The 72,089-nt window shown below is 37.7% G+C and overlaps 6 protein-coding genes, 1 long non-coding RNA gene and 1 pseudogene across 8 annotated transcripts; 3 read left to right on the plus strand and 5 right to left on the minus strand.

Moving 5' to 3' along the window:
* Window positions 1-5,643: 5,643 nt before the first annotated feature.
* LOC142162432 (uncharacterized) lies at window positions 5,644-6,410 on the minus strand. Its single transcript, XM_075218784.1, has 2 exons — window positions 6,196-6,410; window positions 5,644-5,929 (listed from the first exon to the last, which is right to left on the minus strand). Exons 1-2 carry the CDS (start codon window positions 6,408-6,410, stop codon window positions 5,644-5,646), a joined length of 501 nt encoding a protein of 166 aa, XP_075074885.1.
* A 772-nt stretch (window positions 6,411-7,182) lies between these two features.
* On the minus strand, window positions 7,183-7,662 carry LOC142162433 (uncharacterized). The gene has a single exon (XM_075218785.1). The coding sequence runs from the start codon at window positions 7,660-7,662 to the stop codon at window positions 7,183-7,185; it is 480 nt and encodes a 159-aa protein (XP_075074886.1).
* Window positions 7,663-11,279: 3,617 nt separating this feature from the next.
* LOC107774854 (uncharacterized) lies at window positions 11,280-14,829 on the minus strand. Its single transcript, XM_016594508.2, is given in 6 exon segments — window positions 11,280-11,795; window positions 12,159-12,473; window positions 12,644-12,697; window positions 12,699-12,794; window positions 14,263-14,398; window positions 14,400-14,829. Coding segments are annotated over 6 exon segments (1,323 nt in total). The 5' UTR covers window positions 14,714-14,829; the 3' UTR covers window positions 11,280-11,387.
* A 53-nt stretch (window positions 14,830-14,882) lies between these two features.
* Window positions 14,883-20,386, plus strand: LOC107774855 (uncharacterized). Of its 2 annotated transcripts, XR_001645607.2 has the most exons (4): window positions 14,898-15,025; window positions 15,751-15,812; window positions 16,784-16,859; window positions 20,009-20,386. It is a non-coding gene; the product is annotated as an uncharacterized LOC107774855 (long non-coding RNA). The 2 variants fall into 2 exon arrangements; XR_001645608.2 differs by lacking the exon at window positions 15,751-15,812 and having other exon boundaries at window positions 14,883-15,025.
* Window positions 20,387-21,372: 986 nt separating this feature from the next.
* LOC107774852 (uncharacterized) lies at window positions 21,373-21,786 on the plus strand. The gene has a single exon (XM_016594506.2). The coding sequence runs from the start codon at window positions 21,373-21,375 to the stop codon at window positions 21,784-21,786; it is 414 nt and encodes a 137-aa protein (XP_016449992.1).
* A 63-nt stretch (window positions 21,787-21,849) lies between these two features.
* On the minus strand, window positions 21,850-28,319 carry LOC107774853 (uncharacterized protein At4g06598-like). The gene is made up of 5 exons (XM_075218150.1): window positions 28,179-28,319; window positions 24,497-25,228; window positions 23,818-23,893; window positions 23,585-23,711; window positions 21,850-22,503 (listed from the first exon to the last, which is right to left on the minus strand). The coding sequence occupies exons 2-5, from the start codon at window positions 25,207-25,209 to the stop codon at window positions 22,313-22,315; spliced, it is 1,107 nt and encodes a 368-aa protein (XP_075074251.1). The 5' UTR covers window positions 25,210-25,228; window positions 28,179-28,319; the 3' UTR covers window positions 21,850-22,312.
* A 1,821-nt stretch (window positions 28,320-30,140) lies between these two features.
* Window positions 30,141-33,286, minus strand: LOC107774857 (magnesium transporter MRS2-4-like; annotated as a pseudogene).
* A 20,394-nt stretch (window positions 33,287-53,680) lies between these two features.
* LOC142162434 (uncharacterized) lies at window positions 53,681-54,124 on the plus strand. The gene has a single exon (XM_075218786.1). The coding sequence runs from the start codon at window positions 53,681-53,683 to the stop codon at window positions 54,122-54,124; it is 444 nt and encodes a 147-aa protein (XP_075074887.1).
* The last annotated feature ends 17,965 nt before the right edge of the window (window positions 54,125-72,089 follow it).

A 72,089-nucleotide genomic window follows, 5' to 3' on the forward strand; every position in this document is an offset into this window, starting at 1 on the left:
ATGACTAACCGAAATCGGGGTGGTAGATTAAGGCTCGGCCTCGGTTATATCGGCCCGTGGTACATATATGAATCGGTAAGCTCGTGGATCAATGGCCGATCAAGATCGAAACCAGCCGTGATCGATACCTAAGCGAGAAAGAGATCAAGCGAGATCGAAGGAAGCATGCTAGGTCGAATAACAGAAAGACAAGATATCCGTGATCGGGCAAGGATCGTTGCATTAATCTCGGCACGTATCAAGTTGAGACCACACCTTTAGCCAATTGTGAGATTTTCTTCCGTAATTAGAATTATACCATAAATATGATTCTTCTATTATATAAAGAGGGTCCTAACCATTATGTAAGGAGGATATTCAGTGATAATCAAGCAAATACTACATCTTTCTCTCTTAAACTCTCTTAAGCTTTACTGTTCGAGTTATACTTTTTCAATAGCATATTCAGTTGGTTCGAAGGCGATTTAGCTTGAGGGCCACAGTTGTTCACCACATTGGTTTGTTTTATTTTAATGTTAATTTCTAGCATTACTTCTCATATTTATCATTTGTGCCAAGTGAAATCACATATTCTTAAAACCACTTATAAGTTTAATTGTTATCCAATTTTAAGGGTAAATAATTTGGCGCCCACCGTGAGGCTACAGATAATAGTAGTTGCTTGGTACAATTTTTGTAACACACACTATTTTACGCTTGCTCTTTGAAGTATTTTTGATTCTAGGATTAACATGTCAAACTCTCAAGTAGCACCCACACACACAGATAATGGCCTTGGTTTCCACGGCGAGAACGACAACATAGCCGCCCCGGGAAACGGAGTACCTCCAGTCAACCCCGATGGAGCCCCAGTCTAGACCCAATCGACGTCAGCTCCCATATTGCCATTAATGAGAATTTGGCCATCGATCCTGAAAATAGCGTTTGCAGAGATGCTCGAGCAGCCGACCAGAATGCACAGGGAGGTGAAGAAGGCAAGATTAGCCTTCGAATGATATTCGAAATGTTGCAGACACAACAGGCTGCAATAGTGCAGTTCCAAAATTAGAATCGTGCACCAAGCATGATCGAGCTCGAGCCATTACAAGAAACTGTTCCTAGAGCCGAATCGGTGCAAACGGGATCGAATGGAGGAGAATCAGAGACAAATCCCGCTATCCTAAAGATACTCGAAGATTTGACAAAGCGGATCGAAACAACGGAAAAGAAGATCGAGGAAAACGATAAGAAAGTGGAAACTTATAATTCTAGGATCTACTAGATCCCAGGGGCACCACTGATATTGAAAGGACTAGATTCCAAAAAGTTTGTACAAAGACCTTTCCCCTCGAGTGCGGCTCCAAAGCCGATCCCCAAGAACTTTCGTATGCCCGAGATCACGAAGTATAACGGGATAACAGATCCAAACGATCATGTCACCTCATACACATGCGCCATCAAGGGAAATGACTTGGAAGACGATGAGATTGAGTCTGTATTGCTGAAGAAGTTCGGGAAAACTCTATCGAAAGGTGCCATGATATGGTATCATAACTTACCGCCTAATTCTATTGATTCGTTTCCTATGCTTGTAGATTCTTTTGTAAAGGCACACGCGGAAGCCATTAAAGTTGCAACAAGGAAGTCAGACCTTTTCAAAGTAAGGCAAAAAGATAACGAGATGCTCAGGGAATTCGTATCTCGATTCCAGGCTGAGAGAATGGATTTGCCTCAAGTAACCGATGACTGGGTTGTTCAAGCTTTCACTCAAGGTCTCAACACTCGAAGTTCCATAGCTTCACAGTATTTGAAGCAAAATTTGATAGAGTACCCATCTGCCACTTGAGCCGATATGCACAATCGATAGCAGTTAAAGATCAGGGTTGAGGATGATCAACTGGGGACTCCTTCCGAGTCCGTTTATCCTAACATGCCAATGGATAGAATCAATAGGGATATCGATCGTGAGCCAAGGTCGAATAGAGATTGATATCAACTGTACAACGGAGACTATAGAGGCATCAGGTCTGGGCAAAGATTCGCACGAAATGAGGGGAGAAGTAATCGAGGTCAAAGCCCGCGAGAACTTGGTAGTGAGGAAGGTCACATTAAACATCCAAAATCCGAATGAAGGTACAACCCCATTTCAATTCTTTCTATTTTTCGACTAACACTTACATGTTATCGATAAGGAGCGACACAAAGCTTGGATCTTAAAGCACGCGTTGCATTCTTTTTCCCTTGAACCATTTTTGTTACAATTGGGTTTTTCGGCAAGGTTTTTAATGGGGCAACAACGGATCCTGCTAACTTAAAATCGAAGGCCGACCTCGAATTGGTGTCAAAGACAGGATTCAACAGTATCCGGGGTTCCCTATAATAAATCTCGAATATTGAGGGGCATTACTTGTGGATGTCAACTTTGTTGCGAGGAAATTACTTCATAGTGGTAGGGTCTCGATAAGGCCAAACGGTCGAACGAGCCGTGCCCACACAGGTTGATCGAGCCGTGGCTCAAAACATGTATGCATTTGTAATCGTTTTTCTCAATAATAAAGAGAAGTATTTTTTCCTTGCAATTATCTCATGTCTTAGAAAGGTCCTTCTATTTTACAATTTCATACTCTCGATCTATTATATAAACAGGACTAAGGGTCGATCATAACCGGAGTTTGGATAATTACCCCCATAATTGGGAACTGTTGTTCGAAAAATAAACAAGATCGAATCGTTAAAACTTCGAGATCATAAGACCTCTTTGGCAACTCTCGATTTTTATAGGCTACGACCACCCCACTCGAGGACTGACACTTCGGGCAAGCTCGAAGAGAAACAGGAAAATAATCCCAAAGGGAAAGTTCCGAACTAAAAAGGATACGGCCAAATTAACACAGATCGGAGACGTCTGAAATCCATAACAAATACGAAGGCCTAAGGGCCACTCTCACTTCAAGTTCGAGGTATCATCCTCACTCGACTATAAAGCCTTAGGGCTACTTTTACTTCAAGTTCGAGCAAGTCCTCACTCGATCATAAAAGCCCAAGGGCTATCTTAACACGAGTTCGAGCAAACTCTCACTCGGGCACTATCTATCGAGCCCAAGGTCCACTTTACCTCGAGTTCGAGCAAGTCCTCGTTCGACTATAAATCCTAAGAGATACTTTTACCTCGAGTTCGAGCAAATCCTCACTCGACTATAAAGCCTAAGGGCTACTTTTACTTCAAGTTCGAGCAAGTCCTCACTCGATCATAAAAGCCTAAGGGCTATCTTAACCCGAGTTCGAGCAAACTCTCACTCGGGGACTATCTATCAAGCCCAAGGTCCACTTTACCTCTAGCTCAAGCAAGTTCTCACTCGACTATAAAGCCTAAGGGGTACTTTTACCTCAAGTTCGAGCAAATCCTCACTCGACTATTAAGCTTAAGGGCTACTTTTACTTCGAATTCGAGCAAGTTCTCACTCGATCATAAAACCTAGGGGCTACTTTTACTTCGAGTTCGAATAATTCCTCACTCGATCATAAAAGCCCAAGGGCTATCTTAAACCGCATTCGAGCAAACTCTCACTCGGATCTATCGAGCCCAAGGGCCACTTTATCTCAAGTTCGAGCAAGTCCTCACTCGAGTATAAAAGCCTAAGGGCTACTTTTACCTCGAGTTCGAGCAAATCCTCACTCGATCATAAAGCCTAAGGGCTACATTTACCTCAAGTTCGAGCTAGTTCTCACTCGACTATAAATCCTAAGGGCTACTTTTACTTCCAGTTCGAGCAAGTCCTTACTCGATCATAAAGCCTAAGAGCTACTTTTACTTCGAGTTTGAGCAAGTCCTCACTCGATCATAAAATCCCAAGGGCTATCTTAAACCGATTTCGAGCAAACTCTCACTCGGGAACTATCTATCAAGCCCAAGGGCCATTTTATCTCGAGTTCGAGCAAGTCTTCACTCGGCTATAAAGCCTAAGGGCTACTTTTACCTCGAGTTAGAGCAAACCCTTACTTGATCATAAAGCCTAAGGGATACTTTTACTTCGAGTTTGAGCAAGTTTCCACTCTATCATAAAGCCTAATGTTTACCTTCACTTTGAGTTCGAGAAAATCCTCACTCGATTATAAAGCCAAGGGGCTGCCTTATCTCGAGTTCGAGCAAATCTTCGCTCGTCTTTTAAGCCTAGGATCTACTCAAACTCAAGTTCAAATGGTCATTCAGGGACCATCGATCAGAAACGGCCGAGGGCAGTACTTGTTATCGGTCCTTACCATCTCAAACCTTGGACGTTAAAAAAAATCGTAATCTTATGCTAAGGCGTTTTGACCCGTACAAAGGGATAACAACTTCAGAAGTCATGGAAGGGAAAAAAGTTTTGTATATTCATCAAAACCTTTTTACAATGGCTATAGGTCCCGATCAAGAATTCTTTACAAGGTCTGATCAACCTAAAAATAAAAGCGAGAAATTACATAGAGCACAAAGCCTGAGCAGCACAATCCTTATCGGTGGAAGTTTCTTTGCCCTCATAATCTTCTCCACCGCCAAACTCGCTCGAGTTCTCGGAGTCTTCCTCGGGAAAAGCTAGCTTCCGAACCTTTATTTTCTTTGCCACTTACATCATGATGCCTATGTCATGATAAACCGAGGGGAAGTTCGAAGACTCAATTCATTTTTTTGTCATTGCATTCCAAAAATGAGGGGACTATTTATATACCGTCAAAATTGGGCTTGCCTAATTTTGTATGACTAACCAAAATTGGGGTGGTAGTTCAAGGCTCGACCTTGGTTATATCGGACCGTGGTACGGATATGAATTGGTAAGCTCGTGGATCAATGGCCGATCAAGATCGAGATCGGCCGTGATCGAGATCGAAACGAGAAAACGATCTAGCGAGATCGAAGGAAGCATGCTAGGTCGAATAACAGAAAGCCGAGATATCCGTGATCGTGGAATTAATCTCGGCACGTATCAAGTTGAGACCAGATCTTTAGCCAATCATGGATTTTTCTTCTCTAATTAGAATTATACCATAAATAGAATTCCTCTATTATATAAAAGGGGTCTTAACCATTATGTAAGGAGGACATTCATTGATAATCAAGAAAATACTACATCTTTCTCTCTTAAACTCTCTTAATATTTACTGTTCGAGTTCATACTTAGCATATTCAGTTAGTTCGAAGGTGATTTAGCTTGAGGGCCACAGTTGTTCACCACATTGGTTTGCTTTATTTTAATGTTAATTTCTAGCATTACTTCTCATATTTATCATTTGTGCCAAGTGAAATTACATATTCTTAAAACCACTTATAAGTTTAATTGTTATCCAATTTTAAGAGTAAACACATATAACGTACAACAACAACAACAACAACAACAACAACAACAACTAACCCAGTGTATTCCCATAAATGGGGTCTAGGGAGGGTAGTGTGTACGCAGACCTTACCTATACCTTATAAAGATATGGAGGCTATTTCCGATAGACCATCGGCTCAAGGAACAATATAGATAAGGCAACAAGTAGCAAATAATAGTAATAACAATACATTAAGGTAACGTGCACGAATGACACAACATGTAATAGTAAAGAATCATGAATAAGATAACACAAAAATAGTCCTAGTACTATTGGTAAGCCTAGGATGAACACACTACTAACTGTCAACCTTCAACCCCTAATCCTCGATCTCCACGTCTTTCTATCGTGGGTCATATCCTCGGTAAGCTGGAGCAATGACATGTCCTGCCTAACTACCTCTCCCCAATACTTTTTAGGCCTGCCCCTACCCTTCCTCAGACCCGCAATGGACAACCTTTCACACCTCCTGACCGAAGCATCTATGTCTCTCCTCTTCACATGCCCGAACAGTCTCAGCCTCGATTCCTGCAACTTGTCCTCCATAGATGCCACTCCTACCCTATCCCTAATAACTTTATTCCTAATCCTGTCCTTCCTAGTATGACCACACATCTATCTCAGCATCCTCATCTCAACTACTTTCATCTTCTGGATATGGGACTTCTTGACGGGCCAACACTCAGCCCCATACAACATAGCTGGCCTAACCACCACTCTGTAGAACTTGACCTTAAGTCCAGGTGGCACACTCTTATCACACAAAACCCCCAAGTCAAGCCTCCACCTCATCCACCCCGCTCCAATACGATGGGTAACATCCTCGTCAATCTCCCCATTGCCTTGAATGATCGACCCAAATACTTGAAACTATCTTTTTTAGGGACGACTTGAGTACCAATCTTCACTACCACTCCTTCTTCGTGCATCCCATCACTGCGCTTGCACTCCAAGTACTCAGTTTTTGACCTACTCAACTTAAAACCCTTAAACTCTAGCGTCTCTTTCCAAACTTCCAACCTAGCGTTAACTCCTTCACGCGTTTCATCAATCAGGACTATATCATTAGCGAATAGCATACACAATGGCAACTCCTCTTGTATGTGTCGCGCCAACACCTCTAACGCTAAGGCAAACAAAAGTGGGCTAAGAGCCGATCCCTGATGCAGCCCATCTCCACTGGAAAATGATCCGAGTCTCCTCCCACAGTCCCCACCCAAGTTTTCGCTCCCTCGTACATGTCCTTAATCACCCAAATATATGCCACAGGGACACCGCTAGCCTCCATACATCTCCATAGGACCTCTCTCGGGACTTTATCATAAGCCTTCTCCAGGTCTATGAATACCATATGCAAGTTCTTCTTCCTTTCCCTATATTGCTCCTCCAATCTCCTCACAAGATGAATAGCTTCTGTATTAGACCTTCCTGGCATAAACCCGAACTGGTTCTCGAAAATAGCAGCACTACATCGCACCCTCCTCTCCACCACCCTCTCCCAAATTTTCATAGTATGACTCAGCAGCTTGATAGCCCTATAGTTGTTGTAGTTCTGAATATCACCTTTGTTCTTGTACAATGGGATCATCAAACTCCACCGCCACTCCTCGGGCATCTTGTTTCCCCTGAAAATGATATTAAATAACCTAGTAAGCCATTCCAAGCCTACCTGCCCCGCTTCCTTCAAAATTTCTATTGGGATCTCGTCAGGCCCATCTGCCTTACCCCTGCTCATCTTCCACATTTCCCCCTCAACCTCATTGCTCCTAATACGCCTGCAAAACCCAAAATCCCTCTGACTGCCTGGGTTGTCCCACTCTCCTAGTACGATGTTCATGTCCCCTTCCTCGTTCAGGAGTCTATGGAAGTACTCTTGCCATCTACGCTTAATACCGCCTCTTCCACCAGAACTCTATTGTATTCGTCTTTAATGCACCGCACTTGATCCAGGTCCCGAGCCTTCCTCTCCCTAATATTAGCTAACTTGTACAACTTTCTGTCGCCTCTTTTGCCCCCAAGATCCTCATATAATTGCTCAAAAGCTGGAGTCTTAGCCGTCGTGATTGTCAATTTTGCCTCTTTCCTTACCAACTTATACTGCTCTCTACACGTCCTCTGCTCTTCCTCATCAGTGCACCCCACTAGCTCCATATATGCTGCTTTCTTAGCTTCCACTTTTCCTTGGACCTCCTCATTCCACCGCCCGTCCCCTTTGTGGCCTCCCGAATAACCCTTCAATACGCCTAACACCTCTCTAGCAGCTTCCTTAATGCAGTTCGTTGTCGTGGTCCACATATAACTTGTGTCCCCACTACTCCTCCAGGCCCCCATGGCCAATAACTTTTCCCTCAACTCTTGCGCCTTTGCCTTAGTCAAGGCTCCCCACTTATTCTTCGGTTGGCCGTACACCGCTCTCTTCTTCCTTACTCTCTTAACCTCCAAGTCTAATACCAGGAGTCTATATTGCGCGATAGACACTCATTCGAGATAACCTTGAAATCAGTGCACACGCCCCTATCACCCCTCCTAAGAAGAAGGTAATCAATCTGAGTTCCAGCAACTTTACTCCGGAAAGTGACCAAGTGTTCCTCCTTCTTCTTCTGGAAACACGAATTAGCTAACACTAGGTCAAATGCTTTAGCAAAATCCAACGAATTAGCTAACACCAGGTCATATGCAAAATCTAAGCATACAAGTATGACGTAATAATATTATTAAGCCACCAATATTTAATTTTATATATAATATACAAGTAGTAGTTAAATGCTACTTATATATTTATGTTAATTCATACACATTACCAACGAGTGATGAGTGAATTCTTATGGTACTAATTCGAATATGTTGACTTAAATTCTTGACACCGTCTCTACTAACATGAATCCTCAGCCTTGCAAATATAACAGTACATGGAGCAAAAGACGTTCACAAGTACACAGACTATGTAAAATTAGTAAGACTTTGTACGTTAGACTAATTCAACGGGGGAATGGAAAGTTAAATCACGCAGTTAAAAGCAACTAAGTATGTCTGTTATTCTACTTATTTATTAATATCGATGATTCTTTGTTAACTTAATTATGGTTTTTGGACGGTATTTTCAAATAATAATTGCAATGTGCATAGGCAGATCCGGGGATTTGAACTATATGAGTTTAACTTTTAAGATATTTAGCATTGAACTTATTACATTATAAATTTATGGATTCATATCAATTATTTGTTATAATTTTTAGTAAATTTTTATATATAAATTTATATTTCGTGTCAAAAATATTGAATTCAGATAAACCAAATAATGAAGAGCTGGATACGCCCCGGCAATGTGTTCCCTGATGGAAGGGGCGTGTGGCAAGAAAACAATTAAAGGTTGAAAGATTTAAAACAATATTTCATCTTTGCTAGATAGTGGGGTAGTCTCAGTCGCACGCACGCACACACTCTAGTCTCAAGGACAGTCGGTGGCATTATCAGTGGGAGCAGTAGAAGAGTTTGAAATCTTTTTAATCTTAACTAAAATATTGTTATAAATTTATCAATTTGATATAAATATCAAAAAATGAGTAAGTATTTTCGGCATCAAACCATATATAATACTGTAAGTCCACACTAATAATAATTGCCAGAACTGGCAAGCCAATGGCATGAGCATATATACGAGTGCTGAAACCCATAGTTCCATACCAAAAAATAAAAAAATTGAAGGTGGTTTAAGACTAGAAGGCTGAGGTGTAGGGTATGGGCATCATCAGATTGCATTGCAGAGTAATTAAAAGTTACACACTATTTTATGGTCAAGGGCTTGTGATCAATCTTCACTGACCACTGGTCATTCCTGTTCAATGTATCTGATTTTTTCTTGTTCATGAGAAAAGATGTCCTCGACACAACATTTCTTGGAATTGAGCTCTCTTGTACTATGTTTGACTATTTCATCTCATATCTACTATCTCCCGCCACTATTAATATTGGATTGTAAGAATAAATTGCTAGGCAAAAATAACGAAGTTGTTCCTTTTCAAAGTAACAGAGAATCGTTGTACTCATCACTAAAAGAACTGTCCTAAGTCGAACCTTGTATCTCTTGAAACAAAGTAAAATCTCACAAGCTAAATGACTTTTCTCATGTGTGTGAATTCTGAAAGACAACTGAAAAATTCTCACTTCAAAGGAAAGACAAGGAAACATTTTATTCTTTGTCATATGAAGCTAAGGCTGTCCAACGGGACGGGACAACCCGGCCCATCACGATTCCGGTCCGGCCCAGGAAAATTAAGGAGGATGGGATATGGGCTAAAAGGGACGAGGGATGGGACGGCCACCCATTTCGTCCCATGAAACTTTTTTTTTAATCAAAGGGTCGTTGGCAAACGGTTAATTTTTCAAAGTAGCTGTTGGCAACACTTATAAACGGCTAAATATGTCTCCTACCCCCTCCCCCAAACTTTTAATTTAACCCCTATATTTATTAAGTTATACTTTGGCCCTATTTTTAACTATAAGTTCTCCTATCCTTCTTCTTTTTTTCTACAAAAATATATCATTCTCTCTCTAATCTCTTACATTCTATCTATATCTTCTCTCAATTTGTCATAATTAACTATGTTTCAAGTGTTTGGGCAAATTTTTGGAGCAAGTTTCAAGCTTCAAATTAATTCATCAAGTATTTGGAGCAATTTTTTGGGTAATTTCCTCAAGTTTCAATATTTAATCACGGTGTACTCGTTCCATCTCTTAATTTTTATATTTAATTTTCATGTAATAGATAGAGTACTTTCTATCTACAACATAGAAAGTACTTTCTTTTTCATTTAAACAAAATGAGTATTTCTTTTCACGATGTAAAAAAAAGTATTTTCTTTCAAAATGATATAGAAAAAGTATTTTCTTTCATTTTAAAAAATGAGCATTTTCTTTTCATGATATAGAAAAAAGTATTTTCTTTCATTTCAACAAAATGAGTACTTTCTTTTTATGTTGTGGAAAAGATACTTCTTTTTCAACCAAAAAATAGTATTTTCTTTTTAATTATAGAGCACAAATTTCAAGGTGTCTTGCATGAAAAGGTAAAGCATCACATTAGTTTTGGGTTTGTGTGAATTTTTAAAAGAATAATTAAATTTTTGAATAAAATAAAGTCTTGCAAACGTTGGGTATTTGGGGTGGGGGGGAAGGGGTGGGGGGAGAGCACAAGAAACATGGGAATTCGGAAAAAATATTTTCTAGAAAAAGTTTTTCATTCATCAACTAAACGAGGAAAAAAAAGTGATAAAATCACTCATTTTTCATGGAAAGATATTTTTCTTCATACCAAACACACCCTAAGAATTTGTATTTTTTGCTCTTTTTTCCCTTTTTATTATTATTGCTATTATTATTATTATATTTTTTAAATTTATTTAATTTTATATTGGATTGAAGACAAAATACGAACAAGGCGGAAAATGCATAGTCACATATTATTAGTGATATTGCTTGAAGTGCATTAAGCACATTTTCTTCCTAAAATGAAAACTGTCATATTTTGTGGAAGAGTAACTTAAGTTTACACTATGATAGTCAAATTTAAATAAATTTAATGAAGAAATAATCCGAGCAGAGAAAATTTATAAATTGCACTTGAAAAAATATTACACTTATATAATATGGGTTAAACCCATATTCAACCCGCTCATTTGACACCCAACCCATTTTTGACCCGCATGAAATATGAGTGGGTTGAGACGCAATCCATTTTTACTCAACCTATTTTTTAACCCGCCCAGACCCAACCAGCCCATTTGCCACCATTACTCCCAAGCACTTCTCTTTTAACCAAAGAAGAGACTAAACGTGTGAAAATTCTGCCGTTACATTGATTCTTAACAATAAGAATCAATAGAAAATGGGATTTGGCTACTCTATGAGATTTACCTCTTTTCCAAGTGTATAATAGAAAATGGGGTTCTGAAGACTAGTTGCTATAAGCTTTATTGATGTTCATACTTGTTTTTCTCTCAAGAAATAGAGCATTCCTTTATTTCAGGGTAACATAAAAGGAAAATTTTCAGGAGAATCTACCTTCTTCGCTTCCTCCTCACAGTTTGAAATTTCAGTGGAACGGGAAGTGTAGCCAATAATACATGTTTCTCACGAACAAGCTTGCAACCTAAGTACTCATAGTGAGGCCGCAATGTTCCAATATTCATTCTCAAATCTTTGGCTATATCAGATAAATCGCTACGAAAATCATCAACGAAGAGAGTAAGCACCAACACATAGTTGATAAGAAGAGCTTTGTTTTCATCCGGAAGCCTTTTTGAATCAGGAACACCAAACATCGAAGAGAACTTCTGGAACAACATGCCAGGAATCTTGTGATGCTTTGCAGATGATACACCATCCATAGAATGTTTATCCTTGAACTTAACAAGATGCGTAATGTATGATAATATGCCTGCCAGCCTTCTCTTCTCCTCTTCATTCTACAATAAAGGAGTTTGGTCACACTGGAAAAGGAAAATATGAAACTGCTAGGTCTAATATGACTATAGTGGTTCACTGCTAACACAAGGAAAAAATAATAATCAATATATGCACATCAAACCCAACTGTAGTGTAATCAAGACACATTAGATTGGGGATAGCCCCGGATTAGTGCTAACATTGAATATTAGAAGGTAGGAAAAGCAGCACCAAAATAACTATAGTGCAAGAAAGCAAGTGAGCAATCAACTTGTGCTCTGTGCCCTCAAACTAGAAGAAACTCGCTCTTTATTTTTAAAAAAATCCTTAAATCACGTAACTCATGACTCATTCACAAAATGAAATTTCAATCATTTGTTTACCTGTATATGTTCCAATTTGTAGGATCTGTTGCAAACAAAGCTTGGATAAAGATCAGGTTTCATTTCTGCTCCAGCTTCTGTGAGCTTCAAAACATCCAAAAGATAGTCCCACTCTCCTTCGAGAATAATCCTGTTCAGTGGATATGCCAAGTGCGGCACAGTGGTTGCCAGATCATGTGGTGGTATATTTCGAGCATTATCTGTGGTAACAGCTACTTCAAGAGCCTCATTGTTTATTGCCCCAGCTATATTCCTGTCAAATTCCTCTTGATTTCCAGTATCTTCTTGTTGACGTAGGGAATCAAGCTTCCTAGCCTGGAAAGCAAACATCATAACTATATAAAGATGGAAATACTCAAAAGTAGAGAATTATCTTTGTCATTAAACATAAAATCTCCTTGTATCATGCAAAGAAAAAAGTAGAGAATTTTTCCACAATGTCCCGATGCCTGTCATAATTCGTAGGGAAAATGGGACGAATATACCTGTCTTATAGATTTCTTTGATGAGTACATTTGAGTTAATTCTCTCATTTTATCAGTCCCTCTCTTCTGCAGTGAGTTCTTGCTTGACCGTATCTGGATCTTCATTTTCCGGTACATCTGACCCTCTAACTCTAGGTTCCAACCTAATTATCTGCAATCATAAGCTAGCAAATATAAAAGAGAATAAGATATCGAAAATAAACAACTATTGCACTCATCGCCTGCTTATCGTTATTTAAAATCAGGACTTACAAGATCACCAAAGATGTGCGATAGCCTAGATAATATCACAACTATTGGTTAGACAACAAACTGCATTTACGTAAAGTAGAATAACCATTTCAGTTTCTAAGCATTTCAAAATGGTAAGCACACTTAAACTTCCTTCGTAAGAAGCCTTAACCAAACAATTAGCACACAGGGAAGCACATATCACTACGTTAAGCAAAGCAAGAACTCTCTGTTTAATAATTACACGAGTCAAATTGTTTTTTTCTGTTATCAAATTGATCCTACCATGACATATCACTACCTACTAATTCAACATAAAATTTAAGATATTTCAACGAGTCATGGAATGAAGAGATTCTACTTGTCTCCTGAACTACAATCTTGGAGAACAAAGACTAGGTTTCTCATTTGTAATTTCCTATCTTGGTGGGAGCGAGATAAGCATATCTCGTGTTAGAAATGAATCAAACAAATTTCACCCCTTTTTCCTTTTCATTCAACCAAAACTATAAAAATGATACAGATCAATTACAATAAATGTTCCGCCCAATCAAAGTTCGAGTGGCATCCAATTTTGACAACTAAAAGAGTCGTACCATAACATATTCACACCATCTGTTAATTACGTAATTACTGTTTTAATCTAACAATATCTCAGCAGGACTATGATGATTGTTGTATTAATCTAACATATCCACACCATCTGTTAATTACTTAATTACGTTGGCTTGACTGGGATTTGATATTTTTTTCATTCCAGTGGATTTGAGAAAAGAAAAGCATATTTCCATCTCTGATTGAGCATCTACATAAGATCAAAAGGAGCCAATTAGCAAAAACTACTCTGCCCAATCACAGCCAAAGAAGCAAAATACCTTCTTTTACTCACCAATCACACATATATCCGTCAGAACCATTTACCTTGTTTGCTGTAATAGAGAACATTAAATCCTATATTTTACTCACCTATCGAACACCAAAAATCTTCTGAATCAACTTCAATTTTGTTTGCTGCAATGGGGATAATTCCTCTAACAAAATAGCTTTCTTTACTCATCAATCAAAGACTATTAGCCAAGAGAAAGCAAATTGACCTTGTCTGCTAAAACAGAGATAATTCCTACTAATAAAATACTTTTTTTTGCACCCAAGGGTGTGGTGAATTGGTTAATGAAGTGAGAGGAGAACCTTGAGGTCCACGGCTCAAATCCAGGCGGAGACAAAAAAACACTATGACGATTTCTTTCCATCTACCTAAGCCTTCAGGAATTTGGTAAATAGTCGAGGTGTGCGTGAGCTGGCCCGACACCATCATAAAAAAAATACATTCTTTTTACTCACAAATCAAACAAAATAAAATAGCAACCTTGGAGGAATAAAAAATGTACCCTGTTAGCAGCAATAGGTACAATCTTGAGAGTTTGGGTTTCCTTATCCAGCACCCCAAGCGAGTAAGTGCATAACTGAGCGGATGTTGCCTCACCGGAATAATTAGTCCCTACGAAATCCACCTGCGCCCCGCTCAAGCTGTAACCGGTTGTTCCTTTTCACATTCCTATATAACTGAGCGCTGCTGTTGTTGTTCCTTAACGGGTCATAACCTGAAGAGAAGTAACCAACAATCGGAGATGTCTTATTAAGGTTTTCAGCGATGGTTTCAATTGTCACGGCAAGCTGCTTCTCTTTCTTTTTCTTCTTCTTATCGGATTTTACTTTGTCAATTTCTTGATGTTGGGAGTATTGTGTATCATTTTTGCCTTCTTGTTCTGCTTCTTCATCGGCGGGTTTGCTAGGGCTAGGGTTTTGGTGCTCTAGCTTCTTCTTCTTTTCTTTAGCCATGCTTATTTAGGGAAACTGGAATGAGAAAACGTGCGACAAGCTTATAAGCGTAAACCTAGTTTCTGTATATTAGAAGAGCAAGTTTTTCGAGATGTCTGTTTAGTGTCTATTTGAAAAAGATTGAGGGCAATTTAGTCATTTAGCATCACTTTTGTTGTATCATGCGTATACGTGTCTACCATCTCTTCTCTTTAACATCTTAATCCCTTTTCTCTCTTTCTACTCAGTATCCCAATCTGGAATTTTCAAGGCATGCACGGAGAAACAATTCATGGCAATCAAAGCGTAAGACCGAGAAAGGGCTAAAACCAGGTGACCTTCTTGAGTTGAAATTTGAGTTTGGTCTTAAGTCTTTCTGCTCGATTATTGCCCTATTCTGGCTGTTCCTTAAGTTTCTTCTTCACTCTGGCCATTAGCTTTTACTTAGATTTATACATTTTTTCATTTGCTGTTTGGTTTTGGGGTTTATCATATATGTGAATTCTGCGGATTTTCTTGGTGATGGGATTTTGATGATATGTGTTGGTTTTTGCAGTTTCTTTCTTTGCGTTTTTGGGCTCTGTTCTATTTCCTTTATACGGTGATGAGATTTTGATAGATATCTTTAGTTTTTCTTCTTATTTTGGACTATTTTGATGGTTGTGTGAAATTGATCAAGGGTTGCTGTGATTACTTTGCCCTAATTGTTTTGGGATGGCTAATTCATATCGCACTTTCATATATTTCCCTGAAATTGCATGCCATATGTTCGACCAATTGGCTGAATGACATTGGAGCCTTAGAACTAACAATTAAATACGCTCAAAACTGTTTTCAGTCGATATATTTTGCAATACAAATGTTTTAATTTTCATATATATTACTTTACTTTACTATATATTGGAAGCGCTTGAGTTTCGACTTGTCTGTTTAGTGTCTATTTCAAAAAGCTTGAGGGCAGTTTAGTCATTTAGCATCAGCAGTGATGTATTTGTACGATGACAGCAACACCCTCCTCCTTTTTCCACCTTCAACTAATGCTTCTTCAGTTTCTTCAGTCTTGGAATAAAGACCTTTTATTGCACTTAATCTTCTTCCCTGTTGGGTGTTTAAATCTCAGGTATGGTTTTCTTTCAATCTCTTCCCAATCTTCTTCTCCTTTTTTATTCATTTTTTCCCCTTTCCATGTCTTTGTTGGGTTGGTTCCATACTTCTCAATGTCATAGCTAGTAGCCTGGTGACAAACTCTACTAATGAATATTTGCAACTTGTGATGCATAAAAATTAAGTTAATTTGTATCATAAGTTTGGATCCGTGGTCTTATGTTATATAAAATGAGTATTCTTTATTAATTACTACTTCAAGTCTATTTATTTTGTTACCATCTGTTGTATTTGATGTTCTTTGATGTTATGTAGCTACTGGTCAAATTAGGCTATGATGCTATGTCATATGTTTTTCTTTGAACTGATGACATTTTATATAGACTATTATATAGTTATTGGTTTATTTCTAATGACTTTCAAGGTTCCATTCCCTTCTTGATTGGAATGATTGGAAGGGGAAGGAAAACTAAATTCAAAGGCAAATATTAATATAAATTTTACCTTTGAAGTAGTTTAGTTCGTGTTTAAATTCATTAAGTGGATAGTATAGTCAATTGAGCTTTAAGTAATCTATGAAATCCAAGCTTCTTGATTAGCCAATCTTGAAAATTGTTTATCGGATCTAACTAGCAACCCCTAAAATTGCTTACTGGATTTTTGACATTTGGAATGTTGTTTCCTATATTACATAATTGTTGTAGATTACAGCTGAACATCTAATGAAACATCGCACTTTATAGTTGAGGGAGGAAGTGTACGACGATAATACTTTGGCATTGCCATTAGTAGTGGTACTCATTGACAATATGAGAAAATCGATATTTTTCTTTATCTTATCTTTAGTACTGTATTGATCCTATATTGCATTTGGACACATGTCAGTGCTGCACGCTGTATAGAAGTGCTTGATCAAACCTTTTTATCCTCAGAAGCTCTATCGTTTTCAATTTGGATCCTTTACTTATAAAAGTAATTGATTTTCAGGTCACAGATGAAGAGGGACAGAGAAGATTGTTTTTTCAACTGAATGCTACAACGGTTGGCTCTAAAGTCAAATAAGGTAGAGTTTGACTTCCATTCTTATTGTTCTGCTTGAGTTCAATGCATTTCTCTTGATATATTTTTTTTTACCTACTTATATCAAATTCTTTTTGAACCATCTACAACAATGCAGTGTGATGGACTCCACAATCATCTATCTAGGAAAAAGTATAACTGAAATTAAACAATTTATGATGTCTTGGATGGTACTGAGAAAACTGTACGACTTCATCCTTTCACTCTCGAAGACTGAAAGACCAAAAATCTACAAGAAATTAAATGACTTTTCCGCCCTTTAATATCTAAACTATTCTTTTAATATAGATGCACAAAAAGGTAAAAATATTTTTGAATAATTAATGTTTATCATGATAATAGTGTTGAGTCTCTTCAACTTTCTGCCATCATTATGCTCTTTAAAAACCAATGCAGATTTATAAAATAAAATTAAAAATTCAGACACTAGACAATTATACATTACGTATAAACATATAAGTACATTGAATTTGCTAGCAAATAAAGAGACCGTTGTACGTTACAATTCATAATTCCATGAATCAACAACAATTACAAAGAACCATATATATTCTGTTCTTCTGTTGTCTCTTTTTATTTTGTATTGTCATTTTGCGCTTTTTTATTGTAGGCTCAAAACATCAGATTGTCAAGTTACTCTTAAATTTCTTGATTTTAGAACTCTTGCTTCTACTGGGAGGCTATTCGACCACGTAGACTTTCCATTTCTTCATGGAGGCATAGATTTGATTGTCTGGTGTTGTTGCCTGCTTTCGTTCAATTGAGAGTAAAAGTGGATATAGAACCTGCAAGTCGTTTGGGTAAAGACAAGAAATTTCTCTATTGGCTTAAGTTAATTATAACTATCAGTGGATAATTCTTTAAAGGTTAAGTTGGTTACACCTGAAGTTTATATATACCAATTCACACTAATTTTCTAATGTTTAAGTGAAAAATTAAGGTGAGAGTATGGTTGAGTTACTATGATTAATTAAATAATAGATGTATATGAATTCATTAGTCTTGCGGAAATAGTAAGTGTCCATAATTTTTTTGTGGCCGTGTGCTTCCTTAAACAAGGTATATGTCAATAGGCTTATAATTAACTTCGTTCCACCATTGGTCTTAGATTACAAGTTCCATGCACTTAATTGACACAAATATAATGAGCTGCATTTGTCTGCGGACTATGTTGGTGGATTTTGCTAACCTAATTTTACCGTTCTACCGAGTTCTTTCATCTGCTTTTCCTTCAATAAGCTCTTTGTCTTCCATGTTTTCTTCTTCAATCTGATCAGAGAATCCAAAAGGACAAGCGCAATCTTCTTCTGCGTTTTCCTCTTCGATTCGATATTGTTTGAAATTATGTCTTTTGTTTGATTGTTATTTTCGTCCTGTTTGTTCTATTTTTCATTTTCCCCTTTTGTTTTATGTGCTAATGGTTGATTTGATTTCTTCTGCATATTTTGTTGTTGTATCTACGTATTTGATTGTAAATCGAGTTTTGCGTTTTTTGGTATCTTCAAAACCTAGCAAAGCCGATTGGGCGGATTCCATGGAATCATTCATATAGGGATTTGAACATGATGCTTCTCCCAAGTTAAGTATACTATTTTCCTGTTCGTTCTCGCGGTCTCAGTTGGTTTATCAGCTTTCTGTTACTGTGCTTAATTCCTTTTATAATTCAACTCAAAGAGTTAAGTGCCTTTTTTTTTTTTTTACAATTTATGGTAAAATGTAATTTATGACAAATGGTTCCTATTGAACTTCTGACAATACGGTCTTTATGTCATCGTCTTCATGCAAAATCTTGAAGATGTTAAACATGCTTCGGACAATTAACTATACACATTTAGAACATTTCGAATCTTGAACCGTAGCATGTAACCTAAAATGATTCTTATACATTATAAATTACACATTTGATTGTATGCAAGCTGGTTAATGTGGAGCTGTTACTCTTGAATCAAGGATCAATAGTTCATTACTAATTGATCGAGAAGTCTAAATTTTCTGACATGGGAAAAGTATCAGAAGGAGCTGGCTGGCCGTCACTCTCTTTAATATTCTAAAAATAGATACAAATAATTAAAAAGTTAATGTTATATTATCGTCAGCATAATTTTCTCACTTATTCTCAAAATTAAAGATTGCAAACGGTCTCTAAATAAAAGACCTACGGTTTTGGAGGCAGTATGTTCTTATTAACTTTGGGAAAAAACAATTTCCAAAGGATACATTGGAAAATAAAATACGCAAATTGAATACAATTCTCAAAACAAAAATTACAAAATAAATACAAAACCACCCTAAGACTTGCACTACTTCACCAACGTACTTGAAACAATTACATACATTTTAAATACAAATTAAAACTCAACATAAGGCAAAATTCAACAACAACAATAATAACCCAGTATAATCCCACTTAGTGGGGTCTGGAGAAGGTAGTGTGTACGCAGACCTTACCCCTACCCTAGGGTAGAGAGGCTGTTTCCAAATAGACCCTCGGCATCCTTCCCTCCAAGAACTTTCCACCTTGCTCTTGGGGAAACTCGAACTCACAACCTCTTGGTTGGAAGTGGAGGTTGCTTACCATAAGGCAAACTTCAAAATCTTGAAATAATCTCTCAAAATATTGGATTTGAAATAAAAAGATTATAATTTTTTTTTTAATATCAAGCTCTTTTGGGAAGAGCATAAGATAAGAAAACTGAGGAAACAACAGCGAAAATGAATCCCAAATGACTTGAGTTTGCCTTTATTGAGTTCCAGTCTTCCTTTTGACTCCTTAAGAGTAAAAATCATGGTAACTTCGGCAGAAATCTTGTATATGTATATACATATACCTTGAAAATAGTTAACTTAAATAACTTGGCACCCTAAATATTAAAAGTCTTTAGAGAGCACTAGTTGAGCAGAAGTGCCTCCATTGCATTAAAAATCCGGAGTCCGCCTTTATCTTGGACTATGATGGTTTTAAAGCTTTGCATCTTGTACCAAATTGATTTATACTTTGTCTTATTTAATATGAAGCGATGTCGGATGACACCCCTTACTAAAGGGTGTCTCCCTGCCCCAAACTCATTGGAGTCGTCTATATGAATCTTTTATAGCCATGTGATAACTTTAGGTTAAACTTTTTTAATGCAGATGACACAGGAATGTTTTATGGGATTGAGTATTACAATGACATGTTGCTACAAGCAGGTGAAACTGGGAATGTACAAAGTGAGTTGTTAATGCAGAAAGATGCAGGGATTTTCACATTTAGGGAAGGATGGGCTTTTCCAAGAAAGATTTCGTCCAATGGAGAAGACTGTGTTTTACCTTCACGATGGCTATCCAAGGCTTCCAAATTCTAGTCAATTTATGGCTCCTTCAATATTTACTATCATTGTTTTCTTCCTCTCTTTGATATTAACCTTATTTTAATAAGTTTAACCAGTAATTAATACTCCCTCTGTTCCAATTTATGTGAACCTGTTTGACTGGGCACGGAGTTTAAGAAAAAAATGAAGACTTTTGGAATTTGTGGTCCTAAACAAGTCCAAATGGGGCTCAAAGTATTTGTATGGTTATAAAAGCTTCTCATTAAGGGTAGAGTTGTAACTTTAAGCTAAATTGTTACCAAAATTAGAAAGGGTTCATTCTTTTTGGAACGGACCAAAAAGGAAATAGGTTCACATAAACTGGAACAGAGGGAGTATTAATTTATAGATTGATAGTGTCTCTCAAGTGTGTTCTCTTAATCATGTGTCAATTTCATAGAGGTCTTCTATGCACAAGTTTTAGTGTTTTATTTTAGTATTATATCAAATACTAAATAAAATCTGTGAAAGTATTAGAGAGAAACACAAAGCAAATTAAATGAATAAAATTTATTTGCTTTATAGAGATTGAAAGTAGATGATATAATAGAGAGAAAATACACACCAATTAAACCAAACAAAAGATTTTTATTCTATATAGAGAAAGATAGTGTTGAGGAAAAATATATATCAACCCAAACCATATCACTTTTTTCTTATACATTTAGAGAAAAATATGTGAAAGTATACTAAGAGAATTCTACCCACCAAACAAAAATAACTTTTATTTCCTAGTAGGGGAAAAAAGGGTGAAAAGTGTTGAAAGGGATATATGTATATATATAACCAGCAAATACAAAAATTGTTGATATATAAATACCCATCAAACAAAACCAATATTTTTTTTTTATTAACGAAATTGTCTTACGCATAGAATTGAGCCGATTTATTAGAAAAATGCTTTCCTCCCCTGCCGAAAAAGAATAATAATATATTCAGCATTCCTATGCAAATTAGGATTTGGAAATAGTAATTGCAACTTAATTAGGTAACTTCTATTACCAAAAGTATAAATTTCCAAAGTAGGATTCCATTAAGAGATATGTTATAAGTTTGGCGGTTTCCATCTTTTAACAAAAAATCACTATATATATTCCTCTCGCGACTCTTCACTTTGTCAAAATTATTCGGTGCAAACAATTAGCCATGGCAGAAGAAAACCAAAACAAGAAGAAAACAAACAATCCCAAAACATATCAAGTCAGGAAAGAATGCATAAAGAGGAAAACAATGGAGCTTTCAACTCTCTGTGATATCAAGTGTTGTACTATTATTACGAGTCCTCAAGGGGAACTTCAGACTTGGCCTGAAAATTTGGATGCTGTTAAACAAGTTCTTAATTTGTATACTAAAACCCTAACTCCCAACAAAAAGGCGAATAAGGAATTATCAGAAAAAGAAGAAGAGATTGATATTCTGACGTTAGTGGAATCAAAACTTGATGCTGTGAACAACAGAATTCTTTACTTGGAGAACAAGAATGCTGGTTTTGTTAGTAATAGTAAGGGTAAGGTAAGAAACAGAGGATTGAATGATTTGTTGATTGATTGGAAACAGTAATTCGTTTATTATTTTAATGTCTATTTTTCTGTATTTTGATAACTAGTTTAGATCATCAAGAGATAACAATTGGGATCGTACGTTGTAGAATTTACAGAAGTTGAAAGATTTATCTTTGATATGGGAAGTGTATATCCCTGAATTTCTTCTTCTTCATATCGAATGTCGAATTTTTGTTTTTGTTGAATGGGAAAACCCTAATTTCTCACGGGAGTAATCACTTGGAACATACATGCTGGAATCAACCACCTCAGGTGAGTCAACTGTCATAAATGCTATTCTTTAGCATTGACCACCAGGTGCGCGTAAAAGCTTAACGAATGTTGATGTAAAGACACATGTTGTCACAAGAATTAGAACCAATTCTAGATAGTAGAAGAGCAACCCCATTAAAGGTAAGTTCAAGAGAGGCAAGACCTCGTCTTGATCGCGGACACAATGGAATTTGTGAACTTTTGTCACTCCATGGCAAAATCAGACGAGGGAAAGTCAGTAAGCTGTGATTGAAGTCGTAGCTAATTTCCGGTCAAATGTGAAGTTGTCCTGAAACAGGATCACGGTCGGCCTCTTTTTGTCTCAAAGAGAGGTTTGAAAATTGCTGATCGAGATCCCTACTGGTGTTGCGGCGATGGCTGGAAGATAGTTGTTGTGGCTGCTGTTGTTGCTGATACAATGCTCGCAGCCTTCCTCTTTCTCTTTCCAGAACTTCATGCTCCACTGCATGGGAAATTTATGAGTGGTAGTTTTTGATGAAATAAAGTACCGGCTATATAAACGTTTAACTGCTCCGATCCCAAAGACCAGTATCTCATAAAATTCAAAATAGTTAATTCAACTATGGTAGTTTCCTGCAAGTCTTTGAATCAAGGAAAAAGAACTCCACTTAGGGGGAATTAAAGATCAATTATTTAGCTTCAATTTTTTTAATGAGAAAGATCAATTATTTAGCATCTTATAGTTGCAAACTCGAGCATTCCTTCTCTTTCTTTCATTTGGACAAGTAAAGTAACTCTCAAATCTCAATGTTACCAAAAAAAGGTACAAAAGAGATATATGATAACGAAGGATCTAAACAACGATATCGTACTCCACAAAATCATACAATCATCTATGTTTATATGTATGCTATGATTGCTCCAAAGGTAAATAAGAATAACATTCATCCTTTGTATTTCTTTACAAAGGTAAATTTAGCTATTTGAAGGTTTGAAAAAGCAAACTGGGACAAGTTCACATTAAGGTCATCCAGATGCAGTAGAAAAGACTAGCACTGTTTTTTTTCTCAAGAAACTTTGACCTGGTCAGATTTCCATCTTATAGCAGATAATAACCGATCGAGTCCCAGCAAGCATAGTTATGCTTTTCAAAGGGACATATTTGCTAATTATAGTAGTACAAGATTTCAAGGAAGACTATTTCAGTTTCCCGCACATAGGGAAAAGAAAAGCAATTAAACAAAATTATTAATTCAAAGAGTCGTGGATTTTCAGCAAGCTCATTGTCCTCCCACCAAAAATGATGTATTGTGGGATGACCACTAATTGTCACCAAATTTCCTGGAGATAGCTATTTTGCTAATCAAATTGAACATTGCTCGGATACCAATATCTAGCAGTTATACTTTTATTCACAGTGGAAAACATCAAATCATATGATACTTAATTCAGATAAACCTAACTCCCAGCTATGTAGGGTTCGCATTCACAATACCTGCTCTAAAACATGTTTATCAAAATAGTTAAGTCTACAACACAGGAAACAAGTTGAATAGTTCAGTACAAAAGAGAAAGAAACTTACAATACTTTATAAGCTGTTCCTGAGCTAAACTTTCTAGGCGCTGCTTTAGGGCTTTATTCTCCATGCTGAGGATAAGATTCTGCTGGTTAAGAAATTCAAGCTCTGCAGACACTTCAGAACTTTCAGCCTGAAATCATAGCAACTAGTCAGATTTACAAATTTTATGAAAAGGCAACATCCATTTCACATCAAGGTGCCGGTATACATATTTCAAAGGTTCAGCTGATACATGCCTGCAAAACTTGTACGTTTCTTTCCAGTTCAGCTATGTACTGAAGCTTTCTGACCCTTGATCGTTGAGCAAATTGCCTGAGTTTCATGATATTTTTTAAGGTTAATAAACTTCATACTGTTTTTGTTTTTTTTTTTTTTGGGGGGGGGGGAGGGGGAGGGGGGCAAAATTAGCTGCTTAAAATGTTTTAAGTAACATCCTGAGAATGCCCAACAGAATGAGAAGGAAATTACTGACTTTTTTTTTTCTCAAAATACACAATTATAGGACAATTTACATTTTAATAGAGATTTACAGCTAAATAAAAATACTCCATGTCAACTTAATTAGACAAAGCCACTTGATTCATGTTAAGATGACGAAAAGCGAAGTCTGATTAAGCACACGTTTGTGGTAATAAGTCGCAACTTTGGAGTTACTTAAGAATGCAAAAATATGGAATAAAAATCTTGAAGATGAGAAAATAACTGGAAAGGATTGAAGTAAATTTGGTACCGAAGAGAAACAGCTCAAGTTGAGATGGCATGAATACGGACTATTTACCATGTCATCCAAATGGCATACTCTGTATGGATGTGTTTTTCTAAAGCATATCCCCTTTCCCTTTCCAATTTTTTTTTTTTTTTTGTGTGTGTGTGTGTGGGGGGGGGGGGGGGGGTTGTAAAGTGCCTTAAACTTACTGCTTTGCACGTTTCGTGTCAGTTTCTGATGAAGAACTCTTGCTTTGAGAGGAATCTTTTTTCTCAACAGACCCTTTGCCAGATTCGGCTAAATTCTGCTTGTCGCTTCCTGCAGATTTAGGCCTGTCTCCGTCTTGTGGGGGGCAAGGTGATCCAGAGCTCTGAATACAGAGATCTTCCCTAGGAGAGGAAAGGTTACGGAGATGCAATACTGTATTTGAAGATGCATCCTTTGTCCTATTCTTCCGTTGGATTGAGGAGTTTTGATCAACATAAGAAACAGCATGCCGAGCATCTTTGTAATAGTCAAAGTCTTGTGACCCCCAGGAAGGAATACGAGTCATATTTCCGAACTTGTTATCCACTTGAGCTATGTAATCTACGCCTGCAATGTTAGCAGCATCAAAATATGCAAAGGAGTCACTTGATGAGCGTCGATGGCTGCCTCTGCGTACAGGAGTTTCTGGCTCATTAAGAAGATCGTCCAACCAAGAGGGTTGCTCCTCTATAAGACAGCTTTCAGAGGAAGTACGCTGATGATGTGAATTTCCATCTCTGGGTTTCAGGATGCCCTTTTGGTTGACAGCAGAACTGGGAACATAATCGAGATAAGACGGGGCCATGCTAGGAAATGGACTTTTAGGAGGCAGTAAAGAGCACCTTCCGTTGTACATCAAACTTCTCATACTAGATGGCCCCTTAGTGTTCGCCATAGCAAAGCGCACAAGATCCCTATAAGATAAAGAACATATATTTGAAAGTGGGATAAGTAAACCTTCAAAAGTATAACAGCTCTTGATAAAGGCAAATCCAGTAAAAATAAAAAATAGAAAGAACACTTTGTGAACAGCACGGGTTCCCTGTAAAGATCCCATTATTTAGCAAGCGGAGTATCACGACCAAATCCCAAATTTCTTTTCCAATAATTACGAGTCAGATTCCAGACCCAAACTAAAGGAGATGAGGCAACAATAGGTACTGAAAACATTCTGCACCATTAACTATATGAACGAATAGCAGTCCCGTCAATGGGATATAATCAAATTCAAAGAAACCATGATCTTTCTGGAAAATCTAGCCTTCCTAAAACACCAGGTATTTTCCTTATAAGAAAAAGAACATACATATGAAAGTGGGATAAGTAAACCTTCAAAAGTTAACAGCTCTTGATAAAGGCAAACACAGTAAAAATGAAAAACAAAAATACACTTTGTGAACAACACGGGTCCCTGTAAAGACAATCTCATTATTTAGGAAGCGAAGTATCACGACCAAATCCCGAATTTCTTTTCCAATAAATACGAGTCAGATTCCAAACCTAAAACTAAAGGAGATGAAGCAACAATAGGCACTACAAACATTCTGTTCCATTAACTATATGAACAAATAGCAGTCCCGCCAATGGGATATAATCAAATTCTAAGAAACCATGATCTTTCTAGAAAATCTAGCCTTCCGAAATTTTCGAGTATTCAGGGAATTCCCGGTTCATTCCAGATTGCATCAATATGGATGATCCATTGGGAATCTCTAAATCATTCATTTATGAGCTTCAAGCCTTGCAATCTTTTGAGATCTTGTATTAATTTCTGTTCATTTTCAAGGTAGAGTTTCTGGCCCTTATAGGATCGGAACAATGAAGCACAAATACCTTATTCCGAGCAACCAAGAAAGAATAAAAAGGGGAACAAGGAAGAAAAGGTGAAGAAGGAACACAAGCGTTGGGTGAAGAGGAAAAAATGCCTCCCATTTGGAACTGCAAAAGCAATCAAAAATATAGAGACAGGCTACAGCCTCCGGGGAGGAGGCTCATTCTTACATTTCCTCTTTCTTTTTCCTTTCTGTTTTTGATAAGGAATGAGGAGGTAATGTGTGGGACATGGATTGTGTCAGAATCCAGTAACTGTTCGAAACCATTATGTTTTCTACAGCTCTGTACTAAAAGTAATTTAATGGTTCCAAATTTAGACTATCCTATCTACAAAGTGATTTATGCTGGAAATGAGACAACACCTTGAACCGCCCTAACGGACAAGCCCAAGACTACCACCACAAATGAATGGGCGAAAGCACCCACAGAAAAATTAACAACGGAAAGAAAAATTAATCACAAGTTCATAACCTTATTCAAAAGGACAAGAATTGTTTCCTAATGCTGTAACATGCAGGTAGACTTTTCCGTAATTGTACTGTTATGTGGAAGAAAGAAGCACTATTTTAGCTCATCTAGATCCTTCTTCCAGCTGGTATCACTTGGGACATGAAAAGCAGAAGAAGCTAAATAGCTTTAACTTGGACTTTATTTTCATCATATTAGTATTGGCAATGGTCAAAATATTCTCTTTGTACGTCACGACTCAAACATGAATTTTCACATGAAGATTAGGCTAAATGTATGCTTCTCAGGCTGGAAGCAGTTAGCAAAGCAAATTTATCTCACAAGGAAGGGAGCTAAGGAGGTTGGAAATTGCCATTATCTCTGTTGGAAGGAGAAAGACTCCATAAGTCGCATATTTGGCTTGGAATTCTTGTGTATGTTCCGCTCCTCGTAAGATCACTGGATAATATACCAATTGGGTCAAGACTATGTAAGAGGTTGTTTGATTCTAAACTTGAAAAGTTACAAAAGAATCTGGAGCGCCGATGCTCACTATTTGAAATAGTCCATCTGGAAAGGAAGCAACAATTGATGTACTCATGAAACCGCCTAGGTGGGGCACAAAGATAAGCTCATTTCCCCTGGAGAGCTACTATTTCGGCTGCTAGAAAGGACAACAAAGCAACAGAATGTGTTACCATCTTGTAAACTCATGTCACTCATTTGTTTGATGACTAAGTAATCCATGGAAGCTTTGCGAGGAGACACCCCCCCCCCCCTTTGTACACTTAATGAGAAAATTCTTTCCGTGTCAATGAAGGTTCATTCCCAATAATGACCAAACAAACTCCAAGCATCCAAGTTCAAGAAATTAATCAAAACCTGCCGCACTTGAAGCGGTCTGCAAAGCGTGAATGCAAACCATAGCACAGCAGCACAACGAATTGATTTTATCAACATTATCTATTTGCCATGGGAAATGGGAAAGCGCTCCATCTTTACGTAAATTTAAACAATCAAAAGGTCAAAGTGTAGCCACACTGCAGGCTCTTCAAGATAAATCTCTATTTACAAATAGTGTATAACATGAGCACCCATCCTTATATCCCAATAAGTTCATCAACCTTCTACCAAATTAACAATCATAACTTGCTTCGATATATATCATCGAGTACAATCTAACAATCATAGTTTTGTGTGAAATTATCTTCTTCTTCTTTTTTATGTATGCTACTTGGACAAGAAATTTTTTCCCCATTCATCAGTTAAATTATTGCCATATACAAAACCAGTTAAACGACCAGAAAAATTGAAGAAGAAAAACTGCTTTTTCCCCAAATCTCGAACTTCAAAGCATAAACTTGCTAGGTTTAATCAAATTCTCCACCCTTAAACAAAGAAGTGCCAATTAATCACACGAAGAAAAAAAAAGATCAACCTTTTCTCCAAAATTTTCTTCCTCAACTTTTGCTCACATTTTCATAAAAACCAAACAAACGCCTTAAAATCGATCAAATAACCAAAAAAAAAACTACTTAACGAACATATGGACATATTTTCATTTTTCCAACGAAAAATGCTGACCTTTAATTGATAATGAAGAAATTTGCAATGTGATTTCAGGTACAATGGAGAATTAATCAATTCAGGAGCTCAGATTTCTTCTTTTTTATCCAATCTTTTTCTTCTTTCTTTCTTCTTCTTATTTGACAATCTACTTCTTTCCCGTTGAAAAGGTATACTGCCCAAAATGACCTGTTTTATTGCTTTCTTTATTTTTACTGTCTCAGCCCCACAAGTTTTCGTTATTCGTGAAACAGCCCCTAATCTATTTAACACGTTCATTTATCATAGTATATTTTAGTTTAATCTACTTTTGCGGCTACATTGAACATATTACTAGGATATTTATTAAATGAATTATATGATCAAAAACTACATCAAAAGTGTTGCAAGTTGCAATCATGTCAAAATAAAAATGAATTTAGCGCCAAGAGTAAAGTGACTATTTTTATTTTTATGCAAAAATTAAGTATTTTGTTTTATTCATATTGACAAAAAAAATTATATTTCCTCGATAAAAAATTACTACGTATATAATATTTTACTTTTTTTAACTTTCTACTTATAGCGTTGATAATTGTTTTAAGTTTAGTAATAACAAACGCGTTTATTTTATAATTATTTGTTTTTATGGATATTATCATGAATAGAAGATTAATGCCACCCGTTTCCCAACTCAGGCTTTTTTAGCAATCTGTACTAAAGTATATTATTAGTATTAAAAATTGTCAGAATTATTTGTTATGAGTATAGCTCATTATTTAGTATTCCACCCAACTAGTGGTGTGTGACAGAATTCATACAGCTCATTGTGGCAGTCCCAACTCCCACATTATAGTTTCCAATAACAAGCCTTTATTTAATATCTTACTGAGAAAGGTGTATATTTTTTTCTTTTTGAATTGGGCAATGAATAACTTCCCAAAATATGCATCATGTCTAGTGTAAGATATAAATATTAAAGCACAAAGTGCAATCTTTATAAAATATAGGTTGGAAAGAGTGTGACGGGTGAACGCTCGTACTATATATACTCTGGTTTTGGCATCCTTGACCCCTTTCCGGTACAGACTTTATTTCAAATTAATAGTCTGTTTGGCCAAACTTCTCCAAGTCCAAAACTTTTTTTTTTCAAAAAAAAAAGAAGCTTTTTTTGAAAGTTGAAGTGTTTGAGAAAAGCACTTAAAACTTCTAAAAGCTTGGTCAAACAAGCTACAAGTTCCCACCGTGCTATAGCAAACCAACAACAACAACATAGCCAGTGTAATCCTACAAGTTGGATCTAGAAAGGGTACTGTGTACACAAACATTATCCCTAACTTATGCAGGTAGAGAGGCTGTTTCCGAAAGACAGAACCCTTCGTTCAAGGAAAGCATAATCACAACAGTGCTATAGCAAACCAGTTGTACAGAACAACACCTCAGTCAACATCAGCACTTGACATAATAATCACATACTAATTCTATGAAGCATCTGAAAGCTTTCTGCATATCTAGCTAATAGTAAAAATATCAACTACGTAGTAAAAATCACAAAGGACCACAACATCAGAACTGAGGCTTTATTTGAGTAACGGAAAAGATAAGGGTGTTTATCTAATTGGTGATGAAGAGAGAAAGGCCGCTGGGATAAAAAAGAAGAAGTAAGATTTGATTCCATCATAAGAAAGAGAGGCGGATGAGAACTGAGTTCAATACGTCGGATAAGAAGCATAGTATCATTGATTGCAAAAATATCTAAAATAAATTGGGTACCTTCTTACAAGAAAAATACCGAGGGAGGGGGGTCATTTACCCCCCTTACCCCTAACCTTATGCAACACTAACTCCTCTCGGTCTACAGCCCTTGCCTAGTATTCTATTTGCAAAGGGCAAGTATAACAAGAGCACATTGAGTGAAGGTATCACGTATGGCTCACGCAGAGCAAAATCAAGCTCTGGATTTGTATTAATACAACTTGTAAACCTTGACAATAGAGGAATTCATGACCCAAGCAGCTTCTTCCATCTTGCATATCCTAAGATAAGAAGGAAGAGTATTATACAACCTATTGTGATGCCTGTTACAAAAGGCCAAAATACCCCCTGAGTGTGGTATAAGGTACAAGGTATATTCATGCCAAACCACCCAGCTATCAGCGTCTCCATAGCTATAGCAAATGATGCAATGGTCAGTGTCAACTGCAGCTGAATAAGTTCATTACGCTGATTGTCGAGTTGGATATTGACGTAATCTTCTGTGTCATCAATGTACTCACGGACCTGTAAATTATACAATAACAGGGGATTGAAGGATGCAGAACAAAACAAGGAAGACCACAGACATGATTCAAATGCAGACCAAAATAACAGAAAAGTAAGAAGAGAGTTTACAAATTGTACTTATACTACTTAAGAAGAGAGAGTTAATAAATTGTGCATCAACTTATTCATCATTACTAATTGGTAGATGATATTAGGTCTTTTAGAGAATGCTAAGCTCCTGATAACCCAGTCTCTCGCATGGTTTTCATTCCAAATGAAGGGAGGGGGGGGATTGATCTCGAGAGAGAGAGAGAGAGAGGACATTGCACATTATCTCATCTGACTATTATAGGGGCCCAAGAGGAAACCTAACAAAAGAAAATGAGGGAAAAGCAGAGGCAGTAGATTAAACTGAGAGCTGTATATCTGCAGTTGGAATTAGCAAGGTATTGCAATGTCAAATTAAGAAAGTGATGCAGCTATTATTTCAATTCTTTTAATTCTTCAGTTTCTTTCCCAAGTCTGGAAAGCTTTCTTTACCTTACTGCTTTACCGGAATATGCTGCAAAGATCGACTATTGAGGAAGACATGTCTTACAGCCAAGAAATAAGGAGACTACAAGCTTCTTTCCCCCTTTTCATTATCAAATATCAAGAGGAATTAAGGGTACACGACATCATTTTCAATATAAAGATACTTAAATCAAGATTCATATCATAAAAAAATCCTAGTTGATGGGGCAAAATTGAGGTTCCTTAAAGGTATGAACACCTTATTTAATTCTTCTCTTATATGTGTAACTTGTTTAAAAGTATAATCGTAACTGTCAACAGGAAAGAGGAGCAACAAGTCTATGCCATTACCAACATAAAAAGACGCAAAAAAATGCAAGGGATGCGAGCATATTTTTTTGGGTTTTGGGGGGGGGTGGGTGAACAAAATACTTACAGATAATATCTTGTTGCGAGTGCCTTCCAGCTGCATAAAGTAGGCATCGAGCAACATCTCCAGATCCTCCACATCATTTTCATTAAAATGGTTGCTCACCAAACTTCCACTTCTGCTTCTGGCAGAATTAAGCCTACGAAGATGCGGTGCAACAGGAATAAAGCTATTTGAAACAATAGTTCCCAAATGAGCCTCAGTTTACTAATTCTGAATCCATTTCCTTGTCAAGTACAACTGAGCCATGTCTTCATTGTCATCTAAAAGGTGTTCAATTTCATCTCTAACCTATCATCAAAAAATCTTTACCATTGTAAGCATAACACAGAATAATCAGAGCACAGACAAGTGTCATGGAAGAGAACACTACAATTGAGTTCATCAATGTAGCCCACATGAATATTAAACCCTCCAATTTACGAATCAAAAGTAAGAGAACTAAAGTAGCAAAGGCTCCTTATATGTCTCCTCCCCAAAAATTGTTTTGTACAGGCTATCATACCATTTCAATAGCCAGCACATTCCCGAGTATATGTGCAAAATTTGGTCCAACATAAGGCAGACAGATTGCACTACAAATGAACTCAATACTTAAGAGGAGGCATCAGGAAGATTAACTTAAAGTGAGCAACAAGGGCTATTAAAATTGAACGTGGTTTGTGTTTAAGGTGTACAAACTGATACCAATAGTTGTTCACCCAATAAGCCATAACACAATGAATATGAAGTACTTTACTAGTAAGTCTGCATTAGATGATGACAACAAGTAACAAGTTCTTTTCCTGGTCAAACAAATTTCCAACAGCCAACTATGAACACCTTAGCACTGAAATCTATTCATTATCTGACTTGTGCATAAGGGTGTTACACAAAGTGGGAAACTATATCCATAATGTCAAGAAATGAACAGAAATTACTAGAAGATAAGACCTTTATCATGTTTCAATAGCAACAGGGAAAAAAACAGATAAGAATACCTTCTGCACTCTGGCAAGTAAACGAGTAAGATTGCTTTTTAAACTTCTCACTTGCTCAAGATTCTTCGTGCTAACATTCATAGCCAGTTCATCCAAAACTGGGTAAGCATCTCTCTCCAGCTCTACCACGCTAGAGTCTAAGAATGTACAAACAATCTCCAAGGCAACCTCCAGCACCTGAAACTCAAAAGAGAGCTCAGCCTGCAGACCTTCGACAGCTTCTGGAACAGATAACCAGTTTCCAGCAGTTGGAAATTGTCCTTCATTATCTTGTTCAGCACTAGTACCATCAACCTTTGAAAGACTTTTATGAGGAAGTTGTTGCCTCAATTGATCCACAAATGGGAGAACCTCTTGACGTAGAGAATCAAGCAACAATACCTCTTCAGCGGTAATTATGGCTCTTATAAACTCCAAATTGACAACCATGGCCTTCTCCCTTGCTGCAAGTTAAAAGAAAGGAGCTTTTCAATTCCTCGAAACCCAATATCACATTTTTTTTAAAGCATTCTACTAGGTACAAGCAAATGCTAGAAGATACACATGTAAGCTAAACATAATGGTTAAGCTTCCTACAGTTAAGCTAAACATAAAAGTTCAGATATTTATTGTTATAGTTGGAAACACATGAACAAATTTATAAGCAGTTAAAAGGGGCAAAAGAAATTAATATTACCAAGAATGCTAGAGGAGTGAGAGAAGATTGTGCCAAGAATTCTCAAGTCCCTAGCAGGAATTCCAGCACGTTTGATGATAGCGCTCTTATCCCACTCTATCAACTTCGATTGACCCCGCTTATCAAATCTCATCCACAACCTCGCTCCACCGACCTTCTTCTTCGCCACTTTACTAGTCCCTGCCGCTCCCACAATTGAATTGTTGGCAGCCGCCCCATTTACCACCGGCGGAGGCGGCACCATCGCTTTCTTCCTCCGGCGAATAGAAAATTGTCCTTTCCCCATAGCTCTCTTTGTATCTCTCTCACTCTTACCCCTTTCCCTTTAGATTCTTCTGAGGCTGTGTAAACCAAATATATAAATAGGAATAATATTGGAACAATTATTGAGTCGGCAATTAGGGCATGTTCATTTGATTCTTTGTTCTTAAAGAAGGAAGGGAAATGATTCTTCTTTTTCTGCTGTTTCTCCTTCTTCTTCTTCTGCTTCAAGATCTTCCATATACTGAAAGCGTTTTTGGGGAAAAAGGGGGAGAGTGAGAATTTCAGGTGTGGAGCTTTTGTTGATGAGGGTTATGGAATTGCTGAATTTTTTTAATTTGCGTCAATTTTATTTATTCCTTCATCCTAGATGGACCCCACTAGTTTTGTTCTTTTATGATTTCTTCTTTATTTTATTTACAGTTTGGTCCCACATTTAAGGAAAGGCGTTGACCTTTCTCTATTGTTTATTTACGTTACTACAAAATTTTCCTATTTTAGTTTTTTTTTAAAATTATGATTAGTGATGACAAAATATTTAGCTAGCGTTTGGCCATAAATCCTAAATTTATTTTGAAAAATCTAATTTAGGTGAATTTTGGTTTGAAGATGAAAATGTGTTTGGACATACGTTTTTAAAACATATTTTTCAACTTTATTTTGGAAAAACATGTATATAATTCCCAAGTTTTGGGATTTTGGCCCAAAATCAACAATTGGGGTGATTTTGGGATTTGGGGTTTGTGATTTTGCCAAAATATGAGCAAAATTTATGACCAAACATGAGTTTTAAAATAAATCCCAAATTTATTTTGGCAAAACTCATGGTCAAACAGAGCCTAAGTGTTGTATTGGAGCAATTAAATAGGAAGTAACAATTTATTAGATTGCATGATAACCATTGGGTTCATTGAATTATGAATTGTTGTGGATGCTAAAAATCTAACATACATTAGCAATTTAATTGAATGCAACTTAATGTAACACAATAAAAGAGTTAAAATAATCAAAATAATACCGAAAGTAAAGAACGATAAATTTCTCAATTTTAGATCTATCTTCAATCTCTCGTCAGGTTTAAGCAAAGAATATTGTGTGAAGTTAATATTTCTAGATCTCAATACACCCAATGTCATATAGTTTCCAAAAAGAATAAGCCTACTGTTAGCCTCTCGGCTTGATTGATCGAACATAAAATGGGCGTGTTGAGGGATTGACATGATGGATCTCGGCACGGCCATATGATGACTGTGGCATCATGTTGACAAAGATATCCGACATGAGCAGGTGTCGATGGGTATGGACCGTGGCACGACGGCATGTGGCTAAGGTGCCAAGGTATGACAAGACCATGGCATTGGCGTGTCCATGGCAAGGCAAAGACAACGGGCAGTAGAAACATAGCAAAGGCTAGAAAAACTATGGCAAGTTAAGGCAGTGCGTGGCAAGGCAAATGGGCGTGGACAAGGTAGTGTCATGGGCGAGCTGGACAAGCGGCAGTGACAGACATGCGCGCAAAGGCATGATGCATGGGGGTTTGGCGCGAAGACATGACAGAGTTGGCCTTTGGCGCCAAAATTCGAAGGTTGCGCCCATGTGCCACGCACATACAGGGCAGTTGGCCAGTTGGAGCAGTTTCCTGTTTTCTAGCATTGTGGCTATGGGAAGTTGTCTTGTTTGAAATTCGAAATTTAAAATCTCTTGCAGTTGGGGATGTCAACTGTTAGGTTTTAGATAAGTCTAGAGCCAAAAACGTTGCCTATATATTATTACGTTAGGCAGATTATCAAGGCAGAGTGTTGGCTGCCTTTGACTCTTTTTGTAAGGTTGTGCTTATGTGTTTCTTTGTAGCACGAGTTAATACAAAGTTAAGAAGAAATTCCTGTAAGTTGTGTGCCTTGTCTGAAATTTCTTTGTGCTATCATAATATAAGTGTTAAGCCAAAAAGTGAGGGAAAAAGAAGAAGGTTGAGTCATTATTGTGTGACTGCCGTACAATGTCAAAACAAAAAAATTGACACTGTAACAACTGGTATCAGAGCACGTCGGCAAGATCTTGGAATTATCATGGATGGAAATGCATAACTTTGTGAAAGGCTTCAGAAGTTGAAGGCGCTGGTGGGAATAACGGATGACGCGGTAGATCTGGTGGATTTTCTGACGCAGATTCACGATGTCAACACAGAACTTCAATACGTCCGTGAAAGTGTTGATACCCAACTAGTGAAATTGCAGGCTTTCCAGGAAACTACTGCAGAGCAGTTGGAAAAATTACAGAAGGAGAACAAGGATCTTAAAATGGAGATTCAGATCCTCCGACGGGCTGTTGCAAATGTGCCCCAAGGAGGTGAAGAACACACCAAAATTAAGATTCTAGAACCAAAGGTATTTGATGGCGTGAGAGGCTCCAAGAAACTGAAAAATTTCTTATGGGACTTAGAGCATTACTTCGCTACTGCTCACATCCTGGAGAAGGATAAAGTGACTATGAGGTGCGTTATTTTAGAGGAGATACAATATTGTGGTGGCATATGAAAAATACAGATGATGAAAGTGCTGGCAGGCCCAAGGTTGACACTTGGGAGAAACTTCGTGACGCGCTGAGGGATAAGTTCTTGCCTAACAACTCGTCTTGGGTTGCTAGGGATCACTTGAAGCGGTTGAGACAGACTGGTTCCATTCGAGACTATGTGAAAGATTTTTCATCTTTGTGTCTAGACATACAAAACATGTCGGATGAGGATAAATTTCACAATTTCATTTTTGGAATGCAAGGAGGGGCACAAAACGAAATTCGTAGGCAGAAAGTTAAAGATCTGCCTAATGCAATTATGGCAACATATGCATTGGTGGATTTTCACTCAAAGGTCTAACTTCTGATCCTGCCTCTTCTTCTAAGTCAAAGAAAAATGAGAAGGGTAAAGATTGGAAGAAGGACAATCGGGAGCAGGATGGAAATGACAAAGGCAAGAGCAATATGGGTGCTTCTTCATAAAAAACAAACAGGCTAATGGGTGGTGAAAAGGTTTGTTGGACATGTCAAAAACCTGGACATCATGCACGAAACTGTCCAAATCAAGGAAGATTAATGCTCTTCTTGCTGAAGAGGAGAAACAAGGAAAGGAACTGGAAGTTGCTGCCTATGTGAATCCATTGCGGCTGTTGGACACTTTGGCTTGTGTGACTATGGCGAATGATGAAGAATATGCTGCCAAGGAATAAGTTGCATACGTGAATGCTACGGGGGATAATTTGGCTGATGCTTATTCCACACTAATGTATGTGGATCTGAAAATCAAAAATAACAGTGTCATGACAATGGTTGATACTGGAGCCACGCACACCTTTGTTACCTGTAGAACTGTTTAAGAGTATAGACTGCAAGTGATAAAGTGTCTGACGAAGATGAAGGCTGTGAACTCAAAGGCGCAACCTGGTTATGGAGTGGCATTGGATGTCTCGGTGATATTGGGCCATTGGTCTAGAAAGTTCAACATGACTGTTGTGCCATTGGATGACTTCAATGTGCTGTTGGGAATTGATTTTCTAAAGAAGAATAAAGTCGCTCCAATTCCTCATTTAGATGGACTTATGTTCATGGAGGAGAAAAACCCCGGCTTTGTGAAAGGTATTCGGCCCTACGGGGATGAAAAAAAGAACGCCAGGATTGCTTCTTTGATTTTTGCCATTGTATTTGAGAAGGGCTTGAAGAAGGGTGAGGAGACTTACCTCACTACACTCATTAAAGTCAAGCCAGATGTGCAGATTGAGGACCCGAATTGTGTTGGAGATTTGCTGAAGAAATTCAAAGATGTGATGCCTCCAGAATTTCCAAGGGAGTTACTGATAAGTTAAGATTTTAACATATTTTATTCCCCTACTTGCCTATTCTTTGATCATATATTGTTATAAAATAGTCCTAAAAGGCTTACAAGTTGTGCTTGATTGCAGGTTTGATCGATAAAGTAACGAACTGTCAAAGATTGGCTCAAAAAAAGGAGTGAAACCTGCTCAAGTATCAAAGACCAAGAAATTTAAGAAAAGAAGGCCTAGTGCGGACCGCACAAAATGGAATGCGGCCGCACTAGGTGGTTCAGAGAGTTGGTGATTTAGGCTAGAAGAAGAGCGGCCGCAGTACACATCTCGCGGTCTGCGGTGAAGGCTCCGCGACCGCACTACTCTTTTGTGCGGTCCGCGGTTATGAGATTCAGAGAGATGAAGTTTTCAAAGTCGGTGCCATGTGGTCCGCGGTCGTGAGTGCGCGTACCGCACCAGCTCCCTCTGCGGTCGCAGTCCATTTTACGCGGTCCGCGGAGCCTAAGTTCAGAGAAGCAAAAGTGAGCCCAGTGCGGCCGCAGTCCATTTAATGCGGCTCACACTGACCCCGCATGTGTATTTTTGTCCAGTTTTTCCATCTTAGTATAAATAGAACATTTTAACATTTTTTAGGTATTCAGATATATCAGTTGATAGCTGCGCTCGTGAGACCGACTTTTGTAGCCATTTTTGGCACTTTTGCTTTACATTTACAACAAATTCTTGTATATTAATTTTAGCAATTAATTAATATGCTTAGTTCTTCATCTATTTCTTCAATTTCTTTATCTAGCATGAGTAGATAAACCCATTAGCTAGGGTTGTGGCTCAACCCTAGTGTGGAAAATTGATGGGTGTTGCCATCTAGTGTGAGATTGACTATGGGTGTTTGCTATTTGGGTTGGTTTTATGTTTTAATCTAGAATTGGTGGTTGCAAACACTGATTCAAGCCTTGTGGGTTTAATTCTTCTTGATAAAGAGAGTCTATGACCTCAAAATTAACCCAACAAGGAATTGGGATGGACTCATGAGAAATGATAGTCCCAATTAACGGGCTAAACCTCGAGAGAGTAATTACCCTACTTGAACCCTAGTTGCTTGGTCTAATTTGCCTACCCATTTGGTCTCAAGAGAGTCAATTGGGCAAAATCACTCTCTCTACCGAGAGGTGTGAGAGTGGGTAAAATTGTGCAACGGTTATAACATAAGCCCTAATTATGTCAATCGAACCTTAGTAACATCTACCCGTCAATTAGCCACCTAGGTAGTGTTACGACCCTAGTGCCCTTCTTCCCATTAGATACAACTTAGCAATATTCTCGTAGCATAATTTAGAGTTAATTAATAGTTTTATAAAAATAGTTATAATTTGAAAACCCGAAAATATTTGAAGTGACATTAGGAGTAAAACACATCTCTAGGATAGATAGACAATCCAACTCCATTACTATCTCCCTGAGGAAATCGATCCCAACCTTCATATCGGGTAAAAGCTATTGCGACCCGCTCTTCTTACCTTAGTGTAGCGTCGAGTTGGCTACGATCACTTTTTGGCGCCGTTGCCGGGGAGCTTATGGTGTTGACTATCTGTTTATTTAGTTTTGTGTTTTGCTTCTCTTTCCTTCCTGTTTACTAATTTTGTTTGTGTCGATCAATCAGGTACAAATGGCTCTTAATGCAAATGACCCTCTCGGCAATGTGATAGCGGGGAAGGAGGTAGAGGATCTAGACCAAGATGAGGTCTTACCTCAAGTTCCACGGAGAGGCCGAAATGCCAATGTAAATGCAATTAAGAACAACAATATTCCAGACCCTCCTCTGGCACCACCGAGAGTGGCTCCCAGAGTTTTACCAAATCAAGGATATGCTAGTGCTATTGTTCCTCCCCGAATCCGGGCGGAGAATTTTCAAATCACAAATGTTATGTTGACCTTGCTCGAGCAAAGAGGGTATTTCACGGGCGCCTCCGATCAAAATGCCTACAAGCACTTGAAGGGGTTCGTGGATACATGCTGGGGTAGCAAGCAGACAAACGTGTCCGAGGATGCGTTGATATTGAGGCTTTTCTCATTCTCTCTTCGGGGTAAAGCATTGGATTGGTTGGAAAGGCTCCCCAATTATTCTATTACAACATGGGATGAATTGGCGGATAAATTTATTGCCAAGTTCTTTTCTCCAAGTCATATGGTGGCTCTTCGGGATGAAATTCTAGCTTTCAAGCAAGAGCCAACAGAACCTTTGCATGAGATATGGGAAAGATATAGAACAATGGTAAAAGAGTGCCCTAATAACGACATGACCGAGGCTATGATTCAACAAACCTTTTATCGGGGCATCAACACCACGAATCAATGCATTGTGAACCAATTGGCCGGAGGGAACTTTATGAAACTTTCTTACCAAGAGGCATGTGATGTACTTGATGAAATGGCCGACACCTCTTCGGCATGGCAAAGCCAAGCAAATGTGACCCAAGGTGACCCCATGGTCATCCATTTGCACAAGAAATTTCACGTTCATGGCCAAGCTATTGCCGAGCTTACAACAACTATGAATCAATTGGCAAAGGTGCAATTGCAAAAAGTCCAAAACTCGTGCCAAGTCAATGTAATAGAAGGTGTTTCTATGTTAAAAATGAGGCAAAGAGGACAACAACCTCAAGGTAATTGTGAACAATATGACAACAACAATGATGGTGGTGGTTATTCAAATGAGTGCTATGATGATCAAAGCGAAGAGGTCCAATATGTCAATAACTACCAAGGGAATAGAGGCAACTCTTCGAATCAACAATGACATCCTCAAGGAAATTGGGGCAATCAACAACAAGGCGGAGGTAATTGGAATAACAACAATCAACAACAAGGCGGTGGTAATTGGAATAATAACAACCAAAACAACAATTGGGGTAATCAAAGCAACCAAGGGAATTGGAATGGTAATAACAATAATTGGGGCAACAACAACAATCAAGGAGGGTGGAACAATAGCGGTAACCAAGGCAACCGGGGGTAAGGTTTTCAAAGGCCCCCCATGTACCAACAACCGAACAATCCGCCCCCCTTTTCCTTCTCAAGGTCCGAGTTCTTCCGGTAGTGATATAGGGAGAATTAAAAGCATGTTCGAGCAAATGATGAAAAAGAACCAAGATTCTGATGCCCAATTAGCTTCTCATAACACATCTATCCGAAACATGGAGGTGCAATTAGGACAAATCTCTCAAGCATTGAATACTCATCCCAAGGATGCTCTACCAAGTGATACGGTGGTGAACCCGAAGGGTGGGAATAATATTCATGTGATGGCGGTTACAACAAGAAGTGGGAGAGGCAGTGATGTGAATGCCTCAAAGCAAAAGCAAGATATGGATGAAAATGTCGAGTTACGGAATGATGATGTACCTTTGACTGTTGATGATATGGTTAATCAAAATGTGAACAATGATGTGCGGATTGATATTGATGATGAAGCCGAGGTAGAGACTCAAGATGTCGTAAACCCGTCTAGGGAACACGTGATTGCCATGCCCGAGCCGGTTGTACAAAAGGCCAAGGCACCTTTGCCTAGGCCACCTCCACCTTATCCTCAACGGTTAGCAAAGCAAAAGAGTGACAATAAATTCAAAAAGTTCATTGACATGATGAAGAGCCTCACAATCAATGTGCCTTTGGTGGAGGCACTTGAGCAAATGCCGGGGTACGCTAAGTTCATGAAAGATTTGGTAACAAAGAAAGGTCGATGGAGTGCGAAACAATTAAAGTGACTCATCAAGTGAGTGCCATAGTGCATTCAATGGCACTCAAGCTTGAGGACCCCGGAGCCTTTACTATCCCTTGTACTATCGGAAGTGCGGATTTTGCCAAGGCCCTTTGTGACTTGGGGGCTAGCATAAATTTGATGTCGTACTCAGTCTTCAAGACTTTGGGAATTGGACAACCTCGACCTATCTCAATGAGACTTCAAATGGCGGATCGATCGATGAAGCGACCTTTGGGCATAATCGATGATGTACTTGTTCGAGTGCATAAGTTTATATTGTCGGCCGACTTTGTCATATTGGATTGTGAGATGGACTTTGAAGTGTCGATTATTCTTGATAGACCTTTCCTAGCTACGGGGAAGACATTGGTTAATGTTGAAGCAGGTGAGTTGACTTTTCGAGTGGGGGATGAGAAGGTGGTATTCCATGTTTTCAAATCAATGAGACAACCCAATAGCACGGAGGTGTGTTCATTTTTGGACATTGTCACCGCTGTGATAGTGGATGACACAAGTTCCATGATCCATGTCGAAGAACCCCTTGAGGTCATGCTTCTTAATATGGATGTCAATGATGATGCTAGTAGAGTGGAGTGCGTGAATGCATTGCATGGTATGGGTCCATATTCTTATGAGCCTAGATGGCTATCTTTGGATCTTGAAAACCGTAAAACTCCACCAAGAAAGCCGTCAATTGAGGAGCCACCGGTGTTGGAGTTGAAGCTACTTCCTCAACACCTCAGGTATGAATTCTTGGGTTCAAATTCTACTTTACCTGTTATTCTTTCTTTTTGCCTTACTAACATGCAGGTTGAGGCCACCTTGGCGGTTCTTCAAAAGTGGAAAAGGGCAATCGGATGGACTCTAGCTGATATTCGGGGAATAAGCCACGCATTTTGCATGCACAAAATCATCTTGGAGGAGGATGCAAAGCCTTCCTTGGAGCATCAAAGAAGATTAAATGAGGCGATGTAAGATGTGGTGAAGAAAGATGTTATCAAGTGGCTAGATGCTGGGGTAGTTTATCCTATTTCTGACAGTTCGTGGACTTCTCCGGTGCAGTGTGTTCTAAAGAAGGGTGGTATGACCGTGGTGACCAATGATAACAATGAGCTCATTCCCACTAGAACGGTCACCGAGTGGAGAGTTTGTATGGATTACCGGAAGCTGAACAAGGTGACTAGAAAAGATCACTTCCCATTGCCATTCCTTGACCAAATGCTTGATCGTCTTGCGAGCCGGGTTTTCTATTGCTTTATGGATGGTTAATCGGGGTACAATCAAATTCTAGTTGCCCCGGAGGACCAAGAGAAGACCACCTTTACATGTCCTTATGGCACATTCGCCTTCTCTAGAATGCCATTTGGATTGTGTAATGCTCCGGCGACCTTCCAACATTGCATGATGGCTATTTTTACCGACATGGAGGAGGATATCTTGGAGGTCTTCATGGATGATTTTAGCGTGGTTGGGGATTCTTTTGAGGAGTGCTTGGTAAACTTGGATAGAGTGTTGGCCCGATGTGAAGACACCAACCTTTTTCTCAATTGGGAAAAGTGCCATTTTATGGTAGAAGGAGGTATAGTGCTGGGTCACAAGATCTCGAAGCGAGGAATTGAAGTTGATAAGGACAAGATTAAGGTTATTTTGAGGCTCCCTCCCCTACTTCTGTCAAAGGGGCGAGGAGTTTCCTTGGGCACGCGGGTTTCTACCGGAGGTTCATAAAGGATTTTTCTAAAGTGGTACATCCGTTGTGCAAGTTTCTAGAGAAAGATGAAAAGTTCTTGTTCGATGAGAGTTGTATGCAATCATTCAAGCTTCTCAAGCTCACCAAATTGGAGCTTGCCTTTTGAGCTCATGTGTGATGCTAGTGACGTTGCGGTTGAGGCTGTTTTGGGCCAAAGAATCAACAAGATGTTTCATCAGGTGTACTACGCAAGCAAACCCATGTATGAGGCTCAAAGAAACTATACAGTCATCGAGAAAGAATTGTTGGATATTGTGTTTGCTATGGAAAAGTTTCGACCTTACCTTGTGGGGGCCAAAGTTATAGTGCACACCGATCACGCCGCCCTTAGGCATTTGATGACCAAGAAAGACTCCAAGGTGAGATTGATGAGATGGGTATTACTTCTTCAAGAGTTTGATTTAGAAATTGTTGACCGGAAGGGTAGTGAGAATCAAGTGGCGGACCACTTGTCCCATTTGGAGGAGGAGGGGAGGCGTTGTGACAGCCTTGAGATCAATGATTCATTTCCCTATGAACAACTCCTTGCGGTTTCAATGAAAGATATGCCATGGTTTGCCGATGTTGCCAATTACCTTGTGACCGGAATAATCCCGTGTGAGCTCTCTTCTAACCAAAAGAAAAAGCTCAAGAGGGATAGTTTGGATTTCTATTGGGATGAGCCGTACTTGTTCAAGATTTGCACGGATGGTGTGATTCGTATATGTGTCCCGGAGGAAGAACAATTAAGTATCCTAGAGGCCTGCCATTCTTCACCCTATGGTGGCCATCATGGCGGGGCGAGAATGGCTTTTAAAGTGCTTAGTTGCGGATATTATTGGCCCACCTTGTTCAAAAATGCGGGTGATTTGGTAAAGAGATATGATGAGCGCCAAAGAGCCGGCGGAATTTCAAAAAGGGATGAGATGCCCCTCAATACAATTCTCGAAGTGGATATTTTTGATGTTTGGGGCATAGATTTCATGGGTCTTTTTGTGAGCTCTTATGGGAACACTTACATTCTCGTGGCGGTGGACTATGTCTCAAAATGGGTTGAAGTCGTGGCTTTGCCCAACAATGAAGCCCGGAATGTTGTGGCATTTTTGAAAAAGAGTATCTTCACAAGGTTTGGCACTCCTCGTGCTATCATTAGTAATGGGGGGTCTCACTTTTGCAACAAGGCTTTCGACACATTACTTTCTAAGTACGGTGTCAATAATAAGGTTTCGACCCCCTATCATCCTCAAGCTAGTGACCAAGTGGAAGTCTCCAATAGAGAAATTAAGAGTATCTTGTCTAAAACTATCAATGCTAATAGGACCGATTGGTTGAAAAAGTTGGATGACGCTCTTTGGGCTTATCGAACGGCTTACAAAACTCCAATTGGTATGTCATCGTATAGGTTGGTGTTTGGAAAAGTTTGTCATCTTCCTATGGAATTAGAGCACAAGGCCATGTGGGCTTTGAGGAAGTTGAACTTAGAATGGGATGTTGCGGCAAATCTGCGGGTTGAACAACTTAATGAGCTTGATGAGTTTAGATTCCATGCCTACTCCAGCTCATCCTTGTACAAGGACAAAATGAAGTACCTTCACGACAAATATGCTCGGGGTAAGGAGTTCAAGGTTGGAGATATGGTTCTCTTGTTTAATTCCCGGTTATGTCTATTTCCGGGTAAGCTCAAGTCAAAGTGGAGTGGGCCGTTTGAAGTTGTGTTCGTGACCCCATTTGGTGCTCTTGATCTTAGGAACAAGAATGGTGAAGTATTTAGAGTCAATGGACATCGGGTCAAGCATTATCTTAGGAAATTTGATGATGGACACGTGGTGGCACTTCTCCATCTAAAGTGATGTGTTGGTAACATGCGTCGTGCCGCGACGTTAAATCAGGCGCTGCTTGAGAGGCAACCCATGTCTTTTTCTTTTTGTTGTTTTCTGTGTTTTCTTGGTAGTGTAGGTTTGGTTTTTGAGCTAACTGATTGTGAGATGTTGCAGGGATTGAGTTTATGCAGTGTAAAATAGTTTGAAAAAAAAGTGAACAACCTCTGAAGATTGCCAGTGCGACCGCGGTTGCTTTTGTGTGGTCTGCACTGGTGATGGTGAAAAGTGGTGCTCTCTGAAGTTTGCCACCGCGGCCGCATTCCATTTAGTGCGGTCCGCAGTGGACCTCCATGGCCGTGGTCTGTTTTGTGCGTTTCACGGAGGTTGCCTACTCAAGCTTCATTTGAACAAACCCAGTGAGGTCCGCGGTCGATTTTGTGCGGCCGCGCTGGTAGGTAAGTCTGGGTCCCACTATTTTTCTATAAATAGAACCCATGGGTCACTATTTACCCTTTTCGAACTTTTTACACTCAGACCCCTAAAAACTATTATTCACTCTCTCTTCTGATAGTAATTCTTGCTTAACCTGATTAATTGTATCTCAACATCACAATCTGGTAACATTTCATCATCTTTCTTTGTTTTATATTATAATTTCGTTTTGTTTTTCATGCCCAGTAGCTAGAGTCTCTTCTTCTTCCCATTTTTATTTCATTTGTTAGCCAATAAATGTGTAATGGTTGGATATTGTGTGTTTAGAGACCTTTGTGAACTGGGTAAAAGGAGTAGTGACAAGTTAGGTGGAAAACTTGAAAACAAATAGCAAAAAAAATTTAAGCCCTAACTTAATGCCTCTGAAAAACACTCTCCGCGACCCGCGATCGCTTTTGTGCGGTCCGCGGTGCCCTAACACGGTCCGCATTACCATTTTGCGTGGACCGTGGTGCCCGAGTGACTGAAAGTAAACCTATGCCCAGCGCGGCCACATTGCACTTTATGTGGTCCGCGCTGGGCCACCGCGGCCGCGGTGCTACTTTGTGCGGGCTGCGGTGATTGGATTTAGAGAGGTGGTGTTACATTCCTTACCTCAGTGCGGATCGCGGTCGCTTTGTGCGGTCCGCAGTGCCCTGAATCGGACGCACTACTGTTTGTGCGGGCCGCGGTGAGGAGATTCAGAGAGATATTTTCAGGGGTCTTATCCCCATGCGGACCACGAATGCCTTTGCGCGGTGCTCCCACTACGGCCGCACTCCTGTTTGTGCGGGACACGGTGCTCTGTTCTGTAACTGTTTCTACAACATGTAATCTAATGTCTGCAGTTCAATTTCAACACTTGTTTCACTGCCTGTGCTGATACTAACCATGTTAGATGTGTATGTTTGCAGATAATGGTCAAACAACGAGGTGGAGGTGGTAAACAACCCAGGCGAGGTAATTCCTCCTAGAGAGGGAAGCAAAGGATGGTAAAACGTACTCCCCAGGCTAGAAAAAACATAAAAGAAATGAGTAAAGCAATCAAAGCAGCTGATAGAGCCAATGACAACTCGGGGAATGAGTATGAGCCATCACTGGAGATCTCTTCAGATTCAGTCCCTCTTTACATCCCGTATCCAGAAAACGCCATACACAAAGACACTCATCCATCTTCCCCCATTGCTCGAGCCTCAATCAACATTTCTTCTGGGTCGTCTGAGGGCTTAGCAGCAGGTAGTGGGGATGAATACTCTACCTCTCCCACAATGTCACTATCTGGAGAAGGTGCTAAGGGTGATGAGGGAGATAGGGAGTTACCTGGGGGTGGTGTGCCTCAAGTTGGGGGGTTAACCGGACTAGGAATCCCGCTATTTAGGAAGATATATTCGTCAGCCAAGTGGCGTTCCACAAGTTTAAAGAATGGTGGCCGTCATGGAAGTTGATTCTTGAGAGGAGCTTCATTGGCAAAGACCTTCTACCCCTACACCCCAATGTGCATAGACAGTTTCAGGCTCGAGTGGGTTGGGAGTTCTTTAAAGACAATTGTGTGAAGGCGAATGAGTATATGTTCAAGGAGTTCTATAGCAATGTGGCCCACATCTTGAAGGGCACTAAGGTGACCAAAGTGAGAAACAAAAATGTGGTATTTACCGAGAAGGCACTGAATGAATACTTGAGGTTCAATGATTAAGATGAGTCCCTTTACAATGAAAAGTTAGCAATAGGTGAGGAGGTTCGTCCGTGGTTAGCTTCATACCTGGCAATCCCAGTTACGGTTCTAGAGTGGCGACAAACAGGGGCCAAAATACTTCGGAGAACTTTCAACTTTGGGGCTAGAGGGTGGTTGACTTTCGTGTGCAGTCGGCTCGACCCCACTACCCATGATCAGACTATTCCACTTGCCCAGGCCATTCTTGTTGCTTCTATTATGGCGAGATATCCTATCAATGTGGGCAATGTGATGTCCCACATCATTTCTGCAGTGGGGGTTGAGCATGACCGGAACTACCCTTTTCCCAGCACCCTCACTATGTATTTTCGGGACTTGGAGGTGGAGAAAAGAGCGTTTGACGCCAAGGTTAAACCTGTGGCTCCGTTCTCCTGGTACAGTTTGAAAGGATCAGACAACCCCAAGAACAAAAATTACAAGCCGTCTACTTCTGCCCCAACCGGCCAGTCTGAAGAGCCGGTTGTGGTAGAGCCCTCCACTGAGCCTACTTCCACAGTTGCTGACATGCCTCCCGGACTTTCCACTACTATTGGTCTCTCTACTTCAGCTGGCCCGGGGATTCCATCTTCCCGGGCCCATCATATCACAGCCCACCAACTGAGCCAGACACTTCATAGCTTGAACAACTGGATGCTGACTGCTTCATCCAAGTTCTCCCCTTTGACTTCTACCATTGCGGCTCAGTTGGCACCACAGCCAATGCAGGTGCCCTAGCCTATCGAGGATGCACTTAAGGAGATTCTTGCCAACCAGCAAAAGATCCTCGATTCTCAGGCTGCCTTGGCTAAGGCAGTGGATTCACATGGCAAGGCCCTTAGGGAGATTACTAGGGAACACAAGAAGCTACACAAAACACGGGCTTCCAAGGAGTCTGTGAAGGCACTGAGAGAGGATGTTGACAAACTAATGGCAGACCAACTGCCTTTAGACTTGCTATTTGAGGACCCATCAGTAGCACCAGTAGCAGAGCCACAGCAGGAGCAGACTCAGAGGCTTCCTAGGAAGAAGAGGAAGCTCCCTAGTGCAGACGAGGCGGTCATCCGGTTGGCAGACCCACAGGAGGTCTCCTCCAGTCAGCCACAGGTTTCTCCAGATATTCAGCCCGTCCAGGTCCAGGACCCAGTCCCAGCAGTTGAGAAGCAGGAGACCGGGAACCAGTTTGAGGTTCCCGTACATACAGAGGACCCGGGGACCACTCATGTTCCCATGTATACAGACGAGGCTTAGGGAGCTCCTATATCATTTCCTCTTGATTTTTGATTGCTTATTTGTTTAGTTGGCATTGGGGACAATCCCAACTTTTATTTGTGGGGGTGCGCCCTACTTTTTTATCTTTTTATCCGAATGATTGTATATATTAGTTGACTTAGTTTATATTTCTGTTGATTTTTTTATTTGGTCTGTATATAACTTAACATTTAGTTACTTTTATCGCACTTTTTATCTTCTCTTTGGTCTGTATGTAAAGTTACATTCTTGTATATATATTCATCCCCCGTTGTATATTCTAATCCCCGATTGTAAATATTCATTCTATTTTCTATTTTCGTACAAATTTTTCATTCTTAGTTAGTAGATAGGCTCGCAGCCTTTTTGTTTCGGGTTTGGTGCTTTCAATAAGGCCTTGATTTTCTTAATGTCACGGTTCTTTCCAAGGGTGGAGTATTATACGAACCGGGTGGCTCTTCCCGATGATGGATGGCGTGATAACTTTCTTAAGGGTTTGAGTCCGTTTTTTATTTTTCTTTTGTTTTTAGTAGTTTATAGTTAAGGGTACCTCAAGCAAAGCTTCACTTGGGCCTAACACATTTGCCTTTGATCCCATGGTCAAAGACAAGTGGTTGTGTTTAGGATGGTGAAAGTAGTGACCTTGAGACTCTTGTTTTGACCAAACAAACATCATGTGGTCTTTCGGGACTATTATGTCCTCAATCGTGTCTAAGGTTGGTGTGGGACCCCGACTCTTATGTCTTTAGCAATCCTTGAGTGTGTGTGGTGAGAAATCAAATTGTGAGTCCAAGTCCCGAGCCAATGGTCTAGAACTTGCCCTGAATGTTTGTTGAGGCAAAATTTTGAGTGAAATTCGACTTGAGAAGTGATTATAGGCTCTCCTTGATCCAAATAATAGTCGAACAACTCCATACCCTACCAATGATATAATCCCTAGCTAACCCTTTTTGAGCCTTAAACCTTTTTCTTTCAAGAACCAATGCTACAAGCCTATACCCGTTCTAAATTATAACCCCTCTTGGCACCCAAATCGTCCCTTAAGTAATGGCAAAAATCTAAGTTTGGGGGGGGGAGACAAGAAAGGAAACAAAAGTGGTAAAAGCTACAAAAGCAAAAAGGAAAGGAATGCGGTGAAAAAAAAGAAAAGAAAAAGAAAAAAAGAAAGCCCAATGTGCAAAGAATAAAACGGGATTCAAGAAAAACAAGAATGAAAAAGGTGTGAAAAAAGTAGAAAAAGGAGAAATACTTTGAATTGCATAAGAAAGAGTGACAATGTGTCTCTCTAACCCCTTGAAAAGAAGTGAAATACTCAAAGAGTCAAAGAAAATTGTGCCAAAATGAATCAAAAGAAGTGCTTAAGGGAAGATGAAACTCATATAGACCAACAACTTTTCCTACCCTGAACCAAAAGGGTAGTGGATACTTACATGAAGGTCAAGCATACAGTACTTAGACCCGGACTTGTGACCTTTCCTTGAGAGAGACGAGTGAATTCCTTTTAACCTTGGTTTGTGTGCTTGTACTCTAAAAGGTGAGGTTTGCTTAGGGAGAGTTGAGGACGTGTGAGTTTGGGTTCCACAACGACCAAAGTAATTGAGAGAGTTCTTTGATGTACTGAATCAATTCTTGATGCTCATGTGTCACACTTGATCCATAGTTTTTCAAAGTTTAAGTTTTGTTAATGATCCATTCGTATTGAGGGCAATTGAAACAGCCTCTCTACCCCTTTAAGGTAGGGGTAAGGTCTGCGTACATACTACCCTCCCCAGACCCCACTTGTGGGATTTTCCTGGGTTGTTGTTGTTGTTGTTGTTGTTGTTGTATTAAGGGCAATTGTTAGTCCCAATTGATGCTTGTTGAGGTTACCTTAGGACAACTGGAATTACTTGGATTTTCCTTTAAGGGGTGAGTCTTATTTTGTTTGCTTGAGGACAAGCAAAGGTTTAAGTTTGGGGGAGTTGATAAGTTAGGATTTTAACATGTTTTATGCCCCTATTTGCCTATGTTTTGATCATATATTGTTATAAAATAGTCCTAAAAGGCTTACAAGTTGTGCTTGATTGCATGTTTGATCGACAAAGTGACAAACTGTCAAAGATTGGCTAAACAAAAGAGTGAAACCTGCTCAAGTATCAAAGACCAAGGAATTTAAGAAAAGAAGGCCTAGTGCGGACCGCACAAAATGGAATGCTGCCACACTAGGTGGTTCATAGAGTTGGTGATTCAGGCTAGAAGAAGCGCGGCCGCGGTACACATCTCGCGGTCCGCGGTGAAGGCTCCGCGGCCGCACTACTCTTTTGTGCAGTCCGCGGTCATGAGATTCAGAGAAATGAAGTTTTCAAAGCCAGTTCCATGCGGTCCGCGGTCGTGAGTGCGCGGACCGCACCAGCTCCCTCCGCGGTCGCGGTCCATTTTACGCGGTCCGCGGAGCCCAAATTTAGAGAAGCAAAAGTGAGCCCAGTGCGGCCGTGGTCCATTTAATGCGGCCCGCACTGACCCTGTAGGGGTATTTTTGTCCAGTTTTTCTAGCCTAGTATAAATAGAACATTTTAACATTTTTTAGGTATTCAGATATATCAGTTGATAGCTGGGCTTGTGAGACCGACTTTTGTAGCCATTTTTGGCAATTTTGCTTTACATTTACAACAGATTCTTGTAGATTAATTTTAGCAATTAATTAATATTCTTAGTTCTTCATCTATTTCTTCAATTTCTTTATCTAGCATGAGTAGCTAAACCCATTAGTTAGGGTTGTGGCTAAACTCTAGTGTGGAAAATTAATGGATGTTTCCATCTAGTGTGAGATTGACTATGGGCGTTTGCTATTTAGGTTGGTTTTATGTTTTAATCTAGAATTGGTGGTTGCAAATACTGATTCAAGCCTTGTGGGTTTAATTCTTCTTGAGAAAGAGAGTCTATGACCCCAAAATTAACCCAACAAGGAATTGGGATGGACTCATAAGAAATGATAGTCCCAATTAACGGGTTAAACCTCGAGAGAGTAATTACCCTACTTGAATCCTAGTTGCTTGGTCTAATTTGCCTACCCATTTAGTCTCGAGAGAGTCAATTAGGCAAAATCACTCTCTCTACCGAGAGGTGTGAGAATGGGTAAAATTGTGCAACTGTTATAGCATAAGCCCCAATTATGTCAATCGAACCTTAGTAACATCTACCCGTCAATTAGCCACCTAGGTAGTGTCATGACCCTAGTGCCCTTCTTCCCATTAGATACAACTTAGCAATATTCTCGTAGCATAATTTAGTGTTAATCAATAGTTTTATAAAAATAGTTATAATTCGAAAACATAAAAATGTTTGAAGTGACATTAGGAGTACAAACACATCTCTAGGCTAGACAAACAATCCAACTCCACTACTAGCTCCCTGAGGAAATCGATGCCGACCCTCATATTGGGTAAAAGCTATTGCGACCCGCTCTTCCTAACTTAGTGTAGCGTTGAGTTGGCTGCGATCAGTTACCACCGAGGAGGGAGATTGATCACAGTGTTGAACTTATTCCTAGATCACTGCCGCCTGTGCGGCCTCCTTACCGCATGTCGCCTATGGGACTGACTGAACTAAGGAAGCAATTTTCTGTTGCTTGATGTTGGGTTGATTCAACCATCGAAGGCTCCATACGGTGCCCCTATTTTGTTCCAGAAAAAATAGGATGGTACACTGCAAATATGTGTTAACTATAGGGCGCTGAAGAAGGTGATGGTAAAAAATAAGTATCCGGTCATTTTGATTCAAGGTCTGTTGGACAGGCTTTCGAAGGCTAGTTATTTTACTAAGTTAGACCTAAGTTCAGGCTATTGGAAGGTTAGGATAGCCGAGGGGGATGCCCCTAAGACCACTTGTGTAACTAGATATGGTAGCTTTGAATTTCTTGTAATGCCGTTTGTGCTAACCAATACCCCGACAACTTTCTATAATTTAATGAACAATGTTCTTTACGAGTATCTTGATGGCTTTGTAGTTGTTTACTTATGCGACATAGTCATCTATAGCCAGACCCTTGAATATTATTTGTCCCACTTAAGGAAGGCGTTGGAAAGACATAGAGCCTATCAACTCTATGTCAATATGGAAAAGTGTGAATTTTCAAGTCGCGAAATAAAGTTTCTAGGCCATTTGGTTAGTGAAAACCAAGTTCGGATGGACCCAAAGAAGGTGCAAGAAATAGTTGATTGGCAAGCACCAAATAGGGTAAAGGAAATTAGATCATTTTTTGGGTTTGGCGGATTATTACCGGAAGTTCATTGCAAGCTCTTCAAAAAGGGATGTTCCTTTGACGGATTTGCTAAAAAAACGTCAAATGGGTTTGGTCGAATTTGTGTGACAAGGCTTTCAATGCATTGAAGAAGGCCATTGCGTCCGAACCAATCTAGAAGCTGCCAAATTTTGATTTTCTATTTGAAGTACACATTGATGCTTTGGGTTATGCTGTTGGCGGTGTATTGGTCCAAGAGGATCTACTGGTTTTATTTGAAAGCAGAAAGGTGAACATTGTGGAGAAAAGCTATTCTGCACATGAGAAAGAGATGGTTGCAATAATTCATTACCTTCAAGTTTAGAGAGTCTACTTGTTAGGAATAAAGTCTGTGGTGTGAACGGGCAATCTGGCTAATACATACTTCAAGACTCAATAGAAATTGAGTCTGAAGCAGGCCTGGTAGCAAGAATTCTTGGTCGAATATGACTTTGTTTAGGTGCAAAAGCCTGGAAAACAAAATCAGGTTGTTGATGCACTTAGTCGCAAAGAGGTATTTGCTGCAACTTATGCACTTACTCGATTGAATCTGATTTTTTGGATACAATCAAGCTATGTGTTGTGAACGGTGCATTGTATGTGAATTGATGGATCAAGTGAAAGACGGGACAATTAAGCGGTATTGGATCTTGGACGATCTGCTGCACTTCAAGAGGGGGGGGGAGTTGTGGTTCCTCAAAGTGCTGGATTGCATCGCTCTCTTATAAAGGAACCACATGATACTCCGTATGCTAGTCACCCGAGTGTTGAAATGATGTTGGCGTTACTGTCTCGAAATTACTTTTGGCCAAATATGGAAGATGATGTTGAGGCCTATGTGAAAACTTGCCTAGTTTGTCAACTTGACAAGACTGAACGGAAGAAGGAAGATGGTTTGCTACAACCTCTACCGATTTCGGAGTGTCCATGGGCTTATGTTTCTATGGACTTATCAGCAGGCTTCCAAAAGTTGATGGCAAAGCATCAATTATGGTGGTGGTAGACAGATTCTCAAAGTATGAATTTTGTTTTGCTGCTCCAACTGTTTGTTCTTCTAAAGTAGCTGTTGAATTATTCTACAAGTATGTTGTGAAACAATTTGGGGTTCCAAGGAATATTGTGAGTGACCGGGATGCGAGATTTACACGCCGGGTTTGGAGTGTTGTGTTCAAATTCTTGGGGACTGATTCAAATCACCCACAAACCGATGGGCAGACCGAGCGTATCAATCATCTGCTTGAAGAATACTTCAGACATTATATGACTGCTAATAAGAGGAATTGGATTGAGTTACTAGGTAGTGCACAGTTTTGTTACAACTTGCACAGGTCTTCGGCAACTGAAATGAGTCCTTTTGAGATAGTGTTGGGGAGACAACCTGACACACCGCTGAAGTTGTTTAGATGAAATCAGGGGGAAAATGTCCTGCTGCTTATAGATATGCTCGCGACAACCATGAATTACTGGCTGAGACGCGAGACAACTTGAGAAAATCAGCTAAAAGAATGAAAAGGAACATCGACAGAAATAGGTGACCTTTGGAGTTCAATGTTGGTGACAAGATATTCTTGAAGTTTACTACACAAATTTATAAAAAAATCAGTAGCAAGATGCATCATCGTGGGATGATTACAAAGTATGACAACCTAATTGAAGTAGTAAAAAAGGTGGGTGAAGTGGCTTATCGGCTGAATCTACCGGAACGTCTCAAAATTCACCCAACATTTCATGTAAGCTTCCTGAAACGGTTCCATAAAGATGCTGAAGATCCGACAAGGGCGGTGCCACAGCGAGCTCCTCCAGTAAAATGCAAGAAATTTGAGGATATTATTGAGAAGATTTTGGATCACCGTACGCTATGTCAAAGCAAGAATAATAGGCAAACAGAGTTCCTGGTTCAGTGGACGGGAAAGCAGGAATGTGATGCTATTTGGGAGAAAGGACCATCTCTATGGCAATTTCAGGATCAAATCAAGGCGTATCTGGATTCTGTCTCGTCGAGGGCGACGAGCTCATCTGGTGGGGGAAGTTTGTTAGCCCCTCGGCTTGATTGATCGAACATGGCAGGGGCGTGATGAGGGATTTACATGATGGACCTCGGCACGACCCTATGATGATTGTGGCATCATATTGACAAAGTTGTTCGACATGGGCAGGTGTCGATGGGCATGGACTATGGCACGATGGCTTGTGGCTAAGGTGCCAAGGCATGACATTGGTGTGGCCATGACAAGGCAAAGACAACGGGCAACAGAAGCATAGCAAAGGCTGGAAAAACTAAGGCAAGCTAAGGCAGGGCGTGGCAAGGCAAATGGGCACGGGCAAGGCAGTGTCACGGGTGAGCTGGACAAGCGGTAATGACAGACATGCACGCAAAAGCATGATGCACGAGGGCTTGGCGCGACGACATAACAGAGTTGGCTTTTGGCGCCAAAATTCGAAGGCTGTGCCCGTGCACATATAGGGTAGTTGGCCACTTGAAGCAGTTTACTGTTTTTTAGTATTGTGGCTATGTGGGGCTATGGGAAGTTGTCTTGTTTGAAATTTGAAATTTAAAATCTTTTGCAGTAGGAGATGTCAACTACTAGGTTTTAGATAAATCTGGAGCCAAAAACGTTGCCTATATATTATTAGGCTAGGCAAATTGTTAAGGTAGAGTGTTGGCTGCCTTTGACTCCTTTTTGTAAGGTTGTTTTTATGTGTTTCTTTGTAGCATGAGTTAATACAAAGTTGGAAAGAAATTCCTGTAAGCTGTGTGCCTTGTCTAATTTCTTTATGCTGTCATAATCTAAGTGTTAAGCCAAAAACGTGAGGGAGAAAGAAGAGGACTGAGTCATTGTTGTGTGACTGCCGTGCAGTGTCAAAACAAAATAAATTGACCCTGTAACACCTACCATAAGCGAAACAACTAAATTTTATTGTCAATTTATCCGATAAAAATTTGATGATTCATAAAACTCAGTATATATTTTTTGTATACGTATATGTATAGCAATGGATAGTTGGTTGCGGAAAAAAGGGTTTATGAATAGTTGATAATAATTTCTTAGTCGTAGGTAGGGGTGGCAAACGGGCGGGTTGGGTCAGATATGAGCGGGTTGAAAACGGATAATTCAAAAAACGGATTAATTATCCGACCCGACCCGTATCTGAGACGGATAAAAAAAGGGTTATCCAGCGGATCATATGAATATCCATATTATTCATGGCTTATTGAATATGATCACTTATGGGAGAATTCCTAGTCTCCTAAACTTGAGGAATCCCCAATTTGAGCTTTACAAATGTAAACGTTAAACACATTAGTTATCCATTGATTATCCATTTCGACCCGTTTTTAAAAAAGTTCATTACCCAACTCATTTTTAATGGACTAGTCTTAGTGTATGCGCGTAGCGCGTATACCCATACTAATGAGAACAAACTCATGAAAAATAACATAAATATTCAAAAAAGGTATTTGTGTTATAAAATAAAAAAATAATTATAATTCAAGAATAATAAATATTAATCATGTTTAAGAGTTTGGATCAATTCCAACGGTTCTCTCTTCTATTTTCACAGTCTTGATTTGATTCTGAAGCCAAAGAAATTGATGGCTCGCAGTCTTAATTAATGAGGACGATGAAAGTTGGATAACTCATACAAGAATTTAAAACAAGTCATATAAGTAAATGAAATTCTACTTTGGTGATTAAATTTATAATAAGTTTATTTGTGTAGTCAATGAAATCTAATAATTAGGTTACTTTGGTAGCTTTCTAGCTAGCTAGCTATTTCATGATGTAAGTTAGGTATACAAATTTATATTCTCACAGCGCAATCCGTCTATGTAGCCATATATTTAGTGCTCCCTAAAATATATTAACATTTATAATATATTCTAATTCGGACATATATTTTGTAAGTATATGTAGTAAATATTTAATTTAATTTTTATTCTTATGATCAAATATGCTTGAATATTCTTGGTTTATTATTCGTGCGGTTGCTGAACATATTCTTGGTGATTTTTGTACTAATTATATCTAAGTTCAAATAACTTGAAGCTCGTATATTACACGAGAAAAAAATATAGAAAACCATTACTTCCTCCAAACATGAATTTGAAGATCTGAAAACATATCGTTGTTAGCGGATTCATACTAATTATTCTTACATATGTTATGTAAAATAATGATTCATGGTTAAATAGTGAGGGAAATTTACGGGTGCAGTTAAATGTAGCATTCACATTCCCATTTCAAAATCCTTTATTAGGAAAAGTATAATGAAATTAATTAGAATTGTGTGATATAGTTTATTTACGGAAGAGTTTATATAATGCAATATTTTATTTCATTTTTAATCTCTTATATTTTATGATTTGTGAAATAATTTAAATAAGGAAAGATTTATATTAGCTTTAATTATTCAGATTTATAGGTATTAAGAGAAAAGTGGGTTCTTATTAGTTTTACATGATTATGGTTCATATATTTATTTTAAACTTATTTATGTATAATATGAGTTTAAGAAAGATTATTTATAAATTAATAAAAGATAGAAGCTTGGAAATAGAGCTCTCGTGATGATTCAGTTTGAAAACTTGCAAACGTGTATAGATCAAATTAAAGGAAAATAGCTTTAAATAAAATACGTATTAAGTGTAATTCACTATCATTTAAGCTCAAACGCACGTAAAAATACAATCATTAAAATGTAACTAGTATTAGTACCCGCGCGATGCGCGGACACAAATCATGTTAAACTGTGATGTTGGTTATTTGAATCATGTGCAAATAACCTTAAAATATAAACCTCTCAGATAAAAATTATATAACATTAGATATTAATTATGAAGTAGGATATGAAATTATTGTTCAAATCTCGTAGTGCACAACCTATTTTGTTTTTTATTTGTAGCAACCTAACTACTTGATTTTAGTACTTGCACTTCGTTTTGCTGTCAGTATCAAAGAATACTAAACATATCATGTTGCGATCTGTCTTGTTTGAGCACATTAGATCATATTATTTTAACAAACTTCTTACTATCACTTTGTTTTTATCTAAAAGTTAAATATGTCTTATTCATCACATTATTTTTATGCAAATTTTTTTTTTATTTTTTCTTATAGTTATTGTATTATTTATTATTTAAAATTATTTTACTATCATATAATTTTTTATTATCTTAATTAATATCTTTCTTATTATTCTTTTAATAGTCTTTAATAACTATAAATATTTTATTCTTGAAATTTGGTATATTTTTATGCATTCAATTTTTTTAATCATTTAAACTTATTGTAATATTTTTAAATATAATTAAATTTTTTAATTTATTTATTTTTAAATTAATTTAATGTATAAGTATCCTCACACTATCTCTATTGTTTTACTACATTCTCTTCCCTACTATAAATTTTAATTATTTTTATATTAATTTTTTACCTTTAACCAGAATAATATCATATTTTATTTTAAATTGTAAAATTGAATTAGTCTAAAATATTAATACATATATTTGATGATTATGTTACAAATATATTGAGTTCTCTTATAACTATTTTTGTATTAGATGCAGTTATTTTTTTTTAACTTTAAGATACAAATTTAATTTTTAATTTTCATTAGTAAAATTACCTATATTAGAAAGTTATTTATATTATTAAAATTTTATTTTAATCATAGAAAAATAATTTCTTAATTGTTTGAACATATTATATATATGTAGTAATATGTTTATTGTCATTTTATTTCTTTACATAATATTTTAAAAAATAAAAACTTATGAAATAAAAAAAATCTCATCTCAAATTCAAATAATTCTTATCATTCTATTTTCTAAATTCTATTTTCTAAATTGGACCGCATTTTTAAAATATTATACTATATATTCAAACTTAAACTAACTGCACTCCATTCAGATATTAATCATAGAAAAATATTTTCTTTGTTGTTTGAACACATTATATGTTAATATTTAGTAATATTTTCATTATCATTTTATTTCTTACATAAAGTTTCTTTCTTTTTTAGATTTAATACAAATTTAATCTTTAATTTTTATTAGTAAAATTACCTATATTAGAAATTTATTTTCTATTTTAATATTTTTTCATAAATAAGACTTCAATTTCGTGATATTATCCATAGTTTGGACATTCTAATCGTAGTTTTAACAAATTTCTAATTTCAAATTCAAATAGCCTTTCCCTTTCATTTCTAATAATAATTTTTTAATAATTTTGCTAATTTTTAATCTATTATAGTCTTATTACGTTTTATGTGGCTTTTCATTAACTTATAATTTTTTTAATATCATTATAATCTACTATTCTTTAATATAATATAGATAAATATATAATTTCTAATCATAAAATAAATATTTATTTTGTTTTAAAAATATTGCTCGAAAATTTTAAATTATTTAAATTTTAATAAGATTTTAAGCATTGTATATTTAATTTATTTTATTTTTTAAACTTATGATTTATAAATATCTCATATTATCTCTAATTTATTTCTATTATTCAATATTTTTAGTTTTTGATTTTATCCATTAGACTTGAGTTACGTGGACTTATCCATATTATGAATTTTCTTATCATAATATAAATGTAACGACCCGACTTGTCGTTTTAAGAATTAACGCCTCGTTCAATGACTCAAGATCTCGACCAGCTTCGTAATATGTATTATGACTCGCATGTGAGGTCGAGTTTGGTTTTCGAAAGATTAGGAGTTAAAAATAAAGAATATTTTGAGGCTTAAGTTGGAAAAAGTCAACCGGATGTTGACTTATGTGTTAGAGGGTTCGGATGTGAGTTCTGATGGTTCGGTTAGCTTCGGGAGGTGATTTGTGACTTAGGAGAGTGATCGGAAGTGGTTTTGGAGGTACGGTATAGAATTAGGCTTGAATTGACGAAGTTAGTATTTTGGCGAATTCCGGTTGATAGGTGAGATTTTGATCAGAGGGTCGGAATGGAATTCCGAGAGTTTCTGTAGCTTCGTTATGTCATTTTGGACTTGTCTGCAAAACTTGAGGTCATTCAGACTAGTTTTAATGTGTTTCGGCATCGTTTGTGAAATTTGAAAATTTAATAAGTTCTTAGGCTTGAATCCATGCATAATTGGTGATTTTGATGATATGTGATGTGATTTGAGGCCTCGACTAAGTCCGTGATGTGTTTTCAGACTTGTTGGTGCTTTTGGTTGAGGTCTCGGGGGCCTCGGGTGTGTTTCGGGTGAGTTTTGAGCGAGTACGGACACCCCGGAACTTAGAAAAATGGAGAGGGCAGCAGTGGCAGCGCGGACCGCGCTCCTTCTCGCGCTGGGCGCGCGGCCGCTCAGGGGAAGAATCTGCAGGTCACTGGTCCTACTTCGGAAGGTCATATCGTTTGATCCACAAGGAATTTTGAGGTGATTCGAAAATGAAAGTTGTAACAAATCGTGTATAGTTTCTATAAAGGTAAAGATATCGCAATTTGGATATCTGTAGAGAAAGTTATGGCCAAAATACTAAAGCCTGTCCCTGCAAAGCAAGGCCTGCGCGACCGCGGACGTTTCTGCGCGGACCCCGCTAATTTTGCGCGGACCGCGGTCATTTTTGTGCGGTCAGCGGTGTCGTAATCCGAGGGGTACTCTATAAATATGAGGTTTTGGGTTTTTATTTGATATTTTGACCTAGAGAGCTCGGATTTTGGCGATTTTTTGAAGGTTTTTCAAGAAATTGGTCGGGGTAAGTGATTCTAACTTAGATTTGGTTAGAGTACATGAATCTATCACTGAATTCATCATTTAATTCGTGATTTGAGATGGAATTTGGAAAGAAAATTGTGGAACCTTTCAAAAATGTAAAATGATGATTTGAAGGACCAAATGGTAACAGAATTAGATAATTTTGGTATGGTTGGACTCGTGGTTGAATGGGTGTTCATATTTTGCTACTTTCGTCGGATTCTGAGACGTGAGCCCCGCGGGCAATTTTGAGTTAAATTTCGGATTTTAATGGAAAATGTAGAAATTCATATGTAATTAATTCTTATAATTTTTATTGACTGAATCGAATTGTTTATGACTAGATTTGAGAATTTCGGGCACGAATTTGCGAGGCAAAGGCTTGAGTTGGCCGTGGAAGTTCGAGGTAAGTGTTTGGTCTACCCTAACTTGAGGGAATATGAGTTGAGTATATTTGCCACTTGTTATGTGATGTGTCCGACGTATAGGCATGGTGACGAGTATCTATACGTTGGGGGTCGAACATGCCCGCGAGTCTTGTATTATAATTGTTGTGACTCCGTTGTAGTTTATTGCGCTCCATGTGTTATTATTATTATTGTTCCCTTGTTGGAATGTTTGTTTCGATAGTATTGTTCCATTGTTGGGATGTTTGTTTTGATAGTATTGTTCCCTTGTTGGGATGGTTGTTTTGATAGTATTGTTCCTTTGCCAGGAAAGTTAATGAAGTAATTGTGGTTCTTGAACTTCGAGGAGCAATGACCCAAGTTATAATACGAATTGTGAAAGTTTATGAGATAATTGCATACTTTGGAGCATTGGCTCAAGTGTTAGAGTGAATTATGAAATGAAAGTGAAAGAAAGAGAAAGAGGCATCAATTGTTCTATTGCCGGGAAATTTATATTATTAATATTGTCCCCTTGCCGGGATCTAAATTGTTTACTTATTGTCCCCTTGCCGGGATTCCTATTTTAGCCTTGTCTATTCCTTCGCCCCATTGTTTGTGATTGTTGCTTGGGTGAGGAAGAGTGATAAAGCACGAAGGGTGATGCCGTGTATTGTTGTTTGTGAGGAAAGAGTGTAAAGCACGAAGGGTCATTCCGTGCCATGATATAAATGTTAATGCACGAAGGGTCATTCCGTGCCATGATATAAATGTTAATGCACGAAGGATCATTCCGTGCCATCATTATGTGAGGTAAAGCACGAAGGAAAATGTCGTGTACTTTATATGATTGATTTGGTGAGAACGAGAGTAAAAGCACGAAGGATGATGTCGTGCAACTGTTGTTTTCCTACTCACTGTTGATGTGTTTACTTGTTATTAACAATTCAAGTGTATTAACTAGTTAGGTCCCTTTACTGTTGTGACCCATTGTGTTCGAATCCATAGTGTTTACGATACCTCGCCTTATTTATTTGTTTGTGTCCAAAACTCCAAATTTCAAAAAAATTGTCACATTTTTAACTCAATTGATTTCTCGTATTAAAGGTACTAATTCATTCGATATTGTACAGTAATTGAAAAGGGTATTTTCTTTATCAAATGATTTCAGAAATAAATAAATAATAACGTCATCTTTTCTTGTTGATTTCCTAATTGCGTTGGGAGATGTACTCTACTTTATGTTAAGTGAATGAGGCTCCTTGAACATTCTTAATTGTATTGGGTTATGGAACCTATGTGCTGAGTAACATGAGAATATTGTTGTGCAATGTGAGACAGAAATATGTGGGCACAAGGTGCCGGGAAAAATATTATGGTTTTATTTAATGGCACGTGAGCTGTCCGTGCGGTTGTGACATAAATGTGGGCACGAGGTGCTGTGAAATTTCGAAAGTGGGCTGAGACCTATATTATTTATGATTATGATATGAGGTGTCACAAAGTGACCTTTACTCGAAAGAATTATATTCGAAAGATACTTATATGAAAGATATCTATTTGAAGGAAATATATTCAAAATATATTTATTGAAAAACATATTATCTTAGAGATTATTACTTGAAGGATTTATAAGCGAAAGATTTATATTTGAAGGACTTGATTAATTGATTGCACTTGTATTTGTTATTTGTTGAGAAACAATTTTGGTGTTCTTGTTGCCAGCTATTTATATCATTGGTTGATCATCGTTGCCATTATTATTATTTGCTTCATATTATTTTGTACACTATAAACTGCACAGGTTTATGTGAGTGTCTGGTCCTAGCCTTGTCACTACTTCGCCGGGGTAGGCTAGACACTTACCAGCACATGGGGTCGGTTGTGCTGATACTACACTTCTGTACATTTTTGTGTACAGATCCATGCCTTTGATCGACGGTAGCTATTTGTTGCGGTGGAGACTCAAGGTAAACCTGCTATAGCATTCGCAGTCCTCAGAGTCACCTTCAATTGTACTTATTTCCATTTGTTCCCTTTGCTTCGGAACAGTGATGTAATCATATTGTATAACTACTCTTAGAAAGGCTTGTGACTTGTACTATCGGTTTTGGGAATTGTATTTTGTTCAGAGTAATTTAATTTAAAGTTAGTGAATACCCATATTATTACAGTAAATGTTAGGCTTACCTAGTTTAGAAACTAGGTGCCATCACGACTTCTTTGGAGGGATTTTTGGGTCGTGACAAGTTGGTATCAGAGCTCTAGGTTCATAGGTGCTACAAGTCATAAGCGAGTTTAGTAGAGTCTTGCGGATCGGTACGGAGACGTTTGTACTTATCTTCGAGAGGCTACAAAACTAGTAGGAAAAATAAAATTTCCACTTCATTCATTCCTTATCGTTCAACATTTATTCAGATTGAAGCATATATCTTATGTTCTTTTGCATCCACTCATGTATGGAATTGCGCACTACGCCAATGGTTTGTGATACCATAAAAGGTTATAAGAGAGCCAGGGCTACTCAACCATTGTTACCACGTGTCGTTCAAATTTGAAGATATGGAAGCGCAAAAAGATCTTTCAGTTGTGCGCATGGGGGTGCATCAGATTCTGACATTTGGTTGATAAGTAATATTTTAAGAGGGCTTAATTAGTTGCCTAATCATCACAATTGTGGCAAGGTCACGAGGTGGATGTAGATCCGAAGATAGTTGGTGGTATTAGAGATAATGTGGTTTGTATGGGATTTCTATTTGGTGGAAGGTACATATTAGCAAGCCAAGACACTGGAGGAAGCGAGTTTAATTGTCACGAGGATGACATGCGCCAAATAAATAGCTTGAGGTGTCTTATGACCGGTGTCGTACGAGCGATAAAGGTTATTATTGTGAATCATCGGAATGTTTCATATGACTTCGTGCTAAGTGAAGGGAGTCCACTATCAACGATCAAATTGTGGGGTCATGTGTCATATCAGTTTTGGCCTGAGATATATTTATGTGGTATTCAAAGGTTCTCTGAAACTTGTATATGAGTAAGAGCTGAGATTTGTATAGGAAGATGTTGGGACTTTCGATATTCCTGTGTCCATAATAATTCTACATTTCGGTATTAGCAGGGACATGGAAACAATTTCAGAACACTCGTAGTGCTCCAATTAATCAGGGCACTCTCATGGGACAGTCATCTTTTAATGCACCACTGGCATATGATTCCTTCAATGGTTATCCTAGTTATCCGACACAGACTCAGAATGAGCAGCCGAACTGTAGATGAGTTGTTATGAATGTGGTTATACTAGGAACATCATGAGAAATTGTCCCAGACTTGGGAGGAACCTACTTTAGTAGAACAGTCAATCCACACACTCCATTATAGTTACTAATCTACATACACTACAAGTTAGAGATAGAGGACGAGCGGGTAGATGGCGCCTAAGAGGTGGGGGCCCGACCCATTGATATAATTGCTATGGTGTGGCTGAGGCCACTACACCAGATGGTGTCGTTACAGGTACGATTCCGATTGTTATAAAAAGGATATTTTTCCTTAATTTGATTTGGTTATAAAAATTGAGGCGAGTCCTCCTATTATGCTCCGCTTATGGGTGAGCTTCGTAATTTTGTGATCCACTTTTAAGTTTATCCCTGTTGGGAGATTTGATGATGTTGGCCCGTGTATATCATTTTATTTTGTACACTATTAAGGGCTATAAGTCCAAAAAAAAAAATTACTTTCTATTACTCACTACAGTGGATTTGATGTGATTTCGGAATAATTGATTTCAATTTTTATGAATTGTACGCCCTATTGGTATGGGGGTTCATTCTGTGTTGTGATGTTTATCGGAATTTAGGGCTGTGCATTTGGATCGGATATCCAAAATACGATCCGATCCACTATATTTCGGATTTTCGGATTTTCAAATTTCGGATTTTCGGATTGGATACGGATTGTGTTTTATGAAATTTCAGATTTTCGGATTGGATTCAGATTGGTATGATTTTAATCCGATCCGATATCCGAAATTATATGTACCTATATAAATACACACTAAAATTTTCGGGTTATGCTTATTCATTTTTCACACACACCCTCACTCACTTAGATTTTTCCGCCTCTCTTGCACCTCTCTTCTCTTCAGTGAAGACTAAAAGAGTCTCAATGACTCAAACTTCCGATTTTACTTTGATTTTATGTCTCTTTCTTCCGCCTCTCTTCTCTTCTCTTCTGTCTTTTATGGCTATTTCATGTTCTATTCTTCAACTTTTGATTTTATTTTGATTTTTTTGTTTGTTTTGGTATATGGAAGATGAGATAGAGACACCGAATGAACTTTAAATTGTTAAAATATTTTGTGACAATCCGATCCGACAATCCGAAAAATTATCCGATCCAAAGTTTAAAATCCGATCTAATCCAATATTAATTCGGATCGGATTCGGATTGCCCTTTTCAGAATCCGAAATCCGAATCCGAAATAGGCTAAATCCGATCCAATCCGATCCGTGCACAGCCCTATCGGAATTTATGAGAGGAAAGAAAAGAAATGGAAAGAATTCAGTTGGCACAATGTGCAATTACTCGTGATGCAGAGTTGAGGACGAGATCCTCACAATTTTTTTATTTATGATGTGAAATATTTAAAACGGGCTACAAGCCACGGTGGAAGTTATATAAGGACGAGGTCCTTGTGGTGAACAATTTATATGTTTAAATTCTCCCTTTGTGAAATTTAAATTTGTACTATAGTATTAACAGGTAGTCATGCCTGTTAGGCTTATTTGATAAATTTTTCTTATGTGATTCTGTGCATATTTAGCCATATTTGTGTTGTAACTATTGAGTTTTGACCTACGAGGTGAGTGCCCAGGTGGCGCTAAATGTGATTCGTTGATTTGGGTAAATAATGATGAGGTTTTCATGCCTCGCGATTGGTTGTCAGTGTTGTGAAAAAAAAAAGGAATTGAAATGAGATTTTGGTTAACATGAGGTTAATTGACGATTTTGTAATTGATTGTGAACAACTAATGAGATCAGAGATGTGGTTAAGGTCATACATATGATGCATTTTATGTCAAGATATCATTGTGATAATGCCATGTTTGTAATGTTGAGATTAGTGTTATTGATATATACATTATGGTGCCTTGTTGGGTTGTAGATGTGTTGTTAGGAGTTGTTTTGGTGTTACTCTGACAGGTGGATAGGCCCAATTACAGGGGAGGCTCTGCCGAAATTTCTGAAAATTTTGGGAGTTAGAAACATTTGGGACATTAAGATATGCGAAGAAAGGGATAAGTTACATTATGTGTTTGAGAGCGGACTCTACTTCTTATTTGAGGGTGAATGACCCGAAGTGGGGGAGTGTGGAACAACCGTTAAGCGCTATTAAAAGGTTGATGCGTGCGTAGGCACGAGTTGCTATAGCCAGGTGAGACTAAGATCGTGTGATGATGTGAAAAAAATCGGACCTTTTTGGAAATGTTCGGAGGGTAAGAAATTTGCTCTTAAAGTTTACAAATACGGGTAAGAGAAATAGCCTCAATTGAAATGGTATTGTCAAACTTATTTGAATGTGGTAATGTGGTATCAACAACGAGCATATGTGTAAAGGTAGAAACATCAATTTAATGTCCTCAGAATAATTCTTGGCACGTTCGAGGACGAATGTATGTTTTTGAGAGGGGGAGAATGTAACGACCCGACTTGTCGTTTTAAGAATTAACGCCTCGTTGAACGACTTAAGATCTCGACCAGCTTCGTAATATGTATTATGACTCGCATGTGAGGTCGAGTTTGATTTTCGGAAGATTCGTAGTTAAAAATAAAGAATATTTTGAGGCTTAAGTTGGAAAAAGTCAACCGGATGTTGACTTATGTGTTAGAGGGTTCGGATGTGAGTTCTGATGGTTCGGTTAGCTTCGGGAGGTGATTTGTGACTTAGGAGAGTGATCAGAAGCGGTTTTGGAGGTACGGTATAGAATTAGGCTTGAATTGGCGAAGTTAGTATTTTGGCGAATTCCGGTTGATAGGTGAGATTTTGATCCGAGGGTCGGAATGGAATTCCGAGAGTTTCTGTAGCTTCGTTATGTCATTTTGGACTTGTCTGCAAAACTTGAGGTCATTCGGACTAGTTTTCATGTGTTTCGGCATCGGTTGTGAAATTTGAAAATTTAATAAGTTCTTAGGCTTGAATCCATGCATAATTGGTGATTTTGATGATATGTGATGTGATTTGAGGCCTCGACTAAGACCGTGATGTGTTTTCAGACTTGTTGGTGCTTTTGGTTGAGGTCTCGGGGGCCTCGGGTGTGTTTTGGGTGAGTTTTGAGCGAGTACGGACATCCCGGAACTTAGAAAAATGGAGAGGGCAGCAGTGGCGGCGCGGACCGCGCTCCTTCTCGCGCTGGGCGCGCGGCCGCGCAGGGGAAGAATCTGCAGGTCACTGGTCCTACTTCGGAAGCTCATATCTTTTGATACACAAGGAATTTTGAGGTGATTCAAAAATGAAAGTTGTAGATCTCCGTCTCTAGTTTCCAGAAAAGTAAATATATCGCAATTTGGATATCTGTAGAGAAAGTTATGGACAAAATACTAAAGCCTGTCCCTGCAAAGCAAGGCCTGCACAACCGCAGACGTTTCTGCGCGGACCGCGGTCATTTTTGTGCGGTCAGCGGTGTCAGAATCCGAGGGGTACTCTATAAATATGAGGTTTTGGGGTTTTATTTGATATTTTGACCTAGAGAGCTCGGATTTTGGCGATATTTCGAAGGTTTTTCAAGAAATTGGTCGGGGTAAGTGATTCTAACTTAGATTTGGTTAGAGTACATGAATCTATCATTGAATTCATCATTTAATTCGTAATTTGAGATATAATTTGGAAAGAAAATTGTGGAACCTTTCAAAAATGTAAAATGATGATTTGAAGGACCAAATGATATCAGAATTGGATAATTTTTGTATGGTTGGACTCGTGGTTGAATGAGTCTTCATATTTTGCTACTTTCGTCGGATTCTGAGACGTGAGCCCCGCGGGCAATTTTGAGTTAAATTTCGGATTTTAATGAAAAATGTAAAAATTCATATGTAATTAATTCTTATAATTTTTATTGACTGAATCGAATTGTTTATGACTAGATTTGAGAATTTCGGGCACGAATTTACGAGGCAAAGGCTTGAGTTGGCCGTGGAAGTTCGAGATAAGTGTTTGGTCTACCCTAACTTGAGGGAATAGGAGTTGAGTATATTTGCTACTTGTTATGTGATGTGTCCGACGTATAGGCATGGTGACGAGTATCTATACGTTGGGGGTCGAACATGCCCGTGAGTCTTGTATTATAATTGTTGTGACTCCGTTGTAGTTTATTGCGCTTCATGTGTTATTATTATTATTGTTCCCTTGTTGGAATGTTTGTTTTGATAGTATTGTTCCCTTGTTGGGATGTTTGTTTTGATAAGTATTGTTCCCTTGTTGGGATGGTTGTTTTGATAGTATTGTTCCCTTGCCGGGAAAGTTAATGAAGTAATTGTGGTTCTTGAACTTCGAGGAGCAATGACTCAAGTTATAATACGAATTGTGAAAGTTTATGAGATAATTGCATACTTTGGAGCATTGGCTCAAGTGTTAGAGTGAGTTATGAAATGAAAGTGAAAGAAAGAGAAAGAGGCATCAATTGTTCTATTGTCGGGAAATTTATATTATTAATATTGTCCCCTTGCCGGGATCTAAATTGTTTACTTATTGTCCCCTTGCCGGGATTCCTATTTTAGCCTTGTCTATTCCTTCGCCCCATTGTTTGTGATTGTTGCTTGGGTGAGGAAGAGTGATAAAGCACGAAGGGTGATGTCATGTATTGTTGTTTGTGAGGAAAGAGTGTAAAGCACGAAGGGTCATTCCGTGCCATGATATAAATGTTAATGCACGAAGGGTCATTCCGTGCCATGATATAAATGTTAATGCACGAAGGATCATTCCGTGCCATCATTATGTGAGATAAAGCACGAAGGAAAATGCCGTGTATTTTATATGATTGATTTGGTGAGAACGAGAGTAAAAGCACGAAGGATGATGTCGTGCAACTGTTGTTTTCCTACTCACTGTTGATGTGTTTACTTGTTATTAACAATTCAAGTGTATTAACTAGTTAGGTCCCTTTACTATTGTGACCCATTGTGTTCGAATCCATAGTGTTTACGATACCTCGCCTTATTTATTTGTTTGTGTTCAAAACTCCAAATTTCAAAAAAATTGTCACATTTTTAACTCAATTGATTTCTCGTATTAAAGGTACTAATTCATTCGATATTGTACAGTAATTGAAAAGGGTATTTTCTTTATCAAATGATTTCAGAAATAAATAAATAATAACGTCATCTTTTCTTGTTGATTTCCTAATTGCGTTGGGAGATGTACTCTACTTTATGTTAAGTGAATGAGGCTCCTTGAACATTCTTAATTGTATTGGGTTATGGAACCTATGAGCTGAGTAACATGAGAATATTGTTGTGCAATGTGAGACAGAAATATGTGGGCACAAGGTGCCGGGGAAAATATTATGGTTTTATTTAATGGCACGTGAGCTGTCCCTGCGGTTGTGACATAAATGTGGGCACGAGGTGCTGTGAAATTTCGAAAGTGAGCTGAGACCTATATTATTTATGATTATGATATGAGGTGTCACAAGGTGACCTTTACCCGAAAGAATTATATTCGAAAGATGCTTATATGAAAGATATCTATTTGAAAGAAATATATTCAAAATATATTTATTGAAAAACATATTATCTTAGAGATTATTACTTGAAGGATTTATAAGCGAAAGATTTATATTTGAAGGACTTGATTAATTGATTGCACTTGTATTTGTTATTTGTTGAGAAACAATTTTGGTGTTCTTGTTGCCAGCTATTTATATCATTGGTTGATCATCGTTGCCATTATTATTATTTGCTTCATATTATTTTGTATGCTATAAACTGCACAGCTTTATGTGAGTGTCTCGTCCTAGCCTTGTCACTACTTCGCCGGGGTAGGCTAGACACTTACCAGCACATGGGGTCGGTTGTGCTGATACTACACTTCTGTACATTTTTGTGTACAGATCCATGCCTTTGATCGACGGTAGCTATTCGTTGCGGTGGAGACTCAAGGTAAACCTGCTATAGCATTCGCAGTCCTCAGAGTCACCTTCAATTGTACTTATTTCCATTTGTTCCCTTTGCTTCGGAACAGTGATGTAATCATATTGTATAACTACTCTTAGAAAGGCTTGTGACTTGTACTACCGGTTTTGGGAATTGTATTTTGTTCAGAGTAATTTAATTTAAAGTTAGTGAATACCCATATTATTACAGTAAATGTTAGGCTTACCTAGTTTAGAAACTAGGTGCCATCACGACTTCTTTGGAGGAATTTTTGGGTCATGACAATAAAAAACTTTCCCGTCTCAAATTTAAATAAGTTTTACCCTTCTTCTCTATGATAAAAAATCTGAATTTTTATTTTTTCTCTATTTATTATTTATTTTTGATATTATATTATTAAATACCTAATATTATTACATTGTCATGTGGATTTTTATTAGCTTGTTTGAATTTAATATTTATTTCTACTAGATTCATTCTAATATAATATAAATAAAAATTTAAAAACTTTCTCAAATTCAAATAAGTTTTATTATTCTATTTTCTATATTTGACTACATTTTTAAAGAATTATGTTATACTTTCAAACTTAAACTTACTGTACTCAATTCAAATATTAATAAAAAAATATTTTCTTAATTGTTTGAACACATTATATCTGAATGTTGTAGTAATATTTACGTATAAAATATTCGTTTGCCCGATTTATCAATATTAATATGACTTTATTATTCTTATTTTTAAAATATTTTTTTACTGATTATTTAAGTTTTTTCTTACCTTATAAATAATTTATATACTTTATTTAAGATCTTATTTTGCTGCTTGAATTTATTTAATTTTTAAACTCAATATATCTTTAATAACTTAATTAAATTTTAATTTTATTTTATATTTTAACTTACTCTAATGTATAAATAGTCGCAGGTTATCTCAATTACGTCTTTCTATATTTTTTTTATTTTTTTCGAATAGAATTTTTAATTAATTTTTACCTCTAATATCTCTAGCTAATAAAAAAATAATCTATGGGTGAATCAATATAGATATAAATATACTTATAAATATAAATTTAAATGTAGATATATAAATTAAATTTGTCTAAGATCTATTTAGATTAAGTATAAGATTCATTAACTACTTCCATTAATTATGTTTCCATTTATGATTCAAATTTTTAATGTTGTCTTTAAATTACCAAGTGGCTTCTTTTTAGCTTGCCACTTGGCTTAACCACATGCTTCACTACTCTCCTTTTAATATAATATAGAAGATAAGAAAAGATATTTGAAACAAAATTTTTAGTTGATCTTAAATCATAAATATTAAGAAAGTAATTAAATGACTATTTTGTCCAGTGTTAAATGAGTTTTTAAAGGGTTAAAAAAGCGAACGACATTTCGCTAAGGGTTTCGTGCTTTTAATATAACTAGTCTTATGGGTACGCACTTTGCGCGTGTACCTGTATCAATGAATACAATAATTTTTTAAAAGTTGTGTAAATATTATTAGACAATTTATTTGAGTTATTTAAAATTTAAAATAAAATTTAAAGAAATTATTTTAACATAATAAATGTTCTTCCCATTTTAGCTTCAATAAATAAAGATATCGTATACCAAAAAAGTTTTCAAATGCCTTATTTGTGATTTAAAAAAGACTTAGTGTACCAAAATTTGCATCTTTCTAACATAAAAGTATTAGCAGAATACACTCATCCGTCTTATTATACCTACTAAACTATAATGAAACATCCTCGTGAAAAAATCTTAGAAGCTTTCTAATATTACTTCAAATATAAAAGTACGTGAACTCCAAGATGTTGAATTACAATGCATTAATCTTGAAACATATGCATATGAACAACGCAAAACAAATAAAGAGTGGGTATCATATAAATTATTTTGATATATGTAAATGCAAAATTCAAGTAGTAATACAAATACATGCATGTAAAATAAAACAACTAATACAAAAATATTTTGCTTAGAGAAAAAGAACCTAGAATGGTACTGCTAGAACATGCTAAGTTTGACGATTAAACTATAAAATTGTAGCTTATTTTATAGAATTATTTGGATATATAATTCGAAACAGGAAAGAATTTAATTATACAAAATAAATTTGTGTATAATTAAAATAGACAAAAAAAACTTTTACAAATAATTAAGACTCCTAACATAAAAGAAGTCAAAACAACTTGTTTTTCACCAAATCTTTTTTATGGGAAATTAGTCCTTCAAAAGTTTTATCAACTAATTAAGACTCCTAACAGAAAAGCCAAAAAAAAAAAAAAAAACAACGTATGTGAGAATTAGGAAAAACAATTTAACTACAAAATAGTCTCCTAAATCTAAAAGGTATTAAATACAAAATAAACTCCAACGTAGGGTGTTGGTAGAAGAGGCGAAAATTTAGGCAAAATTTTATTACCTTTCTTAGACTGTTAGTAACAAGAGAATAATTAAACAACTATACCTAAATTATAGGAAAATTACCTAAATAACTAGTTCTAAATATTAATAAAATACTCAAATTACTATGTTGTCCAATATGAACATTATATTTTAAAGAGTGAAAAATTTCGCTAAAGGTTTTTGTGCTTTTAATATAACTAGTCTTAGGATACGCGTTTTGCGTGTGTATTTATATTAATGTATACTCAGTTTTTAAAAATTGCATTATATGTTTGAGTTAGTATTAAATAAAAATTAAAACAAGGGTATATTCTTTAAAATGATGAATATCGATCTCATTT

Source organism: Nicotiana tabacum, chromosome 7, assembly GCF_000715075.1.
Source record: "Nicotiana tabacum cultivar K326 chromosome 7, ASM71507v2, whole genome shotgun sequence".
In the NCBI taxonomy this organism is placed as follows: Eukaryota; Viridiplantae; Streptophyta; class Magnoliopsida; order Solanales; family Solanaceae; genus Nicotiana; species Nicotiana tabacum.

Coding starts and splice junctions, on each gene's coding strand:
- LOC142162432 (XM_075218784.1), bottom strand. CDS start 6,410: ATGCTATTCGCTAATGATATAGTCCTGATTGATGAAACGCGTGAAGGA. Junction 5,930..6,195: donor CCTAAAAAAGATAGTTTCAA/GTATTTGGGTCG, acceptor TGGTCATACTAG/GAAGGACAGGATTAGGAATA.
- LOC142162433 (XM_075218785.1), bottom strand. CDS start 7,662: ATGGGGGCCTGGAGGAGTAGTGGGGACACAAGTTATATGTGGACCACG.
- LOC107774852 (XM_016594506.2), top strand. CDS start 21,373: ATGGCAGAAGAAAACCAAAACAAGAAGAAAACAAACAATCCCAAAACA.
- LOC107774853 (XM_075218150.1), bottom strand. CDS start 25,209: ATGGCGAACACTAAGGGGCCATCTAGTATGAGAAGTTTGATGTACAAC. Junction 23,712..23,817: donor GAAACGTACAAGTTTTGCAG/GCATGTATCAGC, acceptor CTATGATTTCAG/GCTGAAAGTTCTGAAGTGTC. Junction 22,504..23,584: donor GGAACAGCTTATAAAGTATT/GTAAGTTTCTTT, acceptor TTTCCCATGCAG/TGGAGCATGAAGTTCTGGAA.
- LOC142162434 (XM_075218786.1), top strand. CDS start 53,681: ATGCATCATCGTGGGATGATTACAAAGTATGACAACCTAATTGAAGTA.